This window comes from Puntigrus tetrazona, chromosome 23 (genome assembly GCF_018831695.1).
Source record: "Puntigrus tetrazona isolate hp1 chromosome 23, ASM1883169v1, whole genome shotgun sequence".
NCBI classification, from domain to species: Eukaryota; Metazoa; Chordata; class Actinopteri; order Cypriniformes; family Cyprinidae; genus Puntigrus; species Puntigrus tetrazona.
In genome coordinates this window covers 2,312,494-2,384,582 of record NC_056721.1, presented here as the reverse complement: position 1 = coordinate 2,384,582, position 72,089 = coordinate 2,312,494, and the positions used below count along the sequence as shown (strand labels likewise).

General features: G+C 39.9%; 1 protein-coding gene across 2 annotated transcripts; it reads right to left on the bottom strand.

The window, feature by feature from the left end:
- Positions 1-27,855: 27,855 nt before the first annotated feature.
- prdm5 (PR domain containing 5) lies at positions 27,856-71,861 on the bottom strand. Of its 2 annotated transcripts, XM_043224903.1 has the most exons (16): positions 71,631-71,861; positions 70,203-70,286; positions 68,103-68,225; positions 66,141-66,315; positions 65,845-66,022; positions 65,663-65,758; positions 65,449-65,570; positions 63,594-63,673; positions 59,197-59,281; positions 58,953-59,110; positions 57,906-57,999; positions 55,558-55,718; positions 52,425-52,518; positions 39,125-39,210; positions 33,875-33,979; positions 27,856-29,698 (listed from the first exon to the last, which is right to left on the bottom strand). In XM_043224903.1, exons 1-16 carry the CDS (start codon positions 71,727-71,729, stop codon positions 29,534-29,536), a joined length of 1,905 nt encoding a protein of 634 aa, XP_043080838.1. In that variant the 5' UTR covers positions 71,730-71,861; the 3' UTR covers positions 27,856-29,533. The 2 variants fall into 2 exon arrangements, 1 of the variants encoding a protein (XP_043080838.1); XR_006247843.1 differs by lacking the exon at positions 39,125-39,210 and having other exon boundaries at positions 29,562-29,698.
- Positions 71,862-72,089: the final 228 nt, after the last annotated feature.

The following is a 72,089-nucleotide window of genomic DNA, read 5'->3' as shown; positions in this document are numbered from 1 at the left end:
ATACAGTTTAATGGTTGGCAGTATTGTACTGCCATGTCAAACATGCTATTTTGAGTTTGAATTTTGAAAAATGAAATTAATATTACCTATTGTATATATCGTTATATGGCCTATTGTAGTTGTGTGAAAAAAATGCACGCACCTTGAGTATAAATGAGTCTTTTAGAAAGAGAGTGCTCTTTAAAACTCATGAAGTAATTGTTTTGTCATGAAGTTCACTCATTTTTATATTTTAGCTAAATTGCTAAAACACGTGTAAAGTATTTGATTATAATTTTATCTGTTCTGTGTTATCACATTTGAATATATTTTTATTTTGTACTAAGCTGCAACTTCATTATTATTAATATAGAATTATAAATATATTTAAATTAGTGCTGGCAATGTCAATTCCGATTAATCACAAGTTTGTTTATATAATATTTGTGTGTGCATATATATGTGTGTGTGTGTATACATATATATGTATATGTTTATATATTTTATATTATATATATTAAAAAAAAAAAAAAGTATTTTGCTGCAAACACGCTCTTCACTAATCTCACTCGTCTCACACAAAAGACACAGATTCTGCTCAAACGGCACCAGAAATCCATGGGAACTGCCAACACAGAAATGCAAATCTGCAATAATTCAATAATGAAGCTAGGTACGTGAAGAGAGAGTCTGACGATTCGCCCTCATCACTCTTTCCCATGAGCCCCCTCTCTCTCTAGACAGAAGAAAATGGGAGACAGTGAGACACAAAAGCACGGGACTTTCACATACAGCTGCATACATTGAGCATCAGGGGGTCTCGTGTGTTTATTGACCCCCTGCCTCCCCCCCGCCGCTCGGCCCGGCCTGCGGCGCTAATTGAATTCACGGAGAACAAGCGACCATTAATGAAGCTGATAACGATGTACGCACCGGCGAGAAGACAGCAAGAGGAACCGCAGAGGAGCTCTGCCGAGACGCTCTATTGTGCCGTCCGTCTGCCAAGGGAAGCAGTAAAGCAATAAACAATCTGGGCATGTCGAGGTTTCTTTTTTGCTTCCATCGCATGCATTCTTTCAGGTTAATGGAAAGGAACGTCCGACCGTGTTTATTACAATTCGTGCACGGATGCAAATTCCAGTTAATATAGGGAGGGTTTTTGAGGTTTCACTTTCCACTTCAGCAGCACCTGCACACGCTAAAACACCTTCACGGTTTTATTCACTGAAAGGACAAAAAAAATGACATTGAAAAAGACTCCGGATTTATATTCTATAAATGCACGCGAATCACCGCCTGTTAGATAATGGATTATTTGCTTTTTAAACATAATGCAAAATAATTGCTTTTAATGCACTGTGATTAATCAGTGGGGGAAAGTGTGGTGATATCTATCATTAAAAAAACCAGTGCATCACCAAAGGAAGGTTTCCATCATTTAAAAAAAAAAAAGTCATTATTTTATAGATGTTCTGTGCTGCTCTTTTTCGTGAAAAGGAAGCATAATTATCCAGCAAGGATTGTATTTTTTTATTAAAGTCTGTATAAAGGTTTTCTCATTTATCTACTGCTGGCACTCCACTTTCAATGTCAGTAAAACAATCCTACTTTGTGTGTGTGTGTGTGTGTGTGTAAGATATTCTTACATTTTATTAAAATCCTATGTAAATTTGTTGTATATGCCTAAAAACACTATTTTGTGGCGGTGGGACCACACACACACACACACACACACACACACACACACACACACTTGTGCTCATCAAAGTTTTGACCTCTGCCCATGGAGGTTTTAATATCTGTCTGATCCCTCTCAATGATGTAATATCTATGCCATGCATATTTTAAGACTTCATAAAAGTGCTTTTGTGTTTATGCAGGCAGTTTAGCGCAGTCAGACTATTCACGCGAAGCCTTATTAAAACTATAAACGCGCGACTGAGAGAGCAGCTAGATGGCTAAAGCATTCACATCTGTCGTTTATAGTGGACATCGCGTTTCATGGAGTGATTAATTAATAAAGAAAGCTTTTAAAGCTGGGGAGAGTTGAGATTAACAGGACTTTGATGTTTTAAGGCCTGTTTACAGTAAGAAGTCGCGTCAGAGCCGTTTTGCTGTACGTTTAGCGCAACGGTTTTGTTGACAGGCTCCCAGGCGAAAACGATTTCCCATTTCGCATTTCTGAATTAATAATTGCTCCCAATGTTGCAGCTGAAACTGAGAATCGGATGCGGACACTTTTGTCCAAACGTGTCTCGTCCACTTTCAGCGAGTCGTGTGAATCGTGTACTCGGGCATTTTCACACCCTCTGAACAAATCTCTGTAAGCTCTAGAGACGGTGGAGTGTGAAAATCCAGTAGATCAGCAGTTTCCGGAAAAACTAGGAGTTTCCCAAAAGCATTGTGAGCTTAAGCACATCGTAGACCAATGGGATGATTTTAGGAGATGCACACAAGGCACTAACAGCCATGCCCAAATCACATTTCTTCCTCATTCTGATACTGAACAGGTGTACCTATAAAGTGCTTGCCGAGCATAAATATTCATTAGTATGCTTATGCTCAACAGTGCTGGTTATATTTGGTAAAAATACATTAATACAGTAATAGTGTTTTGAAATATTAATGCAATTTTTTTTTAATATTGACCCCACACTTTAGATTTTTTTTTTTATGTATAAATAGTTTTTGAATCTAAAACAGTACAAATCTGCACAGAGATAAATACAGAGTTAGACAGCAGCACAGCAGATGTATCTCTCTTCCTGTCATTATACACTTTGACCCTTGACCTTAAAACTATTTGGGAGTGGGAATCAACAATGCACGGACTGATAACAGGAAGTACATGTATCCTTTCGTCCTCATCTCTAACGTCAATCATATAGTCAGCGTGACTGAATATTTTATACATTAAAAATAGTTCTGTGCTTTTTCTTCTTTCTACGTCTATTGTCATATCATCAATATGAGTATTCCAAAACCGACAAATTTATCTTAAATTGTACTTGAAAAATAGAATTTCCTTTTTTATTGGATAGAGAAATAAAACTCCTCTTTTGCAGGAGTGCATGTAATTTTGCTCAATTAAATGCTCTCTTGAATGAGAACATCGTGGAAGATCTTTTGCTTCTTTCCAGCGGTTTTCCAGCCCTGATGGAGAGAATGAATGGAAATCTTTCAGACCCTGAACATTCGCTGAGGCGGTTCGAAGGAAGATGGGTTTTGAAATCTTTGTGTGAAGGGTCAGGTAAGTTGGAGGTCTCTGTGTGACCTTGTGACCGCAGCACACTCACACTCACACTAAAAGCTGCGGGTATTGTCCTCCTGTCTCGTGAGCGCTAAATGGCTTTGGCTGTGCGTCTCTCTCCACCGTTCAGAACCAGCGAAGACTAATGAAGCCTCTCTGTCTGTGTTTCTCGGGGGGTCTGGAGAAACTCACACTCGAAAGACGTCCCTCTATAATAACGGTCCTGTCCCTTCAGTGATTTACTTCATGTGCAGGAAACTGTTGCCTTTGAGTTACCCATTTAATCATCAGAAACACTCACTGATGTTGAACTTAAGTCACAAATTAATACCAAAGAAATGGTTTCATTAATTATTAAAAAAAGTAGGTCTAATTAACTAATTAACATATTTACTATATATATATATATATATATATATATATATATATATATATATATATATATATATATATATATATATATATATATCTGACCTATTTTGTTAAAAATTAAATAAAAATTCTTAATACAAACATACTAACTAAAGTTGTGTTGCGGCAGTTCTTTTTATTATTATTATTGTGTTTATTTTTTTATTATTAAATTCAGCACTACTAAATTAAATGTAAAAATAAAGATACATTCAATTAGATTTGTAAAAATTCAAGTCGAAATAGTGATATCTGAAAAGATCACTCTGTTCTTATAACAAACGAAAAGCACCATCTCAAAAAGTAAATAACTTTTCATTCCTGGAAAATCTTTTGAAAGCGTCCTTTCATGCCTATGGCAAAGAAGCAAATTTGTCACAGGTTTTTCAATAAAACTTTCATCGCTAAATATTAATCATATGTCGTCATTACGGATTTTCAGAAAGGTCGAATTGTCAACTTATTACAGGGGTGAAATTACCCTTAAAATCAAAACCCGCTGGTCTGCTCAGGCATATCTTGGCTGGTGTGAGATGATATGTGTAATGTCTGGTCCGCTCTGTAGTCAGATGATTGCAGATCGTTCAGTGCAGCTGTAGTCGCTGGCTAACATTGACAGAATAATTGACATTGAATGTTATGTCTCTGAGATATGAGATCTCTGACTCAGTCAGGACAGTTATGACTCTAATTAATCGTGACTTGAGTTGAAGACACAGATGTCAGTGAAGAGAACTGAAAAGCTGACAGCTCTTCCATCTCATATTTCTGCAATAACATTGGTTCTTATAATTCGGCGAGACATGATGCAATAGCCAAACATGTCCATCTCATCATGCTGGCAAATCAACAATTGAAAATAGCGACAGAATTCGAAAATGCATCCCACGCGAATCACCGCAAACCCACCTCAGACTGATGTGATTGGACTTGTTCTTACATTGTTCTTAAAATCCTGAATCTAGCAAATATTCATCTACGCAATTGATTGCAACATGTTAGAATGAACAGTGCTCTGAATAAACAGACGCAGTGCCAAATCAGCTGAGCAAACCGGTGTTTCTGTGCTTCGCTGTGAGAACTGAGTTGGGTTTCACACATGTTGGGTTGACAAAGGGCTGAGAGGAGGATTTACAGTCTAATAAACCAGCGACTTACCAGCTAATGGGCGACCCTGAGGAGAAAGAGTGAGAACTCTGTGGAGCGCTGGTACTGTTCGAGTTACGACAACTTCTTGTTTCACGGTGGCGATAGCATGCTTCGGCACTTAAGTGTTGCTTACGTGTTTCTAGCATGTTTAGCGCTTGCTGACGAATTTTAGCACCTTGCTAGGAGTGCATTTCTGCGTAAAGTATGTCCCTCTCTGTTGCCAGTAGGTGACACTATGACTATAATTGAGTGAAGGTTGGGGCAGATCAGATACTGTATGCCTGAGTTACAACAAAATCAAGATCTTCACAATTTAACATCAAAAAGGCCTTCAGATTGGACCAACCAAATAAAAAACATTTTGCCACAGTGAATATTGAAACTATCAACTCCTAACCACTTCAGACATGTGTTCAAATGTGTTCCTGCTAGTTCAGGTCCTCAAAAATACATATCAGAGACCAAGAGGGTCCTCACGATTGGTACTCGGACCCTAAGACTTACTTACAATAATCAAATCATTAATCAGATCTTTCTATACTTGATGGAAAATGGGTATTGAATGAAATAGAAAAACAGAGAGAGCGCGATAGTCAGGCATTATAACATATAGCTGAGATTAAAACCCAGTTTCATCTGTAAAAGTTCGCATAACACATAATCACAAATCCAAAACATTATACAGTTGATTAAAGCATTGCATTTATTTCTTTTCCAGTGTGTGTGTATGTGAAGTTAATTAACCCCTTGTGATTGCCTTTGGGAGAAGTTTAGCCTTTAATTACACTCATCAAATTATAATCCTCTCTCTGTGAGTATGTGCTTCCCTTAGTATATGAATAATTCCCTGAACCTCTCAACACGGTCCGTAAATACACGAGTGCACTGAGTTTTACCATAAGCCCGGCTCTATCTCTCTCTGTCAAGTCTGTTGAGTCGTGTGATGTCTCACGCTTCTGATGTTATCTTCACGTAGTTCATGTTGAACCAAACCATGCCGAAACTTCACGAAATGAAGAAGCAGTTCAAAAAGTCTTCTGTAATGGGCAAGCCGCGTGAAATAAAGGATCTCTTGCACACGAGATGTTTGTTTGATTATCGTAGCACTATTTTTAGTCACTATCGAACACTTTGTACTTTTCTGGCATTAAGCAGCTGTGCAGCACTATGTTTTTGATTGGATTCATAAAATGCCTCTTTTTTTTTTTTTGCCAGGGAAGGCGAGAAATGTTGTCCGAGTTCATTAGCTGTGTTTTGCTGCTAATGTACAGTCTCGTCTTGTTTTGATTAAAACCAGCAGAATTTGACTTTGTTCACGGCCCAAAATGGTTGGAGGCTAAGGATGAGAATCGCCTTTGATTCAGCTGTAAAACGGGTTGATTTATTGCCCTGGTTGGGTGGTGATATGAGAGCAGATAGAAGGGAGGGCCAAGGCTCATTCACTCCATTTATGATACAGATCGCAAAAATAACATTCTTCCAGCGCTCAGCCACAACATGGGCCATAATTCTTCATACGTGGTCAACTGATCACCACAAATACTGAAAAGGCAGTGTCCCAATATCCATTTTCCAAACTGTCATATGTAAGGCCACGTCTTGAGTCATAGGCAGAAGAAACATTCCAAAATCACTATTTTGCCAATATATTTACTCTAAAAGACTAAATCCAATATTTGACGATAATGTAGCATAATGGGATTATTAGGTTATTAGGAAAAATTAGGTAAAACCACAGCACAAGAGTGAAATCTCATGCTGTTTTGTTAAAGGAATGTCACAGACATTCTGATTCTGAACGCAATTAGTACACTGGCTTAAAACACGTCCCCGAAAAACAACATTAACAAATTCACAAATCCTACTGTACCATACATCAAACCCCAATCCAAAAATCAGAAAGAAATGCTAACTTCAAACTATTTTCTTCAAACTCACAATCCCAGTTCTAACTTTAAGACCTAATAGGGATGTTTTTCCATTACCAAAAAAAAAAAAAAAAGATGCTGATCCAAGTCCAAATTGGCAAATCACAAATCACTGGATAGCCACGTCACGAACCCTGCTGCTGCACTACAAGCGTTCCTCATGAACCCAAAAGAAGGAACAGTGGAGAACAGACTGTACTGAACAGAGTGTGTTTCTAATATATGTAGAGACAGGCAGAATGTGTGCGTGTGGGGTTCATTTCCTCGAATACAGAAGCGGTACAACATTTCATCATGGTTGAGACGGTCGGACTCATGGGAGTTTTTCTGGTTATCGCATCATCAGCACCTGCGGCACAGTGCTGAACATACAGAATTAACCAGGGTGAGAGCGAGAGACACAGTTTAAGCTGTTCTAAGCATAAAATACCTTGCATAAAATGTTCTCAATGCCTGACATATATCACTAAAATAGGCGTCTTGAGAAATCACACCTGGTTCTGTGACAGCAAATATTGAATATTGAAGTTAGCCACTTGCACTCATCCTGCATTCAGGTTTGCATCATTTGGATTTTATCAAATATCTAAGAAGGTTTTTGGAGAGAGACGTGTGTTTGAAAGAGGTTAGATGGAGGGTGGTCTAGTCCAGTGGTTACAGTACGTCTGGTGGAAGTTAGCAAGATGGCTAACATTTCATACAGTAGCTTTGAAAGAATTACATGTATTTTATTATACATGTAAGGCTTGTTCTCACTTCGATTGTTGTTTCTCTTTCACCACTGGTTAACATTCTACCAAAGATTAAAAACCAGGCCTTGAATTGAACGGATACCGCATTCCAGGAATCATTGAAATATTTAGTTGGATTTGGCCAAGTCACTGCTGTGTTTTAAGACTTGTGCAGGACAATGTCTCAAATGGAAACAGACAGGAAAAAGTGCACCAGGAAACGCACACATACCTGAAAACACACATATCCACATGGACCGTGAAATAAAAACCTTTCTCTCTAAGGACTCCCACTTTGGGCCATGTGTTGGACGTGAAACATTCCAGAAGCGTTAAATGATTCCTGAAGGAAATCCAATCCCCACGCTTCTCGCAGACCTGCAGCGTCTAGGCTAGCCATCCATTCACTGGTTTTCTGTGGTTCAAAGGTGTTTACCATGAAAACCTTCTGTGCCTTGTCCCGCATCCCCTCCTACGTTACAGGTAAATGTCCATAATCGTTTGCTTCTCGGCGTGTGGCAGCAGAAAATCTTTGATGAATGAAGAAACCCCCTGTGAAGGGGACCAGGAAGACTTTCTGAGGGGCCTTGCTAATTCATCAAAGACACATCGATAGACCCTTCAGTTCTTCACAGAAACTCTCACGCACTTAACACACGACTGAGAGGTCTGAACTTTCGCCACACTTTTAGAGCAAAGGATGCTGGGACAGCCTCTACGGCAGTTTGATGTGGCTGTTTCCTGAGCCGCGAGCCATAAGGAGATTTGATTCAGACCATGAACGTTTCAAAATTGTCTTGTGACAGACTCTGAGTATTCTCTGAAGGTTTCTCGATTTAGTTCCATCTGTTAGTAGATGACAGTGACTAAATAGATGTGCATGTGCACCCACAGTGAGTAGAAAAGGTTATGTTGTCAGATTCAAGTTAGTAGCTTTAGACCGTTAGGGGCCTTTGAGATGACATGAACATGACTGGCAGTTGCCTCCAGAAGGGACACTCATCAACACACACCAATGCCAATCAACACACTCTATTAATTTTTCCTTTCAGGCCATGGCTTTCGTTCTAAAACCTTCATGTCCCTTTGAAGATGATCAAATTTATCTAGTGAATACATTTGATCTTGATGGGTGCTTCCGGAAATACCTGTTTAAAACTTCTAGTGCACATTATTTTGCCTGGTAAAGTCAGTCACTAAACATAACATTGCTGTAAACCAGTCCACTTGTGAGTCATATTGTGGCCATGCTTCCAAAACAACAACAACTAAAAAAAAAAATCAAAGCAAGTTGCAAAAAGACAGAGACAAGCCACAACTCAATGGAAACAAATTGCAGCAAACTAATTTAGCACAACACAAATAAATTAGTCCTATTTGCTGTGGCGGCTTGATTGTGATGAGATACGTTCGTTGTTTTGAGGTACATCAGTTTGACATATCATAGGACGTATGTGAAGTGCGGAGCAGAGAGTGAAACAAAACACCGGTCATGAATTAGATGAAGAAAATGAGGATTTATAAAGAAAAATGTGCAAGGATTTCAATATAAGACGTTTTTGAACTGAAGTATGAAAACTTTGCTTCCTTTGCTCCTGTAATCAAACTTACGAGACTAGCATATCTCACCGGAGCTAACGATATCCTGACGTCCGACTTGAACGGCTTGCATGCATGAATGTCAGTGGAAGTAAGAGAAACCTTTTAAATATAGGTATTTTCTTACAACAACGCTAAAGGAGGCCTTTATACCCTAGCTAAGTTTGCCATGTTAGTTGCAGCTAAAGTGGACCATAAAAATTAAGTGTAGTTATATTCCAGTTATATTACCACTTGAGCTTGATTCAGTAAAGCATAGATAGAGACTGTTCAAGGCCCCAAACTCTCAGCACGGTTAGAGAAGCAACTTAAATGTCCATCCTTGAAAAAGTATTCTAATTTACCTCCATGCATTCTAAAACTGATGTCAACACATTGAAACACATTAAAATATATTTTTGAGTTCAGGTGCTCTCCAGATTTCCTGGTTGGAAATGTTTTTACAGAATGTGTAGAGGGAGGTTTTACAGAGCCTGTCTGGCACCCTCTGGCCTTCTCCCCAGAGCCCCACACATCGCTCACACACACACCACTAACACGCTCATAAGTGCAGGTGTTTGTTTTTAATTGGCTAGTTAGCTGAGAGACATGTCTTACCTGACTGCTTACCGCTGGTGCGTATCTCATCGCGATGAAGAGCCGGTGGAGCCTGTCAGGACTCAGGGCCCGACACACGCAATTTGAAGTGGCACTTTGTCAGCAATTAGCCTAGATTTAGTGTCCTCATGTTGGTGCCCTGATCGTTAGGAAATGTCACTGACCTCTATTTTTTTTGGAGCAAGTCACTGGTTTTCATGGGGTTTCCAGTGGGTGGGGTTTACAAATCAGTAGATAGTCCAAAGACATTCCTTTCCAATTATGGAAAGATAAGAAGGTAAAATGACATCACTGGAACATGTCAGCATGAGAGAGCTCTCTGTTCTTCTCCAATAGATTGTGAATTGATGTTTACCCAACCACCAGACTAACTTCATTGCGAGGTATATCCGTTATGCTAAAGCCGAATGATATTTAAGCTTATCTAATGCTTGTGGATATGGTGGTTAATGTTTGTGTCGTGGTTTGTAGCAGCTGCCGTTTGATGTTTCTTTATGGCGCATTCAATATTGTGCGAGATGTATAGCTGTTACCAGTATGGCAGTTTGACGCTTTGGCGAGGCGCTACCGTGACACATCATTTGCACAGAGAAGCATGTTTACTTTTCCTCTGATATTAATCGGGTGACGTTTCAAAGCCATATTGTTTTCATCAGCTCCTGAAAACCTTGTGTCTGAATAGTGAATTTATAGCAGTGTGGGTTGTTTGTCTCTTTTATTCGTATTCATGCCGTCTGGGTTTAACCGAGCTTACTGTACTTCGCAAGTTGCTTAATTAGCATGCACGTTGATTATTAACATATTGGCTGTTTGTAAAGCGCTTATTCTACCGCATGACCATTTCGAGGCAAAACTCACAGTTAGTGATTTATTAATGGCAAGCATTGAACCTTCAAAATAAAACGTGACCAACCTTTTACATTGCTCAATCAGCAATTTTGGATGAATGTCTCGTTTGTCATTGAGTCACCTTGTAACCGTATAATAGCTATACCATTATTTGTTCTCTCACGTTCAGCTCAAAACTGTGAGTGATTGCGTCCTTCTCCTTTATAGAAAGGTTTGTTATATTTTACAGGCCACTCAAATGCTCAAGCTAAGAAACCTACAGCTGTTCCCTAAGAGTTTCTGCCATTCATAAAAAGACATGAAATCACCCATTTTATACATTTATAGACAGCGCAAGCTCTTTTCCACAGTCCAGTGACACTCGTAAACACGGACTGTCCCTCACTACGCTTTTATAATGCAACCCAATCACTCGCACCGGGATGCCAAGAACCACCTCACTCTTGTCCCAAAGACTCTGACAAACAGATGACATTTATGGATCGAGCTTGGATCCTGCCCTTTGGGTAATTTATAGCACTATATACGTTATTGTAAAATGGATAGCTTTGACCGTAAATTTCGATTGGATGAACCTATTGCAAAATGCAGATAAATGCACACCTGTGAGCACATTCTGCATTAATGTGCCAAGTTAAGCATCCTGGCAACCGTAAACAGCCTTCGGTTTGGCTAGTAAATGGTATTACTTGGCAAATTTCGGCCGAAGTGCATTTACTGGATTACTTTACAGAGCATTACATCAATCGGTTGCCTAAAGATTAAACCGTATTACAATTCAGATGCCGAAAAACCGCTTGTAGCTATGTTACAGAAGGCTGCTTCTTAAAGACACCACCTTAACCAAGTTCAGTTGAGCATGCGGGCCAGATCCTCTCATTTTCACTGCACCTGACGTGGAAAACTCTCTTTCTGTCTAAATCCGTCAGACCTTACGCTGACCCTTTATTTTGCACGTTAAACATTAACACGTACGCTTGGCTGCATTCCTGAAATGAATGAGAATTATGAAGGGTTCACGCATCGGTCTGCAGCTTCTGAAAGAAACGTGTGAATCATGAGAACATGACAGGATTCACATCATAGCCTCAAAAACATCTATTCACAAAACTTGAAAAGATCACTCAGCATTGCTGTTTTTCAGGAGAGTTACTGTTGCAAGAGCATTGCGGCTCGAGAGCTGGAACGATGAACGTGAAGTGAGCACGCTTTTCTTAGTTCTGGTCTGTACGCGACTCAATGTATGTGACATTAATCATGTTTAAGTCAGCGTTTAAGGAATAGTACCGCATTGTCATAATACGCAATTTCAATAATTTGCATCCCTGATATGATCCGTAACCGTGTTTAATCTTCTCGGTTCATACATCTGACGTGGAAGAAATTATTCACCCCGAACTGATGATAGCAAGAAAACAAGAATATGAGATTCAATAGGGGCGCATTGCAGGATGCTCAGGTTTCTGTGGGTGGGAATCCCCTCATCTCAAATCAAGCCAACTTGATCAAAACATTTATTAACAAAGGACTGCTGTTATCTTACTGCTTGAAATGACGGTCTGCAGTCCCCGAGATGCATTTACAGTAAATATCTGTGATCTATGTTGTTAAGTGCTGCAGTGCTTTTGACTATTTTTACACCAAACTAGTCATTTGTTTGTTAATTAGGTTACGCTTGGCCACAATGCATGTTTGCTGCTGCAAATAGCAATTATTTTAAGGATTCGTATATATTTATTTCGTGTTTATGTTATTTAATTGCCACCATTATTGTCACATGCAGCTCATATATCAGAAAAGCATATTTCTGGCAATTATTTTCCACAAAAGAGCAACTAAACATACAGGCAGACAGACCACGACCACGCGCATTAATAGACCTGATGCAAACAGGAACTTATAGAGCACAAAGTAAATGACTTAATTGACTGAACACACCTGAACACAACGAGACAATTAACAAAAGACAGAAAGTAGGTCACACAGAGCACATGGGACAAGAAAAACAAAAATATGTGACAGTATTTATTATGTTAGGTACAGGTTTGGTGGTATGGGTAGGTTTAAGGTGGGTTAAGGTTGGTCATGATAAATGTAATCACAGGAATTAATTGCATATAGGTATTTTTAAAAATACAAGTACAATGTAAAAACATATATGCATTGTACCAAATGATTCATTTAAATGTAAGTACATTGTAGTTCAAGCCACCAAAGTAAAGTATATTTATATATTAAACACAACAGTGTCAGTACTGTACTATAATTATCCACTGGTCTTTTTTCTTCTTTCTTTCTGTTCTCACTTTAAATTATTTGTTTTGAAATGCTGTAAAAAGTTCCGTTTGCTAATTGAGCGTATTCATTTCTACGTGTTTGGTCATTTTTGTTTCTTCATATATTTACATATCCTATAATATGTACAGTGCTAAAGTAAAGTATCAGTTACATAAAGAATTTCACGAATTCAAGGTAAAGTACGAATAAGTAAAAGACCAGTTGCTGCAGATGCAGTCAGGTGCTTAAAATGACTTGATGACAAACTTGCCGGAAAAAAAAAACAGAGATCATAATAATTCAAGTTGTAACGTGGTTCACTGGAAAACACTCAGCAAGAAGAAGTTCAGTAGCCTGGGTCACCTTAATACCTAGCCGTCACGACACACACTATTCACACTCGCGCTCGAAGATTTTACAGAAAAACATCTGGAGAAATTTCTGTTCAATTACTGTTCTCCTACACATCAAACAGCACACAAAAAAGAAAAGAAAGAAACAGACTTCTCCACATTCCGGCAGCGTGCCTCACTCCGGACAAACCTCACACACCTTTCCTTTCTCTGCTTCCAACCTGTTCTCTCTTTCCACGGCCAGCGCTCAGGGAGTCGCACATGAAAGAGCCGCCTATAAAAGAGAGCTAATCTCCCGGTTCTTAAAACACGCTGCGTTTATTTTTACAATCTGCAGCTGCACCTCCCCAGCGCTGCCAGTTACGTGTGCTTGCATGCATGCGTGTGTGTGTGTGTGTGTGTGTGGAAAGTGTTCTGGAGTTGAAATTGAGAAGAAATGTAAGAACATATGATGGAGAAAAGAGAAAGAAAGACCTTTATTGTTCTCCTGAGAGAAATTATATTTTCACATTTTCTCAGGCCTTCACAAAATCGACAGTTTAGACGCTAAAAAGAAAACTCAACATGCTAACCGAACCGCTAAGCAGCATTTGCAGTGCTAATATTTAAATAAAATGTAGTTTTAACTCTAAACCCTGTTAGGGCAGGGGGAGGGGGTTAATCCAGTCTTTGTTGGTCTTAATTTAAGATGGTTTCTTACCATGGCATTAAAATCCAAAAAGTAGCGTTTTTTTTTTGCGAAACTGCAAAGGCTGAAGGCATCTTTCTTTTTTTTTAGCTACTATAAATATATCTGTACTCTCTCATTTCCATATTATGCCCAACTATATTGCTTAAACCCCATCTAAAACTAGCTAAACAGACCAACTAACCATCTTTGGCCAGGCTGGGAGACCAACTAACCTTTTTCAGTAACAGGAAGTCGCTGAAGAAAAATGTTTCTTGCGCACTGGGATTGTGAATCAGGGGGATTGTTCTCCAAAGGTCAGCAATCATGGACTCATGTAAAGAGTGAGAGTCAGGGTTGAGCTCTATGGCCCGTATTATGAGGTCCCACCCTGAAATGCAGCCTGACCCTTGAACTCTTTTGGGTTGACACCTGCTCAGCCGTCTACTTAACCCTCTATAAGTTCAACAGGGTTTTCCTGGCCAGCGTTCAGGGACTCTGGTAAAAGTCGGGTTCCTCGTAGAACATCTGCAAGAAGATTAAAGTTCATTAGTTCATTCGTTTAAGGTTCTATTGCTTTTGGTCTAAGTCTTCTCTTAAAATGTCTCCAGTACATTGTAGAAGTGAAAATAGTTGACAAAAAAATAACCGTTGGTAGTTGTCTCTATAGGGCTCTCATTAGGTCTGCACCAGGACATGAACATTGTTGTGTCATGCTGTTACAGTTTGAAGCTGTCTACACTGAACGTGTCAAAGAGAAAGTTTTGTTGTTGGAAATAGCACAAGTGTGTGGGGTATGGCAGAAATAACACAATCTTATAGTAACTCGTAACTATCAGCGATGGTTAAGGGTGGACTTTCATGCTTTATCCTAAAAAAATGTCAGGTATGAAATCAACACTTTGTAAAAAAGTGTTATGTTTTCGGACTGGCAGAAATCAGAATCAGTTATAGTGTTGCCAAGTCTGCGTTTTTCCAGCGGTATTGGGCTACTTTAACGCTGTTTCCATGGGTTGGAGCGACCCCAAAAAAGTGACATTTAGCTACTGGAATACAACTTTTATCCCACAAAAAAATCTATTTTACCCCACTGGAACATTTTTACTGGGAATTCCCTCTGAAAATCAATTGGGCTAGTTTTGAGAAGCAATTGTGTGGTACAGTGTCTCACTTGCTTGACTAGATTCTCCTCAAAACCACCCAGGCTCGTTGGAAATGCGCATCTATGTGCATTTCAGCAAAACTCAAAAAAACGTACCGTTACAGATCAGTTACTGCCATTTCCAGTTGTCTATGGTTTTTAATAAAGGAAGCCTAATTTCCACACAATTCCTTACACAATATTATGTTTGTGTATGTATTATATATAAACAAATATGTGAAAAATAAATAATTGTCAACCCTCGCTCTGTTTTAATGGCTGTGTCACAGTAATCAAACGACTGAAAACTGGTGCGAGCTGTTTTTGGAGCTTGATCGAATGCTTTGTTTGTAATGAGGAGGACATTTTAAGCTATGGAGGATGCAGGATGTTTTAATAGTACAAAGAGCTCTTATATGCCAAAAGAAGTGTTTTTGCTCACACACTTGAGTGTGTTTTAAGTCTTACCATGCAGAACGCAAGGGCTTCCTTTTATCCGTCCTCAATTTGTTCTCCTGTAATATTTTCTCATTTTCCACTATCTCTTTATTCGTTCATTCTACTCCTGTTCTTTATTGCTCTGGGGAATGACAGATGTAGTCTAATTATCTGTGCATTTGCTTGTGTAGTGCACCGAACGTCCCAGGATTCAGTTTGTGAGAGATTGCGGTATGGATGTGGGCACGTGTGAAAGAAAAAAAAAGAAGTACTCGGGATTGAGGACGCATGGATGCACGTACTATATGCTGGAATTGATGTGCGTGTGATTAATGCGCGTTGTCCAGTATGAAGTGTCCGGGTTCTTTTATCAGGAGTTCACTGGGGCAGGTCGGGTCTCCACCACATGTGTACGGTTTACCAGAACCGATAACACAACCATCACACCGTTGTCACGGTCACAGATAAAACACAAACACTTCACACCTCATACATCACCATTACCCACCATGGCCTGGGAATGGAAGCGTGCGATTATTGGAGTCACCTGTGCATGCATAGTTTTATATGTTTGTAGCTTTGAGGTCGCTTCATATGTGTTTACGTGCATGTCAAACCCAGCCATGCTCTGCAGACAAACAAGCTGAAAATTGTCTCGGACATGTCTACCTACAAATGCACATTTTTGTCGTAGTTTTAGGGTAGGGTTTGCAGGTGGCAATGCTTGGAAAAGCAATGAGTGCACGCGGTTGTAGATGATGCTATCTGCCGAAACCAGCAATAATCTTTAATTAAATTTAATCAAACTGAAAATAATCTCTTTCTTCTTTCACTCAGCTCACCTCTTCACTTTTTTTGTTCAATGTACCGTGTTGGGTAAATCGTCCACTGAGATTCTGAGATTACCAGTAGGACCACACACACATGCACAAATGCATTGGTCACTATAAAGTATACTTCAGTTCAATTGGAAAAAACATGGTCTATAAAGTCCAAGTATACTTTCTAGACAGTATTAAGTTAGTGTAGTAGATTAAAGTACTGTTTTGTAATTTAGTAATCCTTGGGACTGATTTAGCCAACTTTTAGCTATATAAATAAAAGCGATTGATTGATTGAATGTAAAGTAGACTGGGGGTATATGATCTTATTTTTAGTGTAAACTAGTTATAGCATTCTTCATCAGAATACCACATTGATTGGCTAGTATTTATTTCTGGTAAACAGCATGGTTGTGCTGGTCTATGCTGGTTATTTCAACAGTGCACACGCAGGACCACATGTTGGCGTGTGTTTTCAAAGAGGTTTTTTTAAAGAATCTCATCGGACAAAGTCTCCAGTTCTCCCTACTTTTCAAACACAATTAAGCCTGATCCATATAAACACACCACCGATGGCCTGATCCATCCCAAGCACATGGTCCAATGTGCTTCTCATCTAGAACCAGCATGGATCTCATTTCTATCCTTAAGAGCTCCAAAAACCTTCTTGGTTTTGCACATGCATATTACGGACCATAAGCTGTAGTTGATGTCCATGGGTGTTTGTTTGCAGAGTTTGGTGTCCCTTCATCATGCACACAAGGGGTTTGGTTTAATAGTTGCATTTAGAAAATGAGCCACCATTAAATCCAATGACGATCATTTAAGCAGTGCTTGTTATTATGTGTGTGTACGGCGAGTGGTAGCACTTGTCCACACAAACAAGTGCTTGAACAAACAACTTGTCAGGTTTCTCGTTTTCTGCATTCTCCCCTTCATTGCTTCTTGAACACCGTTGAGACTTCGGCAGAGATTGCAACCACCTGTTCCTGTGGCCCTTCTAACCTCCCCACCCATGACTCCCTGCATCTCCCCATGCCACACTTTTTGTAATTTTGGACTAAATTCATTTATATGTTGCGATAATTGTCCCTAATTGTTTCTTTGAAGGAGACCGAGGCTTTCGGGACATCTGGCACACACATGTCCTGCATCCGTGAGGCGAGCCGGGCTTCCAAATGCTTATGAGAGGGCAACTTTGTACCCTGCGGGAAATTTGTTCTCCCCCGGCCTGCAGGGAAAATCAACAGCGAGCATGGTCGATCTCTTTCAGTTGGGATAGTGACACTTTGACCCTGGTTAGATGATAAACATTGCATGAAACCATGGCCCCCCTCAGATCTACTGCGTGCTGCCGTTTCGGGAACGAGGGTTCTGGGATAACTCAACCTGCTGACCCTGATAGTGAAAGTAAGGCGCTAATACTCTCATTGGGAATCGTTAAAGTTTCTCCACGGGGAATAGGTGTCCTGCAGTCCATTCTTTTCAAATACAGTTAGGCCTGATCCATCTAAACATGGCGAGCCTGGCCCAATCCATTCTGTTCACGTGGTCTGGGTCTGTAGTTCTGGGAAAACTCAACCTGTTGACCCTGAATGGAGAAAATAAGGAAAGTGAAGTCTCCTTGCATGGAATGGATGTCTGGACCTGCAGAGCAACCTTTAGGAATGTACGGAAGATCTCTGGACTTTCCCGTGTGATTATACATTCCTCATAAGAACTGACACTGAAACAAGCAATTTTATAAGATCTGGCTCAGGCATACACCAATAAATAGTGAGAATCGCATCGCTATAAAGCAGAACAAGTATGGACGTGCAAAACATTGTCAATGTGAGTAAGGATTTTTTTACATTAACATATAATTATGTGTACACACCACAATCCCACCTACACACACATTTACGACTACACACATGATCCGGGGGGCGCTGCACAATCATTGACTGAGTCTGAATGCAAAGAAAGTAAATATGAATAGCCAGAAAAGCACACACGCACACTGGCCTCCTTTTCTGCTCCCTGACATACACTCACATGCTAATAAAACACTCACTCACGGGTTTGTTTTCTCTGCTGCTGTGTGTGAGTGATGTCTTACTCCTCGCCGAGTGGCTGTCAGTCTCGGGGTTATTTATCCTTCACTGATTCCCGCTCACCATCTGGGAATTCCGCTCAGATTTTCTTTCCTGCAACACCTTGCAGAGTTCTATCCTCTCCACTTGTCTCTTCCTCACACTTTCTTCTATTTTCAGTGATTTTAGATCTCAGTACAAAATGGAAATTATAAACCGATAGGTTGATGGATGGATGGATCTTTAGATGTATGGGTAGTTGGATGGATCTTTAATTAGGTGGTTGGACAGACGGATGGTTTGGTGGATAGAAGGGAAGGATTGATTGATCTTTGATTAGATAGACAGACACATGAATGCGATGGATCTTTAGGTTGATGGACAGCTGAAGGGATGGACGGATAGATGTATTTTGGGTGGAATAATGGATATTGGATGGATGTATAGAAGAATGAATAGCTCTTTGAATGGATGTTGGATGGGTGGATTAATAGATAGATGAATGAATGGATAAATGTATGTATGAATTTATAAATTGAGGTATGAACGGATGGATCTTTGATGAATCTTTTGATGCAAGGTTTGAAGGACCTGTGTATGTATAGGTGGATAGATATGGATAATACATGGATGATAAATGAATGATGATGGATAATGAATGGTTTATAAATGGGTGAACAGACATACAGGTGGATGATGATGGTGAATGTTTAGGTCATTAGAGCCACTGGTTCTCTCTGATTTGCAAATGTGGCTCATTTGAGGTCAGAAACCAGGATCAAAGTCATGACAGAGCACAATCAAACACACATCTCTCCTCTAAAGCTCAGATCAATTCACAAAGTTCCCTCTCACTCCTCAACCTGTTTCTAATGAAACTCAATCCACCACACCAAAGAGAATTAAGATTACCCTGCAAACCTGACAGTGCGTGTGTGTGTGTGTGTGTGTGATCTTATGTAAGTAAAACACTTTTCATCCAAAGCACAACCCCAAACAACCCTGGTCTCTGTTCATCTCTGACTCCAAACAGGTGGGTGAATGAAAGCCAAGAGCTTTACACAAGTTCTCTCAAGTTACCAGTTGTTTTTAAAAATGCTATGACATCAACATAAATTACAGTTAGGAGACACAGGCCTCCCCGGGTGAGGCATCATGGGTAAGTGGGGCTACCGAAGCTATGGCGGCCCTTTGAAGATGAGAAAGTATTTAAAAAATCTGTTAAACGAACACTAATCCTGAACAAATGTGCTCCCCGGCGCTCAGCACCGATGACTTACTGAGGGCCTGGGTGCACATAAAAAGAAGCAAAAGGAAAAAGCGTGAAGCAATACATTCATTGTCTGCATATAAGTTATGACTTTTCAGCAGACTGGAGAGGAAGCCTTATAACTTCATTTGAAACATGCTTTTGTTATTGTTGAAAATAACATTTGCAGTGAGAAAGAAAATAAGGGTTTCTTGGAAATGAAACATCTTCTCTCACTGTTATAAATCACAGAAATGTTTCCTTCTTTCTCAAGAACGGAAATGTATGGCACCACATTAATCCCGCCCGTGCCAACGCAAATACAATGTAAACATAACATTAATGCAACGCAAAACCTAGATGATGGCTGTAGCATTACGCAGATCACCGAAGCAAAACTGCAACTGAAGCATGTCGGATTCTGCTTCCTGTGGTTCTTCGTTTGAATAACTTACATTTTGGAGAATGCACGCTTAAAATCCCTCTCCTGTGATGGACACTCGTAGGAAAGAAAACTCACAAGTGACATTACTTTAGCATCTCGCTTGTTATAGCTACGAGGAGTGGCTGTCTGTGTGTGTGTGTGAGAACGTGACAAGTAAATAATGGGAATACAGACAGGAAAGGAGAATTCAAAAGGACCCAGGAGTGAACTCTGTGGAACATCTCGCCTCAAACACAAAAACATAAAATCAACTCTGCTCATGTTTGTACAAATGTCTCAGTTTTCTGAGATAAGTTCATTCAAGTGAAAAAAAAGATGTTTTTTTATATTCTTTCAGGCAAATTGTGATTTCATTTAAGTATTTTTAAAATGAAGTATTTTTTTAAGTTGCAGTACAGTATCATTTTTGATATCATTCATTAGCTGTAACAGTTAAAAATCTCTCCTGATGTATTTTTGAAGAAACGTCTGAGACAACGTTATCGCTTCAAAGAAACGTTAAGTGAGATTTCAATGAAGTCCCCTGAGCTAAGAAAAAGCCATTCTGAGCACTAATATTTCCTTTGGGTAAATGAGAAAACATTGAGCTGCAGATGGATTCAGCGTGTGTGTGTTAGAGAGTAAATGTTTGTGTAAGTGTGTAGTGAGATCCTATCACACTAAATGCTGCACGGCTCAGTGGAGCAGTTCTGAGAGCAGATGAGCGGGTGATGAAGGAAAAGTTTGAAGAAGTTCCTGTGTTTGAAAAAGAGATATATACAGGCGACCCGCGTACATATATATAACACTCAGATACGTACACAAGTCAAATCTCTCTCTGTTTGGAACGGAATGCTATGTCATATTATTTGTAAAAAGCATGTAGTATGATTACAGTATGCATTTTTTGTATGCAGTAGTGTAGCGTTCAACTGTTCTGACTTGACCTTTTATTTGAACTATGAGCGTATTTTCTATTTATCTACTATTGTTGATTTTATTGATATTTTTGAACTAGCCTTTTTCAGTTTCCATTTGAATTTGTTTAAATTCTAATTTAAAAGCCATATGCTTTTTTTTCATTTTTATTTAATATTTCTTTTTAGTTTTACAGTATATCAGCCGTGGCCATTTTAGTACTTCAACACTTTTTTAGTTTTTAATGTTTAGATTTTATTCCATTTCAGCTTTATTGGAATTTTTTTTTTTACGAGACTGGTGACAAATTAACTAAAGGGTATTAATCAATTAATAAGTCTATTATTTCTACCATTATGCAGTTAGCAGCATTTAGTTCCTGACAAAGCCTCTGTCCTCCATATGCTTGCAGACTTGGACGTCGGGTCCCTGAGCAGTGACTAACGAGAAGAGTGATAAAACGAAGATAAAAACAAGAAAGGATTAAAGAGAACAATAAAATGTTCTAAGAGCCTCTACGCGGAAACAAAGATTCTTTCATTGGGTTTAGTGATTCACGCGACGGTCCACCCTGCTGATTTCCCAGCATTCCCAGCAGTTACAAACCACAGAATGAACCTGAGATTTACACATTGTCATGTCCGTCCCTGTGGACACGGTCTCTTTCAGCCCGATGTCCTGATGCAGCCCAGATCCAGTCTGGATTCACACTGATGTGGTCGCCTCAGATGTTTTTTTTTTTTATCAGGTTGGGCTGTAAGCGTGCGAGATATGCGCTCTTCTCTGAGTCATGCACTATAATCGGTTAAACTAACCAGGGCTGGTATGGGACGGGGCGCTTTAGATTGCATACTGGAAACGTTAAAGCTTTACAACTCTTCAGAGAGCAAAAACATTTACACTATGGATTATTTTTAAGAAGTTATATATGAGTCAAAGATGCCGTTCTGAACCGTGCGGAGTTCTTCAAAGAACTTCCTTGTATGAAGAACCTTTGTATCGTTCAAAAATCTGAAGAGTGCTTTATGTGCTTATACGTGTTATTTATTTCTGTGATCGCAGCTAAATTTTTCTTCTGTACTGTCACACGATCCTTCAGAAATCCTTCTAATATGCTGATCTGCTGCTCAAGAAACTTATTTTTTAAATCAATTTAATGCATCTTTGATGATATAATATGTGCATATAACATAGTTTTTCTGTATCCTAACAACTTGGACTGACATATTTTATCATCACCTGCCCAACAGGAGAACGGAAGCATTGAGAGATGTTTCCGCTGGTTCTGAATCACCTGTCCTCCCGTGTGTTTGAGCAGATGCAGGTTACAGAGCAAAGCTGTTTGCCACGGGTAAAGAGAGAGCATCCTTGTGTGCGTTTGGCTCGGCTTGAGAGGTGTAGCCTTGAGACAGACGCACAGCTCTAGCCACACACCGGAGAAAATGAGAAATGTTTGCATGCACGCACGCAAGCTCTGACGGTCGCGTATGAGCTGTGGTTTCCTGTCTGACAGATACGTGTCGTGGTATATCAGCGCGGCACCAAGTACGCACTGACACCAAGGCCATCGATTTTGTTGAGCGCGTATGTGTGTGTCCGCACGAACGTGTGTGGTCCGCCAGGTTCAGTGTGACTAATTGAGGGGTCTCGGACAAGTACTCCGTTTCCCCCCCCTTTTCAGAAACACACATGTACACATACACTAGAGGGCATTATCTTTGAATCCATCCGTCAAGGGGAAGATAGTTACACAGAGTTATGGCGAGGACTGACACAAAAGTGGCTGTCTGTGTGAGAAAGTAAATTAAATGGAAAAACAGAGAAAAGTGACAGAGAAAAGGAGAACTTAAGAGGAACCAGGAGCGAGCCCTGTCGAACACCTTACCTCAAACCAAACGAATTAAATCAGCATTAACAACATCTCTTCAGATTCTGCATGTTTGTACTTCACTCTCATTATGATGTACGACGGCCAGACATGACGTTTCTCGTTTAGTCGGTTTTCACATACCCTTTTGTTTTTGACAAAACATTCCCTGTTTAATGCTGTAAATGTCTTTAATTAGACGGATCCTTTTATCTAGGGTTTGTTTTTTTTTAGTTGGACGTTGCCTCTTGAAAGGTTTTATTCTTTGTTTGTTTACGAGTCTGGGAAATAAGATGATGCCAGTAAGACATCATTCTTTTTTGTTGCCTTTTTCCATACATGACTGATGCCTCAATTAGGGACATATAATGGTTATTTAAAAGAACAACACTGATTTTATATATGATTTTAAAAATAGTCAATCAATGGTCAGTTTTTTTAACCATACCTAATGCATGACTTCCATTAATTCAACTGGACAAGGGGATTTAACTTTCTCCTCTTCATACCCCCTGCTCTTTTCTTTCAGTGAAATGCAATCGCCATCATTCTCTGTGTGTTTTTCTGTCAGCGTTCGCCCCGTAGAGTGAGGACAGGCCGGTTTGCGTGTGTGTGAAAGGCTATACGTTTATGCACGTGTGTGTCAAGCGCGGACAGGTTTGTGGTGGAGTGCTAATATACTTTGCGATGTTTGTGATGTGTGCGCTGACAGACTCAAAGGTCTTGCACCACACCGCTGTGTGTCTCTAGTGCTCCTTCTTGCCTTTCCCGGAGTCATATTATAAATTCAGTCAACGGGTTTCTATCATTTCCCCCTTTCTGGCTCTTTTTTGTAAATTCCCTTTTGACAAACCCTCTCTCTGTCTTTCCTTACTGTGGGGAAATGTTGTGAAATGTGTTTGTAGGTTTAGGATAAACCGCCCTGCATTCGCTGGAGACATACCAAGAGACTGGAATTAAATGGCTGCTCTTCGGAGTTGGATTCTCCTCAGAAGGGGAATGTTGGGCTCTCCAGCAACCACTAATAATCCTCAGAGCCGTGCGTCCCGCGGCCTCTCACTGCCTCCCATTCAGCTTTCTGACGACGCTATGAGGGAGAAAACTCCTGTTTTCTTTCGCAGAAGGATGAAAGCCTGGAATTCCACCTCTAGGATTATGCGCTTGGCCTGGCAACCCACGTCGTGAGAGATAAAACATGAAAAACCCGAATAACTTACTTAAATCTGCCTAGTTCGTAAAAGACGGTAATCAAGCTTCCACCTCTTTACGAGACGAAAATGGATCCGAGTGAGAAAAATTCACAAATTTCCCCGATGGTTGGCTAGACATGGAGGCACTATAAAATCACACAGCCATAGGAAAACGTCAGGATAAATGTTTGCTTTGGCTTGACATAGAGCCGTGGAGAAAAAGCCTTAAGAATGGTTTGGATGAAGGACACTAGCTGTGTGTGTTCTCGATGTCTCCGCTGATGTAATTGTCTTAGCAGACAAGTTTGAAGCACTGTAAGTGTTTAGAAAGACTTGAGGAGCTAATGCGAGGGTAACGACTCCGATCAGAAACGGAGTTAGCCCTTCCCAATCTTCCTCACACATAAGTGTGTTTGTCATCACTGGTTCTGCCCAGCTCAGGTTCTTCATCACCATCCCATCCAGCACAAAGCCTTCTCCATCCACCGATCCTGCCCTACACCAAACCTCTCTATATTACTCTTCAAATTCTATCTTCCTCTCCCTGATGCTCCACCAGAACGAGCATTATTTACAGTATAGCACTTTATATATTACCGATTGCGTAAAAACAGCTTTACAGTGTCAAACGGGAAAACAGTTTGTCAACAATGCAAGAGGACAATAACAAAGAGCCACTTTACCATATAAGGTCGGTTCATTGATGATTCAGTGATGTCGTCATCCGGTTCAGGTCTCTTCCAATGGTGTCTCAGAAATCCGTCAAGCATCCTCAACTAAGCAAGCCAAAGACAAGAAACCAAAACTCCATCGGTGACAGAAATGGAAGAAAAAAAAACGTTTGTAGGCCAGGCTCAATTAAATAATAAATCTCAATTAATTAACAATTAAATAAAATCTGTATATATATCTATATATATAAAAGTTTAAAAAGTTCCAAAAACCAATAATCACATCAATATTTATTCTAATGACAGCAATTTATCAGAATTATTAATCCTTTTAAAATAGCATTTAATATTAAAGAATGTTAAAATGGACTGGTTTCTTTTACACCAGCAAAAGAAAATAATCATGATTTATCTGAATCAAACAGAACTAAATGTGATTAATAGGACAAATATTCAGTAAATAAAACCGTTATATAGCAGTGTTTACAATTATTTAGGTGATTGCCTATTTTAACACTTTTTAACCTCCAATCCTATTTCATAGCCAAAACAAGTTTTGTAATAGTAGAAGAAGCCCGGTCAGATATAGGCTGAACAGGGGCTTCAGCTCTCAGGTAAAAGCAGCACACAAAATTCAAAGCTACTCTCTTTTATTTCGACTTCTGTCTCTTTGTGATTTATCACCTCCTTTTCTCTTTCTCGCTGCGGTTATGGGCCTGGGTTTCCCTTCTTGGTACCGCTCCCTGTTTTTCCATGCAAACACACATTAAACACACTCTTTTCCTGAGCCACAGGATTGAATCTGGACAGCCATACTTTACATTCCGAGGCTCAGGAAGGCATCCCACACTACCTGTTACTGTGGTGACGGCGGTCCCGTCTGATTGGACGGTTTGTGTGGTGAGAGGTTAATGATACTCCTGAAGTCAGGGTGGAGACCAGTGTCACCATCCACACACACACACACACATCCACCGAGGGGCACAGGAAACCAGCAGACTCATAAAGAGAATAATTAGAAACACATATATACACACTGTGATACTGAGCGTGTGACGTGGTGTTCTCCATCACTGCTGATAAAATAAAAAATTCCAGGACGTTCTTTCAGTCTGCGGTCAGAATGTGCCGTGGGGTTGACATGGACCGGGACGTCCCGTCACGCCTGTGGGGGTCGCCGCAGGAACTCCTTTTTCCCGAGTGAACGCCACCAGGCTTGGGGCGTCAATGTAGGCATTTTGGGAAGGTTGAGGAATCGGGGAGAGATAAACAGAGGACAAGAGATCCCACAGTTGGAACGGATGCGGCAGATAGTGATTCAGAAGCCTCGCACACACACCACTTCAAAACCCTTCTCACACACACACGCCCTCACAGTAAATCACTCATGTGTGTGGACGAAACTCTGTGATCGAGGACAAATTGGAATGTAGAAGGGCTGTGAGAGAAAACGTTCACACTCTGAAGCGGTTTGGACATGGGAAATTGGCTACTGAAGAAACCCGAGGTGATCATTTCCCATGTTTGAGGACAACAGGTTCAGATTCGTCTCAAGAACATCCTCATAATGACTGTCGCTGTCCCAGACTTTTGTCTTCTGACTGAAAGTTGGATCAACTTTGCAGCTTATTTTGGCCAAGAAAAGCTGCTTGAACAGAAAACAATTGTCTGAACAATGTTTGAAAGGCCAACATTTTTAGGGGTAATAAATTGTGAAATTAAGCAGTAACTTGTCTCCGCTAATCATTGTGCTCAACCTAAAGTATTCACGTCCCATCCTGGACTTGGACTCGAATTTAGCTGGAAATTACTGGAGGATTTACCAGAAATGTTACAAAGTCTTTAGAAAATCAACAAAAGAAAACAAAACTGAGGAGGACAGAAGGAATTGAAAGGAAAAGAAGTTGAGAAATAAGAGGGATGTTAGCAAAGTTCATCTCATATTTCAGCCTATAGCATGATCACACTTACGGAGAGAGAAGAGAGAAGATATGACCAACTGGTCAGAAAGCAGAAACTGAGACACAAGAGGGATGTAAGAGTGTATGTGCACAGAAAACTCAAGCATGATCAGTTACACACAAGGGTGAAGATATGGTCAAATGGTCAACTTTGCAGCTTATTTTGGCCAGAGAAATACCCAAGTGAACAGGAAACAATCATCTAAACGATGTTCAGAAACGACCAACCACACTTTTTTAATGAAGTTTTTTGGGCAGCAAATTCTGAAATGAAGTAGTAACTTGTTCAAAAAAATTGTTCAGCAGTCTCCGCTAATCATTGTACAGACAAAACCAAAGAAACCAAAGCTTCCTGCAATTGCAGATCAATCCTGCTCAATGGTCAGGAGGAATTTTGCGCCACTCCTCTGTCTCAGCGCTGCAATATTCTTGGGATGTCTGGTGTGAATTGTTCTCTTGAGGTCACGCCAAACCATCTCAATCAGGTTGAGGTCAGGACTCTGGGCTGCTCCAGAAGGAGTATTTTTCTTCTGCTGAAGCTATTCTGTTGTTGAATTGCTCCTGTGATTTGGGTGGTTGTCTGGTTGCATCACTCTACGTGTGTTGAGTTGTGATTGGCAGTTGAATTGTATAATATTTTCCATCGAAATGTCTTGATGAAAATGGGAATTCATTTTTCTGTCAATGCTGTCAAGCTGTCCAGGCCCAAAGGCAGCAAGCAACCCAAACCATGATGGTTCCTCCACCATACTTCACACTTGAGTTTAGGTTTTGTTGGTGTGCTTAGTTTTTTTCCAAACCTCTCAACTTCAGTTACATCTGTCCACAGGACATTTTCCTAGCTTTATGGTAGAACATGAAGGTTCTCTTTTGCAAATTTATATATACGGTTATGTTTTTTTTTTTTCTGGGCAGCATAGACTTCCTGCAGGATTTGTTCCAACGAACCCAGTTTTTTTTCATAATGAAGATTGCACTGTTTTAGCACATGGGGAAGAGTTTGTCTCAAGTCCAAGTCTCAGACCATATTTTCATTATTTTGTTATGGACTTGGAAATATTTGACTCCTTACTTGACCCTCTTCAGGTTTTCTTGCTGGTCTGGATTTTCTGGTCTTAGCTCAAACTTGACTACTCAGGTCTTAACCTGGACTTGGACTCAAACTGAGCTGGTCTTGACTACAACACTGGTAGTTGTTACTATAGTCAAGACATTATCAAATCCTGCCACTTTATTATTCTTCAAGGTAGAGAATGGAAGAAAAAAAAATGCTAAAAAAAACATAAAGAGAGAAAAAAGGAAGAATTATAGAAAACAGAAATGTAAAACAGAGGAGAAAACGAGAGACAAGAGGGATGTAGGATCATGTGCAAATAATATTCAATATATACAACTTATTTCAGCCAACAAGACATGAGCCAGAAAGAAGATTTGAAAAGTGGGTAGGAGAAAATCCTCAGCTGCAATTCATTCTTCATTTTTTTTGTTTTTCGGAGATAAAGACCCTTTTAATCCAACAAGAATTCGCTCCCACATGCTTATAGAGGTCAAAATAACACAAAGAGACATTAAAGCAAGGAATGACAAGAGGGAACATCATGTGAAAGAGGACATTCAGTCTCCACCTCAAAATGAAAGAAATCTAGAAATCAGAAAAGACGATTCTTAAGCTCAGCCTGAATTAAATAGCTCAGACGTTTAATATTCAAACAGAGTTAAAAAACGAATTCATAACTCTTAAAGAAGTCCTTTATTCTGCGTGATTACCATATTTTAGATCCCCTAATCCTAACCCAAACCTAAACTTAACATCTACTTTACTAGCTATTGATAAGCAGCAAATCAGAAGTTATTTGTTGGAACACTCTTAAAAATGCATAGTATTTATGACCAGGAGGCTATTATAAAATGTTGCATCATAATTTACAGCAGCAAGCTGCAGGAACAGCTTTCTTCTTCAAAAACCTGTAATACCCCTACAGTAAAAAGTGTGTACGTCTGCTCAGACCCTGACGTGATGCTAAGCACTTTTCCACGTCAAAGAAAGTTTTTATAAATACGAGCGTTGCCATGGATTTAAGCGTACACACACTCTACGATAAAATCGGAGCATGCGCACACTTTATAAATGAGGCCCCAGGTCACCATCTCATCCATGCTTATAAAAGTTCAGAGCCCAAAAGCAGAATTTGTGCATTTGGCTCTGGATCCCAGACCTAATGAGTAATTATTTTTCTATCCAAACCCACACTAAGGTTTTAATTATGCTATAACCAATGGCACAATCATTGACCGAGGATGTCTAATCAAGCATCAAAGCACATCCGATTCCTCAGACACCAACCATTTACCAAGAATCAAGTGTTTATAATTAAGTAAAGGGCAGCACTATCTTTTGAATCCCACAGATCACTGAATCATGCCTTCCGCAGATGGACGGGGCAGGGTCGGGAAAAATGTTTATTTAAAAAAAAAAACAACAACACGCTGACCAGATTAGTGATATCAGCGATTCAATCGTTCATTCATCCAAATGAAATGCAAACTTAGAACCGCAAGATGTTAATCTGACAATCAAACGCAAACCTCATGTGAGCTTGAATGCCGAAAATACAAAACGATAAATATCGGATAATACAGTTAAATGCAAACCAACAAACTTTACTCTCAACAAGGTTGTAGAAAACTGTCTGGTCATGATCTTTGGTCACGCAACAGATACTTACATACAAAAGGACAAAAATCAAATAGGTCAGTTATGATGGATATACTCCATTTCTCTGTACAATTGCACATTTTAATACCTTCCTCCTATTTAAACTGAAAATGCAGCCAGGATTAAAAAGCGATACGATGGAGTGTTAAACGTCTGAAGGACATGTAGATGACGCAGATCTTTGGAAAGAGCTTGGCCAGTTGAAGTACATCAATGCTGGTTTCTACTCTGTGAATTTATGCATTGGTTATATAAGGCTTGTGTGTGACCGTCTATCCCTCGGTCTCTCCGTGGACGTTCTCCATGTGGACTTTGAGGTAGTCGTTTCGGGTGAACTTCTTGTGGCACAGGGAGCATTCAGCCATGGGTCTGTTGGGATTATGGGTCAGCTTGTGTCTGATCAACATCTTCTTCAAACTAAAGGACAGGTCACACACCTAGAAATACACAAACACACCAAGAATTAACATTCTCTACTGAGAAAATACGGTGCAGGTTTTTTCATCTTTAAAGCCTTGAAGAGTAAAACGATATTGTCTTTAAATGCATGATGTTGGGATGACTTTGCAAGACTTCATTTCCATCATTGAGTACTCTGCTTCAGATATGTCATGCTACTTTCACTCATTCTGCACTGTAGACATGAGTAATAGTGATTTTTTTCTATGTCATCCATTTCATCCATTTTAGAAACCGTCCACCCCAGGTATGGTCAATTCTTTAAGCGATGTACAATTTTCCTCTGGCAGACAAAGGTTGCTCGTACATTATATTTGACAATTGTACTTAATGTATCTTAATATGGAACAGATAATGAAACATACAATTTTCTTATTATTATAGGTTATTATATACATTATAGTTGAAATTAGAAGTATTTCATTGTTATTATTGATAATTAAAATAAATACATGAACAAAAAAATGTTGATTAATTGCATCCAAAATAAAAGCTTTCAACATAATAAGAAAACTTTCAACATATTCATCCTGTTCAAAAGTTTCAGATCATCCAGGTCAAAACCCACAGTATTGACAGCCAATGGTTTCCAGACTTTTGAGGGGGCTATTTTAATAATATTCGCTATTTTTTTGACTACATGTAAACATCTTTTTGTGTAATATATCTTACTTAGCACAGTACTAAACAAAAAAAATAACATGCATTTTGTTATTGCAAGGTTTTCACAGATTCTGCAAGCATTTGAGCATCTGAGATCAAATAATTACTGCAAGAGATGATAAACTCAACAATGAATATGAATATAATTAAAAACTAAAACTAAAACAGATGTGAAACAGACTGAATGAAGAAGACCCTTAAAACGGCTTACATTGAAGAAAGGTCCTATTTGTACTGAGATATAATATAATGGTCATTGGTGGAGTTTTTTTTTTATTGAACTAGCAATCATTCACCAAGCAGCCATCCAGAAACCATTTAGCAACACACTAAAAAGCATTTTAGCCACTTCATATGCAATGGCTTGGCAAAAACGACATTGTGGCTGTGATTTTTGTAGACTTTTTTCCAGGACAGGACATAATAAATTAGTCTAGTAGCCATAAGTGGATTTACGTTACATAACCCATGAAACAGATCCAAGAGAGGATGGTTTTTATTTTGGCATTTCACTTTTGGTGAAACAGCTATTGTATACAGACTTGGTTCGGTAATGTTGTGTGTGTTAGCATGACTTCATGCCCTGCGACCGCAGAGAGGATGTGAAGGCAACCCTCAATGCATCAGAGCAGACACACAAACAACCAATAACTGAAGGAATAAAAACACAACCAAAGAACTGCAAGCCAGGGCCAAATCTTCTACAGTTTGCCATATGCTATTGGTTGAGACCTTAATACACACGCAAACCAGAAATATTGGACACAACACTGCCAACAAAACAGACACTCAGAAACAGCCAGTTAGCAAAGTCAAGCCAAACCGAGCAGTAAATCGCATTGAGTTAAATCCTGTAGCGGCCTGGTGCCACCGCACACACACACACACACACACACACACACACACACACACACACACACACACACACACACACACACAGACACACTATCAAATATGCATCACCAATGGCACACAAATCCATTTTGCATGATAAATCATGTTGATCTCTCCAAGAACACTCAATATTCTTTATCTCCATGAAGAGACAGTGAAAGCTATTGCAGCTGTCACTTTTTTCATAAAATGAATGTAATTTTTTATTTAAACAGCATGAAAAAGCATTTAATGCCTTGATGGACGACTTATTAGTCTCAGTCTCTCACTGTGACATGAAGTGCAGATATTAATGGCTGTGGGCACATGAGAGGAGTAGAGGAATAGAGATGCTAAACCATTTATACTCTGATGTATCCATGGCACGCATACTGAATTTCCTGTGATTTTGAGATGCATCTTTTCCGCACTGAGCACAATTGAGGGACTCAAACACAACTATTAAAAATAGGTTCAAACATTCACTGACGCTCCACAAGGAAACGTTAATGCATTAATAGCCGGGGGTGAAAACTTTTGAAATGGGTGAAGATTTACAATAAGGTGTCACTTGTTAACATTAGTTAATGTACTAACTAACATGAATAAACAATGAACAATGCATTTATTACACTATTTATTAATCTTAATGTTAGTTAATGAAAACACAGCTATTCATTGTTAGTTCACAGCGCATTAACTAACGGCACAACTTGCCATTTTAATTAGTAAAATCTAAAATGAACATAACTAAGATGGATAAATGCTTTAGAAGTTTTGTTCTAGTTCAAGTTCACTAATGTACCTTATTGTAAGATGTTACCAAATGTTCTATCAAGGGTGCACAAACTTTTGAATGGGGTTGTTTTATTCTTATTAGCTTCTTTTTTTGTCTTGTGGACTAAATGTACATTCATTCCGTAGTCAGTGTATGACAAGCAAACGGCCAAAGCATCGACAAATGCTGGTGCGCTTGCATTTTAATGACAACAACCTTCATTAAATGCATTCAAACGTGGTTTATTTCTAACACGTTCGAACGGTCCTTTGTTTCTACGTAGTGAATTTTAGCAAATCTAGATCACTCACAATCTAAAACAGAATAACAAGATCTGAGCCCATTAAAATTCTTTACGCTAAAAATGTGGCAAAAGCGTTTCAGAACGTTAAATCCTCGTTTTGACACACAGTTCCTGTTCTTTAACTTCAACAGGAGCCGTGAAAGACAGGCAAGACCACCCCGCAAACCACTTCAAATGCAGTCAAATACTCAGGGAAAGCGAGTCGAAAATAAATGAATTTAGAGTATGGATGGTTTCTGGCACGCTGACACTTCAAAAATGCTGCGCATGAAAGAGGTCCCGGGATAATTTGCCATCATCAATGGAAGCCATTCTAACAACCGTCATCAGAGAGCCAGATTTCAGACCAAATCACTCCAGGCTTAAAAGACTTGTCACGTCAAATGCAGAGAGAAGAAAAAAAAAAACCCTGAGGAAACAGCCAATTTCATTCTCTTATGTGCTTTAAAACAGTCAAAACTTAGAAAGGCATGCTTGCAGCTTGCCATAGAAATCAAATAAATACACGAGGAATGTTTCTCATTTTCCTTAGTGAAGTAAGTGCGTGTGTTTAGATTCCTCAGGAGTCTCCTGCAGAGTGTGTTCAGTGAGTGTGTATCTTTATCTTCACACACTGTCTAAGAAAGAGCATTTAGAAAGCATTAAATTCTAGGTCAGATATGGGGGGGTTCATTTATTTACCAATAAATTTTGGCATAATGATCAATAAGGCCTAATTTTTATGTACTTGTTGACCAGGAACAACTTCACTTTGGTCTGTCCTTCACACAACTTCAGAAGACTTGCAATCGGATTCATCTGAACCACTTTTACGATGTTTTCTAAATTCTTAAAGCTCCAGTCGTCTTTCAATGTAATTGCACAGGAAAAAAGTGACAGGTGCATTATTCATACAAGAAGGACTTATGTAAACCTGTGTGACTTATGTAAATGTCTTTAAGAAAGCAATATTGAATCACTAATGTAAGCACTGACTGGCTGGACTGTGTGTGTGTGTGTGTGTGTCTCCAAAAAAACCAATGGACACAAACGTCTTTTCAGGGACAGTGAGAAGATAGAGAGGAGTTCACAACTGCTGTGGTTTGAAGCTGATTGCGTGTGTCTTAAGGGTCAGAGATGGGTCAGTTTGCGCAGGGCGGTTTCGTCCTTGTGTCCGCCTGGCAGGACGTCCTTCCACTGCGGCTTTGACACCACAGTAACACCCTCACACACACACACACACACACACACAATGTGCCGAGAGGGCGTTTCGGTTCGTGGTCAGATGCGCGTCATGGTGCTGATTATGTGGACTCGGCGTGGGCCGCGGGGTTAAACTCAAGACCGGCTTTAGCTCTTCCAGCGGTCTTAGACTAAACCCTGCTGAACGTCACACGCTACCCACAAGCCACCTCTTTCTCTGCTCTTCCATTGGGATGTGGCTGCGGTGCGTCGAGAGCGGTTGTGTGATAGTCAGCCAGAATCAGACATAAAAAGAGCCTGTGTTTGTGTGTTAGAATGCTGCATTATGCAATGCGGTCTGCGCGTGTAACTTACGTCGCACTGGAAGGGCTTCTCTCCGGTGTGTGTGCGCATGTGCTCATCCAGGCCGCGCTTCTGACTGAAGGCCTTGTTGCACTCGCTGCATTTATATGGCTTTTCCTGTAAAAGAGAGTGACGGTTAACACACAATACTAGAAAGGTCAGTAACCTCTCAGCTATGTTCCTTCTTTGGATTTCCAGTTAGATACCGTATCATCGGTTACAAATGAACTATTAGCGCTGCGTTTTACACTATTGACAACAACATTCTCTTGGGTAGACTGCAAAATTATGTTGGCATTAGTGGAAGTGCACTGAGATAGTTCGAATCACGCTTATCCAGCTGTCATTCATTTATAACTTTAAATTACAAGGTATCATATTGATAACAAGCATGGAGTACCTCATGGCTCAGTATTAGGACCGTTACTTTTCATGCTTTATATGTTGCTCTTGGGAGATATTAAAGATTAGAAACAAATTGTATTTATTGATTGATTTTTTTAGTGGATTAAAATTGAAAATACCAATGTCAGCTAACAAAATAAATATAGTCAATTTTGATTTAACGCAGACTTTATTTACTGTACCAAAAACCAGTTTGACACTGCAAATCTGCTTTAACAAAATCTGTATACTTAAAGCGCTATATAAATAAACAAATTTGGCTTGGCGCAAAAATAAGAGCGATATTTGGGAAGGATGCCCACCTTAAAGGGATAGCGCACCCAAAAATGCTGGTAATCAAACAAGTGCTGGCAGTCATTGGATTCCATAGTATGGGGGAAAAATAAATACTATGGATGTCAACTGTTACCATCAATTGCTTAGTTATCTACAGGAAGACGGCCTTTCAGGAGCAGGACTTAAACACCCCTGACATAAGACTTTCCTCATTAGGATCCGAAGGCGTGGAGTGTGTAACGGTGAGCGCTGTTGGAGGGATAGACTACAGTTATTGCGTTTTTGAAGAGACTAATGAAGAGCCGATACATTCAGAGAGAGACAGAATAATCCCCCAGGCATGAACATACATCTGTATGTTTACAGAAACTAGAGATCCCCATTACACACACACCAAAGATGGCCTGGGATAAACAAATGAAGTGCCTTTCATGTGTTACACACCTGGAACTCATTTCACATGGACACACTCATACATTTACTTATATAACGGACTAAAAACACACAGCAGTCCTGTCACACCGCAAACACAAACATATTTACTGAATAAAACACACCTGGACGTAATAATACACTCACACTCACTCTCTCTCACACACACACACACAGTTTTGATGCATGAAAAAGTACAACATAAAGGAAATGCTTACTTACAAACACATGCACACACACTTTTAAATGAAGTGCATATATTATGTAAGTAATATAAATAGTTGTTTTTTTATGCACTAAGCTGTGTGACGGCAGATGTGTGTATTAGAGATAATGTGTGTGTGTATGAACATGCACACGTTGATAGTCTGCTCACTCTTCCAACACCCAGCTGTCACGGGAATGGGTGGACACAGGAAGAGAGGATCCTGGGAAATGGAGCAGGGCAAGGTGTGGTCACACCACACAGGATATGCAAGGTGCTGCGGATCAAGTGTGCGTGTGTGTGTGTGTGTGTTTTTGTCAGACCGACGTAATCAATATGGGCCTGGGCCAGCATGGACACGTGTGTTTGACAAAGAAAGACAAAAAGATTTAGTGTAAGATGAGAGTTCTGGCGTTTGTAGAGCGTAATACATCCAGCGTGTAGCTGTTAGGCTCTATCGCTGAATCACATCAGCAGTAAAACCGTCAGCTGGGAGCGCCAGCAACACGACCCCCGCAAAAATATGTGAAGGTCAGGAGTCACGCTCTATGATATACATTAGCGCAGATGGACAATAGTGGATGGACCATAATGGCTTGCAGCTTTGTCAGTTAACCAATGTACCTTCATCCAATCGTGTTTTGGAAAGCATGTACCCTTTGCTGCCTGGGAACAATCCCACTATGCTGTTTTTGTGCTATAGATTTTTTCGTGGTAACACTTTATTTTAATATAACAAATTAGGCACAATTACAAGTAATTAACCCTAAACTTATAGTAAGCACGTTCTTGTTTAAAGAAACCCTCCACTTTTTTGGAAATAGCCTCATTCCCCAACTCCCCCAGAGTTAATAAGTTGAGTTTTGTCGTTTGTGAATCCATTCAGCCGATCTCCGGGTCTGGCGATAGCACTTTTAGCATAGCTTAGCATAGATGGTTGATTCCGATTAGACCGGTAGCATCGTGTTCAAAAATGACCAAAGACCCTCAATATTTTTTCTATTTAAAACTTGACTCTTCTGTAGATGTATTTTGTACTAAGAACGGCGGAAACTGAAAAGTTGCGAGATGATTAGGAACTACTTCTAATGACTTATTATACCGGCGTAATAATCAAGGAACTTTGCTGCTATAACAAAAGCTCAACTTATTAACTCTGGGGGAGTTGAAGAATGAGCCTATTTCCAAAAAAAGTGAAGTATTCCTTTAATATAACTACTTTTTTTACACCAAGGACAGATTAATACATCTCATGGATCAATCATTTTATCTATTGACATGAAATCCATAACATTTTGGTCAGAAGATGACTTGAGCATAATTTGTTGAGTTTGAAAAACCGTTTTAACACAAATCAAATTGGTGGACGATTATTTAGTAGAAATTTGTCTGACTGTGGCAAAATTGTTATTAGTATTTTCAGCATGATCCAAAGGATCTATCAAGAGCAGTTACATGACAAGAGGCGAAACTATTCAGCAGCTTTTTGCATGTTTGGAAATTTTATTATGATTTTGCCCACAAGATGGCACTTTTCAATGTTTTTGAGTGCTTTCATGGTATGGCAGGCAATTGTCACATACCAAGTTCTGTAACGCTATGCTAATGTGTTCTGCGAATGTAGCATTTTACATCAACTTTCAAGATGGCCAACATGGGACAACTGGGTATTTTTCGAGTCAGTATTATCTTGTGATTTTTGGCCAATCCATTCAGAAAACAAAACCAAAAATAGCCATTTTTCATACCTCCTAACTACTAGGTGGCTACTACTAGCTTGGTCTGAATACCTTAAAGCGTTGCAAAGATATACTGTCAAGTTCACTTTGTCATGCTTTTCGTCAAATTCTTTCACGAGTTATTCGAAAGCGGTTTGACTAATCAACCTGAATTCCATAACTGATCTGAAGATGATCTGGTTTGATTTTTGTGAAGGAAAGAGTAGAATAATAAGAAAACTAACAATTACAAGCGGTGTGTCGAACCTTTGGTGCTTGGCCCCTAATTTAATACGTGGCTCTGTCGATTCAGTATTAGTGCCAAACTGCTGTTGAAAAGCAGTGCTGGAAATAGTAGCATCAGGCCAATAGAGAGCGACAATCAGTTCTACAATGGCATTTGTATTCAATGGGAACTGATTTTTAATAATACCTTGTAAACCTTTAAAGAAAGGCCTACTTTTTTTCTCCACTTGTTGTGTTTCAAATCAACACTTTGCGATTTGTAGCTCGCAGCTAACTGGTTTTTGACTTTAACGCAGACATTTTAAAAATCCCTATGGGGAAAAAAGTACGAAAAAATACTTCCGTAACAAGACTGCTGGAAAACAAAGGGAATCTGACGCGAAATACGCTATAAAATCACGTTTTTTTATTGGCATGTATGGTTCCATAAAGAACCTTTAACCTCCACGGAGCCTTGCCATTCCACTAAAGGTTCTTTACAGCGAAAAAACTGAATGTACTACAAAAAAAAAAAATATATATATATTTTTTAAGAGTGTATAATGAACCTCTTCTACACATAAAGGCATGTTTGGCCAGAAGAGACCGTGATAACTACCGAGTACCCATGGTGCATCACTGCTCCAGCGCGTATAGCTTCTGAATAACCTTCCAAGCAGTATTTGAATAAACTGGAGGATGCCGTGCTGAAACACAGCGTTATAAATTTGGCGACTCTTTAGTGAGGCCCAAGCAGAAAGAAATCTCTGTCACGTAAGAGGATTAGCACAGTTCTGTCACTGCTTGTTCTCATTACTGCATCACCGATGCTCTGTTTTCACATGATGTCTTAATAGCCGAGTTTCTGTTGTGTGTCAGTCCACAGCTCGTATGTTATGCAGCGCAACTGCAGGATCACGCTCCAAATTTGGCAAAGAGTTCTAATGATGTGCTGCATCTGTTCTGCTTTCTTAGGTTTTCCTGGATTAGCGCTGATGTTGCCGCTCGGGCTGTGTTATAAATACTAGAGACACTGCTATACTGAACGACTGGGGAAAAGATGGGAGAAGTGATACGGTTATTTCAGGAAATGACGTCACGACAAACGGCCATGTCATCCATCATCAGAGAACGGCTTTCCAAAAACATGTTACATTTCTTGCTGTTGAGCAGATTCCGTTAAAAGCATCTGAAGATAGATCTTCCTCAAGAGATTTTCCATCGGTGCTGGGCTAATTTACATTGAGTGTTATGATATATAAAGGGGGAGAAATATCAGAAAGAAGTGTCTACTATCACCCCCTCATCCGTATTTGACTTTACAGTAATATCAGGGACAGTCCTCTCCGGTGAACCTGAGGTAAACTTAATGTTTAAACTGTTAAACCAGTGGTGTAATGTGGTCCTAATCATGTCTCTGTAACTGCTTTTATGTCACGCGCATGGACACGTCTGGGCACGCACACACACACACACACACACACACACACACACACACACACACACACACACTTAACATGGTGTTAGGAAGTAGCCTTTTTAGGCAGATGTTGAAGAAAATGTAATGCTTGTGTTTTGTTCTGTGGTGAGGAGACTTTCCTAATGACCCGCTGCTATGGAGGTTAAAAACATCCGCTGTACTGACACCAAAAAACACACCACTATAGGGATGAAGAAGGTGAAAGACGTTGTTTACAGGCAGGGTGATATCATGGAGATATATAACCTCGCAATTGTAAAAACAAATCAATAAAATTCCCTCAGAATTGGACTTTATGACTTCAAAGTTCGTATCTCACAAATCTGAGAAAAGAAGTCGGAATGTGTGCGATACGAACTAGAAAAAAAGTCACAATTACCTAGCTTTTATGAGATATAGAGAAAACTAGCATATAGAGCATCGCTAGCACGTAGCTTTTTTCGGTTGTTTAAGGCTACGTTCACGCTGTTATTTTAAGGAGCCTTGTAAATGAACGTGTGCATGTGTGTATGCGGTCTTACCCTCGTGTGTGTGCGTATGTGCATTTTAAGGCCGTCGTTCTTGCTGAAGGCCTTGTCACAGTATGGGCACTGATACGGCCGTTCACCTGAAGACAAACACAGCAAACATCAGACTGTAAGACAACTCGCCGACAGGCATTCCCTCCAAATGAAACCGTTTATTAATACAACAGAGAGAAAGAGAAAGGAAAAGAGCAAATGTTTCATGTTTTGTATAATATTTCACACATGAGGCTTATATATTATGATGTAGTGAGAATATTGAGCTCGTTCTCAAAGAGCGGGAAAAAAAAACGACTCAGTTTTATCCAGAGGCACAAAGTAAACAAAAATGTACTATTTGATGAAAAATAAGACATTTATATGGAGAAAATTGATATTATGTAATGTAAATGAATGTGTTCCTTATAAATTATATCAGACTACTAACATGCATAATTATGAGTTGTCACTCTATATTTCTTAATAATATGTCTATAATATTTGCATGATCAGTTATATGAGCCAACCTCTGTAGGGGTACATGATGCCAAGCAATACAAAGACGATTAAGAGATGAATAAATGCAGATTATCATATTAAATACAACATTAAAAAAAAGATTTTGATCCAGTAAGTGACAGTCTTATAATATTACTAACAATATAATAATCCATTCTTATGACTTCATAAAAAAAGTCACTATAAAGATCATAAGACGAATGAAGGATGGCATTTACATTTTTTACACAAAAATGGCTTTCACTTACTAAAAAAAGTCAATCAGATCACAGAAGATATGTAGTAAATAGTTTTTTGTTAATGTTTTTAACTTAGAAATGTAGACGAGACGATACAGTAGGCTTTATAGAGTTAATCTTTTACCTCATGATACATATAGCGCCGGACCACGGCAATGTGCTGTAAGAGCATCAATCTGAGGTCAGATTTCCAAAAAGCAGTGAGCATGAATTTTTCATTTTCAATTTCAGGTAATTAGACTTTTACAGCCCTTCGGTGCTTGCATGACGCTGGTGACATAACGCCATTAAAAGCAATAAAAGGAACGAGGTGGGGCTGATATAAAGAGAGTCGGCTGACATGCGTGCATAAGATCCAACCTTCCGACGGCAGATCCAACGATGACACTTCATTCATTTTTTAGCTCCACGCTCAAAACTAGGAGCGAAAACGGTAAACATAGACTGTGATGTGGCATGTTTTTTTTTTTTTAGTATCGTAGTCAGTTACGTCATTGTTCAAGTCAGTTGGTTTTGAAAGAACGCCACCGATCCCCATCCGAGCAGCAGTGCCAGGACGCTTTCATTGGAAAATGAACGCTCTAATTGGTGATCAAGGCGCGTTATGGCTTCATCATCACTCTTAAGGTTCTGCACCACTGGAATCAAAGCTTGGAAAAACTGGGATCTTCTGACTCTTTGGATCAAGAATGTTTTGATGCCAAGCATAATTCGGCTTTGGAACGGAGAGCCTGGCACAGAACACAGGAATCTGCATGATGTTAAAGGCTCCAATATGTTGCAGGATTGAATGCAGAAAGTGACTGTGTCATGCACAGAACCGGCAAAATAAGACGGATTTGATGACTTACTTCAAGAGTTTAAACGCCGCACCTTCAGGCTGGATATCTTTTGTAAAAATTTGTTCCGCGTTTTTGATCACAAATGCCTTTTTTAGCCCAAGATCAAGTACAGCTTGACTGGATACATGGATGCAGCTGCATATTGATATTTCGTTCAGATATGTATTTATTCAAACAGAGCAGCCTTTAATCTTTACGAATGGGAATATATATTTAAGATATACGCTTTCTGATCTTCGCCTGCATGAAGTCTGGAATAACGTGTCCACAAGGAACCTTAAATATAAAACAGGATGTCCAAATCAATACTTTGTGTGTCTTTAGATGTCTTCCCCTCTAGAAACGTAAAACCAAACACACGGGTTTTTGTGTCTCTATCTCCACCATCTTGAACCGCGGAGACCTGCGGTGGGTGGAGTCGACTAAGTCCCGCCCCTTTCGCGGATCAAAGCGTCGCTGGGCTGAGTGGGAGAGATGCTATCTGAGCGCGCTCAGTATCGCCACAAAAGAGGAGTGACAAGCTGTCAATCAGAGAGTGGACAAACACGTGGGACTGCTTTAGATAAAGCTGATCCTGGCTGCCGATAGCAGAGCGGTTATGATCGCAGCGCTACAATCCAGCAGTGCACTGGAGGCCCAATTCAGTACTTCTGACTTCGTTTAGTCCGAAAAACAATACTAATTAACGTAATATAAAAATTGCATTGCAAGGTCAATATACTATAAATTACGGTAGTTACCTAAAATTAAATCTGTTAAAGCATCAAGTGAAAAAAAAAGCTTTTAAAGAAACATTATAAAATATAAAATATATTGAAATGGCAACTTATTTTAGGTAAAATAAGGCAAAAAAGTAAAATAGTAAAATATATATATATATATATATATATATATATATATATATATATATATATATATATATATATATATATATATATATAAAATTCAAATCAACAGTGTTTATTATACAAAAAATAAATGATAGTGAATCATGAAAGATCAAAATTTCTTGACAAGATGATAACATTATTGCCAGGTTTCAGGAGAGAATTTAAATGTATATCGTCTTTATTTTAGGAAAAGGAAAAGTTTAGAATTTTTTTTTCCGGTTTTATTAAAATAAGGCAAGCACGCCTTATTTATAAGAATGCCATATTCCGATGAAACGCTGTACTCTCTAAACAGTTTATCCCATTTAAAGCATCTACACATGCTTATACTGATATCTTATTTTATATTTCCCCCGCAAAAAAGGCACCGATTTTGTGTCATTTCTTGAGTGTAATTATAACACGGACACTACGATATAAGTGTGATCAGACAGACTCATACTTTAAATAATCTTGTTGAATTTGCAATAAATGAAAATGGGACATCTCTCCATAGATTATGGCCTGTTTCACACTGGTGTCTGCAGCACATGTAAATGACGCTTTAATAACTTCGGTGCCCACATTAACAGAATACACTATTTAAAAGAACAGTATACAGTAATAAAGTTACATTCAGCAGCAAAATATTTGTCCTAATATTAGTATACTGTATGCCAATCTAGCTGTATATAATGTATGCAACTATATAAAGACCATGCGGTTTTTGCAGATACTTTGTGTCCCTTATAGCGCCCCTTTCAAATTGCGGTCCGACTGATTTATTTCTAAAATCAAGACTATGCTGCGTACAAATCAAGTTCCGCATGATGTCAGCAAAAATAATTTCCCGCATTAAAAAAAAAACAGAGCCCCGTATAACTGGAACGGCGAGAGATAAAAGTCAACTCACTGGCACGGCTTCTGTTGCTCTGGCACGTCGTATAGGAATTATTTAGAGAGTTTCGGAAAAGACGTAAAATATCAGGCTCACAGAACCGTGAGATCCAGCCGTCACCAGCAGGAAGCTGAGAGAAACCCAAGCACGTGAAACAAAGCTCTATTCTCATTACGGCCCTTTCTGGGCTAATGAAATAAGGGTTTTCTGGATGGAGAATGGCTCCCTTCGGAATAAGTAATGCGCCTGGCAATTGGGGCAGTCCCACAGAGAAACGTCAAATGGCAAAACATAACTTAATAAGACACTGTCTTCAGAGAGATGCCAATTGCTGTGTTCCTGTGTGTCCTGATTGTGCAACAATCCCGTTTCTAATTCGCCTTCTTGTTAATGCAATCTCTAGAGGGAATAAATGCTGGATTCAAAAAGTCGTGCGTAGATTAATTAGATAAACGGAGAGATTGGTGAGGAAAACTTTTTGCTGCCCTTTCAATAATAAGGTTAATTAGCTCAGCTTCAGGGGGAATGCGCATGTAAGATGTTCATTAAACATGAGAGCGTTCTCCAAACGAGTCTGCCGAGACGTTTCAAATGAGCCGTTGTGGTGCTGATTTGATGGTGACAAGCTTCCCTCGCGCTTCCAAAAACCTGGAAGCGATGCACGGTGCAAAACCCATATAAAGTCATGGAAAAAAGTCGCCGTCCACATCCTACAAAGCATTTCTATAAATGGTTTTAAGGACGAATCTTGAAACTGGTCTTCACAGCTGCATCTCAAAACCATCTCCCATCTGTCTCTCAAGATCACGTGGTTGTCTCTTTTGGTTTTGGTTTGTATCTGGATGTGTATTTCTGCTGTCAGGAAACGTCCTCACCCAGCAAAGCTATTTATCACCACTGCGTCGGTCGCAGCCAAAGCTGAAGTGTCTTGCATGGATTGATGCCCGTTTGAAACTTTCATGAGGAATGCCGGTGTAGGTTTACAGGTCAGGGTGTTGACAAACAAGTCAATGTACTTCACAGATGTTCTCGGGTGAGTCAGGAGGAGATCCGTCATTTATGTAACAAGTAGGGTATTGGGTTAGAGCTCGTCTTAGTCTCTGTAGAAGACATTAGAAGAGGGGAATCCAGCGAGATAGTGTTGAGTCTGGACCCTGGGTGAAGGGATTTGAGCATCTGTCAGGTCTGTAAAACAAGGATTAGCTCGGGACAAAAAGAGCCTGTGCTCTCATGAGCAGATGGTACTGAGGAGGACCGTTCCTGGCTGAAGTTCTGCCTCCTCTTCTACGGTCTGGTGCAATACTGGCTCATAATAGGAGTTAAAAGGACTCCTTCCCTTTGGATGTTGGTCGACACTGAGCACTGGTTCTTAAGGAGTTTTTAAAGAGCCTGTAGTTGTTTTTGAATGCAAAAATGTGACTCGTGTCCCTACAAGTGTGCATTGTCTCTAGTGAAAAGAATAAATAAATCTTTAAAATGTAGTTGAAATACGTTTACTTTGAGCTAATTACAAATACATCCGCGTTATGCGCTTGAAACACCATGCAAATCGCACTCGTACTACTAAACTGTTAACTAGTAACTAATTGCATTTTAATTGTGCAGAAGCAGTGCTGAAGTCCAATTAAAGATATAATGAAGTATATTTGATTGTGCTATTGTAAAACTATTGCAAGTATACTTCAGAAACACTTTACATATGTTGATTTAAAGACTGATATTATACAGAAATTACATAATCCTTCTAAATAGTGACAATAGTGGTTTAGTGTTAATAAATGCTCATTGTGCAAAAAGTAAAAATGCTTCAAATAAAGGGTAATCGTAATTTTAAGTTATATGTCAGCAAATATGTTAATGGATTTGTAGTATACTTAAATATATTTTAAATGAATTACAGTATTTTATTTATTTATTCACTGTTTTTTATTTATTTTTATCTAGGGAGAATTGTTATTTGATTGAATGTAATTAAGTGCATCACTGATATTAAAATTATAGCCATAAATGATAATCTGTTACGCCCTTTCATGTTTTACATATACAAATTCTAAAAATCGGATTTTGGTTGATAACCGACTTAGAACCAACGTATTTATTTCAATATAAAAGGTATATTATACCGTATATACTTTTTTATTTTAAAAAGTTAAAAAGGTGTTTTCATTTTTCCTAGGGATGCAAATTAGCATATGCTCTTTAAGTACAATGCACACTTTTTTCTTTTTAAACATGGCAAAAAAGCATCTGGGCCATATGTACATATGTAAAGAACATAATATCACAATATACTGTACATCTGGGTTTTTTTAAATGCCTTAACAGTCTTTAGTGCTATTGATGCATCTTCTTCCGAAACTGTGATAGTCTACTTGCTATTTTGATTTATCGAAAGGATCGCTATCCGAGTCTCTGGTGTGTGTGTGTGTGTGCATGTGCGGAAAGGCCGCTAACTGATTTAGCATGTGCTGTAATGCGACACCGTCTTTGTGTGACCCGAGTGTCTCTGCTCTCTTTCCAGATCCCCGGCGTTCCCCTGTGGCCCCAGACACCCCCGTCTGCTAATCGATCCGTTTGGCACCCCCCTCGTGTGAGAGTGTGTGTGTGTGTGTGTGTGTGTGTCTGGTGAACAGATGGTTGTCCCTGTCACATGCCGAGCATTGTGCTGGTGTTACGGGGAGATCTTTGTAGCTCAGGGCCCTGAGTATGAAAGACATTAGGCCTGTCCATCACACACTCGATCCTGGCTTCCTCTTTCTCACTGCAACATTCAAAGCAGGTTAACACATTCATACACACACGGACTGGAAATGCAGGCCTGAACGCCGCCGGGTATGTACCGGCAGACTGGAACCGTGCTGTAATACAATATTGATCGGCGTTGACCGATAAGTGATTGACTTTGATCAGTCACAGACACACCCAATCACTTCACACTTGACCTGGTGATTACTGACAGACCTCCACAACTAATGCTGTGGCCGCCACACAGGCTTAAACGTTACCACGTATGAGCTGCGTTCAGTCCATGCACACGCATGCAGTCCAGCACGCACTGAGACGTGGCAGGATGGCCCACAAAATCTGAATTAAACGACGTGAACGAAGTGTTTGCATAACCGGCAAAGGTTTTTGCGCAGTCCGAAGCCTGTTCGTTTAACATTAACATCCCACATTGGTCCGTTCTGACCAATGTGGGGGGAAAACAGCAGACAGGCTAAATGAAAAATGAATATTCACCCTCTGAAAGCAGGTGGCGCTTATTAAAAATTAAACTATGATGTAAGTACTAAGTACAGTGACACATGATCCAATCTTTTGGTTGGCAAGCAAAAAAAAATCTATGTAACATTAAAAACATCTGAACAGATGCATCAAATGAAAACGTTAATTGCATCGGCTTTTGTAAACAAGCCTCAACAGGTACGACTGCAATTGTTACATGCGCATCTTAAAACTCTTTTAAAGGAGTTGCAAATCATTTTGAAAGCAGTTGCAGTTTTAATAACTTAAAAACTCCATTGCTATGGCAATTAAACCACTTAATATTACAAATCAAATGAGTTCATTGGTCGTAGCATGGAATTTAGCCACGTTTCCGCATCTCATTCGTTTTTACAGGAGTATCTTTCCATTCTGTTATGTCCAGCTGTGCTCCCAAAACTTCTTATGCGTCCGTTTTGGACAATATCCTGAACCAGCGTAATAAGTTAAACCGTTTGACGATTCTTTACCTACTGATTCAACACACGACTTGTGTACAATTTCTACATCAATGTATTATTACAGCACTTCAGTAAAGTCATTATACTGCTTATACTGCTCTGCCACTAATAAAAGCATAGCATAAAGAGTTATTAAATGATAATGTGTGTTACATTCTAGAATTTATGACATTATATCTTGTAAATAAATATAACCAAATTTAAAATGTAAAGTGTAACAACGTTCTAAAAAAGTGTGGTTACAATTATTATTGTGTGGTGCATTATAAGGTGCATTAAATGAAATAATGCATTAAAACTACTTTTAAAATTGTTATAATCTACCATAAATGAAGGTTATATATAGAGGTACATTGGCTTCGATTCTGTTCTAAACATAGTATATATGTGTGTGTGTGTTCATATGTGTGTTCTCTTTCTTCTTATAATTAACTTTACGTTTTTGGTGGGTTCGGATTGACCGTTATTTTTTCCTAGCATGAAAAACTCTGGAAGCCCCTACCTAATTCAAACAACTCTCCAAATAATCGGTGCTGAAAGAGCGTAGTTTTGAATAGCCCTACTCCCAGCGCTGCCGTCAAATCAATCAACAGTGGCAGATACAGTAACGGAGGAAAAATATTTCCCAAACACATCTTGAATCTGAATTCATTCAAGTGGAAAAAGCTGCTCTTCTTCTGTTGTTTGGATCGAGCAGTAGGCAGTTCAGTAGAGATGTTTATATCACACGCATACATAGTCTTACAGGACTGGATGGGTTTCGCTTTCCAGATGTGGACGGACAGTGTGTATGCGCGCACGCGTGCGTGTGTGTGTGTGTGTGTGTGATTGTCTAAGTGTGCGCTGTTAAACTACTGTGAGGACACAGGCTCCTGCAGCGAGAACATCCCAAAGAATTACCCATCACTACACACGCATACACGCGTGCCTCCACTTCCTTTAGCATTACAAGATACATGTGCAGAGCTTCCTACAGCTGTGCTGTAACATTTCATACTGCTAGCCTTCCACATCTGAGCACCATAAACATGTCACTCCAAACCCTGAGATAGCACCGCTTTGTCTCCTCAAGGTTTAATTGTTGCGTGAAAACATTTATCGGATGGAAATCAAGTGAAACCCTGTCCTAAATCAAGTCGAAACCTTTTAGAGTTCCGCTGACTGCTTGTTCTGGCCAGGAACGTCCCATTTTAACAGGAAGAGATCATCTGACTGACCAGGGGTCCAGTTTCCATAACTGTCGTTATCCAACAATGGCTGCCAATTCTGTTGTCAGCAACATAGCTAAATGATTTCCCGTATTTCCCAAAGCGCCAACAATTCAAATGGAAAGCATTTACTGCAGCAAATTTTTGCACCTGTTAGCATTTTAAGGAATGGCTATATGAATCGCTTTAAAGCATGACTATTGCATAGCGGCAATTATTACAAAATTCAATCAGTTCGTTGGCAGTAACGTTACTTTCGTTAGTGTCGCTTTGAAGCGCTTAATGAGCATATTCGTGACTAATGGATGCTATGGTAGCTAAGAAACAAGTTGTTGTACAGGAAACATCCCAATTTGTTTTGTTTTTTAAGTATTATTCAGAGCGCAGTTTATAGCAACGTCTGCAGATGGCTTTCCACACAACATTGCAGAAATGATGGGAAATTGTCTTTAAGCTCTGCGGTCAGAAGTTCCATCTGTCCAGAAGTAGTAAGCTCCGACTACTTTACTGACATTTGTCTGACAATGTGGAATACGACGTATGACTTAAAGAAATACCTTTCAGAGATTTCACGCCATGAACCTCGCAATCTCTGACAAATCCCTGGATCAGTTTTTCCTGAGAAAAAGCGCATATTTTAAGACCAGCATCCTGTAAACACGACTTTGTTTTCCAGTGGTTTGATTAAACCTGTGCGCGGTGCATCCCGACCAGCGGAAATTATGTAAAGCCAGCCTATTATAACTGAGTCAGACTGGATTTTAATAAAGCTATTGTGATTATTGTCATCAAGCGGTCAGCGAGCGGCCCATGGGTGGAATGTGGAAACCCACAATCCTGCTGTTTTAAATGGATTGCAATCTGACTATATTGGTGTAGCGCCTCCCTGGTCTCTAATAGAGTAGCACATGAAACAAAGCTATGGTAAAACAGAAATGCTTAAGAGATACTTATTTGGACCAATTATAATGTTAGATTAGTAATATATTGGTCAAATGATCTTTTTTATTATTACTGCTTTTTATATCAAAAGCCAATTTGGACAGGACTAAATAGTTTTCTAAACTACATTTGAGTTTCGATTCTTGTCACCTGACCTGACCTGATTTTCATGTACCAATCGAGACGGGACTAACATCTGCACTGTGATTTTGGGACAAAAAAAAATAACAACATGGATTTAATTATTTTGTTTCAATTATTAACATTTTGCAAATTCTGTCAGGGGTGTGTAAACTTATGAGCACAACTGTAGTTCCATTTTAAACACCTGTAACAGTCGAGACAGATATCTGTTAATGATGTAATTTGGCCTGGTAACTTCTATTATTGTTCTGACATTCTGAAAAATTATATAAAAAAATTTTTATGTAGCGCTGCCATGTGGCATAACGTTCGAGGAATAAAAAGGCCATCTCTGAGCTGGTTTATTCTAGTTTCTCTCAAGAGTTTCTCTTAACATACAGTCCAAGTTGATATTTAGATGGAAAAAAATACTCAAGTAAATTAAAATGGGAAAAAAATTCAAAATTAATTATAATTACTATAATACAAATAATACAAATTCTAATAAATTAACATTATTCTATATTGCATTGCATCTTCTCTACTGTAGCTTTAAATTGGTTTAACAACAATTTATATTTCTCTATCAAATTTGAATATTACTTCAATAGTGAATCTGGATTAAATAATTCTTTACAAAGACAGTTTTAGAAAATCAACATCCAAACCCATCCCTAACTGGCACGCTTCGTTTAGTAAAACAACATAAGCAACAAAGGTAGAAATTAGGTGGAAACAAAACCAGACAGGACGTGGGAGAGACAGGATGTAGTTTTGTGAAAACGGTTCTAGTTAATGTTAGAGAGGGTGTTCAGATCATGGCTAATGTTTTGTGTCACTTTCACCTACAACCATCAATAGCATGTGCACTGACCTCACGGCTGAACTGAACTACTTTCACTGATGAGGGCACTAGACTAATGCGGCTTGATCTGTCCTGAGGGCAAATGCATAGGCTTTTCCACACACACACACACACACACACCTTACAAATCGCGGCCGTACAATGGCTCTTTTCAGTTTCGCGTAAATGAGATGTAAAACCAGGGCAACTCTAGCTTCTTCCAGGCCTTGACACCTCACATGATGTCATTCAGCCCTTCACATTCCATAAGTGTTTCCTTTAGGTCCTCCTGCATTCCTCCTGCCAATGGCACCACACTAACCCAGCGGAGCGTGCAAAACAAGACTAATGCATACAAGCAAACAGAACATCCATTCACGCCGGAGTCCTTGGATCTGTTTGGACAGTGTTTTTAGAAACGCCCATTCCGTCTTAAAACAGCCCGGTCTCTATGCGCTCTCATGTCCTGTACTGTATTTGGCGATCTTACTGCAGTGACACATCAAGCCGAACGTTGCATAATGTCGGGTCGGCGTTGAGCATCTGTCGGTCTAGTTTTTACACCGATGGCACCGATGGTGGCTTTTTGAGACAGATCGCTCTGCCATTACCATATTGGCTTACCAAACCAGTGTACATAGGAAAAATAAATGGAATTAAGTGGATTTTCATGTCTGGGGGAATTAAATTAGCACAATAATAATAGTTGCAGGCTAGCAGTGTTTTCAGAAAAGTCTTCAGAAGACTTTGAATACAGGTTATGAGTCACATGGCTGTCTTTTATCGTAGCTGAAAAGAATACAATCATTCATTGAGTTAAAAGGCACGCTTGTGAAAATGAGGTGATGCTGTGTGTTTTTAAAGTTAGTTTTTGTGTACCGCGCCGCTAACAAGCAGAAGCCCATGTGGCGCCCGAGGATGACATCATCGACACGCCGAGTTCGGTAAAGGTGGATTTGCATTATTCTCCAGCAGCCAGACGTGGCGTGAGCTGTTCTGCGCCCCGTCACGTCCAAACCCCGGCATTAACAAATAAACAGCCTTGATCACACATACGGCACATTCAGCGGTGCCTCTGTCACCGTAGAAATGAAAAAGAGTTAAAAGCGAAGCGTTTCGGATGTTAATGTGCGGGTGGAACGAGCGTTCTGTGTTTAGTTGAGCTTAAGTGCGGATCTGAGAAACAGATGGTTGGGTTTTATGATTGGGTTTAGATGGTTTAATTAGGTATGATTTCATTTATAGGAAGTGCTGGGTTGAGTTTGACTTTGGCAGAAGACTCTGGATAGAGCTTCTAATCAAGCAGGTAAACCAAACAAACGATCTCGAGATTAACCCTTTGAACCAGCGGAGAGGCTGTCAGCAAAGGTTTTAACCCCGTCGTGCAGAGGTGAGCCGGGGGAAGGACAGACGAAGACACAGCCGCGACAGAAATCTGTTTTGCTGGAAATTCTATAGAAGATTTCTTCAGGGGTTTTCACTTTAAAGTCATAAACTACGCAAAAATCGACCTTGCTTACCAAAAGAGGTGGACAAAGTACACAGAAGGTACATACGTGATCCTGGAGCACAAAACCAGTCTTAAGTCGCTGTAGAAATAGCCAAAAATACACTGTATGGGTCAAAAATATTGTTTTTTTATGCCAAAAATCATTAGGGCGTTAAGTAAAGATCGTGTTCCACAAAAAAAACAAATTTTGTACATTTCCTACTGCAAATATCAAAACTCAAGGACAACTCTCATTCTTAGCCAAATATTGTCCTATCCTGACAAACCATACATCAATGGAAATCTTATTTATTCAGATGATGTGGGTAAATTGATGATGACAACTGATACTTATGACAGGTTTCGTGGTCCATGGTCACATAAACTGCTGGTCAGCTACTGGGTTTTGTTAGGAGATGCACAACAGTTCTTCTTTGGTTTTATACGTAGCATTTTCGTTTACACCATTTTGCAAAATCAATACAATATTGCGTCTAATATATAGCACAATGTTAATCTTCTTTTTATTGAATTGACTGTTATTTTTTAGCACTTTCAAAGCTGCTAAATAGTAGATGATAGACGTAGTGAAGCAAAGCACAGACGGGAAGCGTGTCATGCGTGCACGAAAACAACCACGAAATGACGAATTTGAGATCATTTGTTTTTCACTAAAAAGCACTCGTAACGATGTTGCAATAAATGGCTGTAACGTGACAACTTGTAGACAAAATTGTACATGGAAGCGTAAAACGCCTAGAGCTTTCTAAAGAAAAACCCCCAGACTTTAGCAGTTTCTGTTCGAGTACATAGTGAACAACACCCGATTCTCCCCAAAATGTTTCATACATAAAAATGCTGTAGAGAATGCACCGAAGTCTGTACTGTGACGTGCTCTTTTGAAACGATTAATCCTTCCCTCTTTATTTATGAAAAATCCTGCTCTTCATAGGGACCAGGTAGACAAAAAATACTTGTTTTTCAGCATGTGTCTCTTTAAAAAAAAAAAAAAAAAAAAAAGAAGGAAATAATACTAGTGCCGTTAAAAGAACGGGCAGTCAGATTTACAGGCAGCAGAGGTCAGGGGTCACGATGCTGGATGCCTACAAAGAGTGTTTCTTTCTTTCAGGCGCATCACTCACTCTCACCATGTCTACTGCATTCCTGCACACACATAGTGTTTTTACTCCACTGGGCATGTGTTGGTCTTCTTGAACTGTGTGTATGGATGTGTGGGGTAGGGGTTAGAAAACAAGTCCTTATGTATGTGTGTGTGTGTGTGTGTGTGTGTGTGTGTGTGGTAGTCTGTTGTTATGGCAGCACGCTGGAATGTTGAGCTCTCCACTATAAAGGCTCTTTAATGAACATGCTCCCTGTCACCATGTCCACGCTGAGATGTTCAAAAAGAGAAAGACGGAGACGGAGAGACATGCCAAATGCAATGCATCTGCTGTTGTGGGTGGCATACAGTATATTTTCCAAATGTATTGCTATCTGTTGCCATGCCATGAAATAAGCATCTAACGTATTGTTTAGTTCCCTGCGTTTCAGCCAACCTCTGAAGTTAGATCAGATCAAGTTCAGATCAGAAGAAGGAAGTTAGCAAACAGAGGTACTGACCCGTGTGGCTGCGGATGTGCACTCTCAGTGTGCCGTTGCTGGCGAACTTCTGGCCGCAGTACGGACAGATCTTCTCCTTCTCTCCTGTATGGGTCTAAAAGAGAGAAGCAACAGAACGTTAACATTTGAGAACGATCATCTAACCTGTGCATGATTCATCGCTGACGAGAAATCAGCATCTGGGACGCCGACACTGGTAGTTTCAATTGAGTTGACTTGACTAAGCTAATGTGAACAGACCACGGTATCTCGTGACCAATTCGTACGAGCTTAAAAATTCATAGGAGCTTCATACGAGAGACCCCAGTGAGGGGCAGGTTAGGTGTATGCCATTCATACAAATTGTGCAACTAGTGAACTGATGAACAGATCTGGGGACAGTAGCATAAATAGTTTTTCTTGGTCATAACCCTGCAATAACTGTTTTATTTCAGTTATGAACAGGTAGTTATGAATTAAGTTTGAGCTTACGAGATCTGGCCTGTATAGTGACCAGAAATAAGTTCATCTGAACAAATCCAAAATGATCCGTTCTGAACTGATGTTTTTTGAACGAACTGAACCAATCTGGCACGATCTGAACTGAATAAATGTGAACTAAAGTGATTTATGCAGTGATTTGAAACGGGCTGATCTGAGCTCGTTTGAGGTGAACTGATTTGAAATGATCTGACCTAAAGTGATTTGAACAAGTTAAAATTTGACTTAACTGATTTAAGATAACAACAGAGATTTGAACTGATTTGAACTAACTTACTGGTTAAAATTTGTTCTAATAGATTGTCTGAAGTGGAGTAATGCTAAGTAACTCTGTAACTCGACTAATTCCCATTAGTAGTAGTTAGTAAAATAAGTTGACATATCTTTGTAAAGTTTCTGATAGTCAGTATGTAGTCTGTAGGACTCATCAAAATAAAGTGTTAGTAGATATTAAACAGTCTACTAATACTCCGATGACTGCTAGTTGACACGTAGTTACAAAGTTAGTAGAAGAAAATAAAGTGTTATCGACATTTGTTGACTCGGTTCAAATCATTGACTCGATCGATCGCAGCAATTATTTATCGGTTTACTCACGAGGAATAAAACAATGCAAAATGTGCTATAGAGGGATTCTTCCTCTATAACATGCTTACATTTTGCATTGTTTTCTTTAGAGAACTGAAAGTAAAGGACTACATAAGTCACATTTGTGGTGTTTTTTTTATTTTGGGACTTATAAACGTGAAAAACCTTTGATTTTATTAAGGATAGTAGTTTCAAGCTAGGTTAAAACCACAATAAAGGTCATTCTAAACCGGTATGACTTACGTAAAACGGTGAGATCGTTTCATATTTGTCCGCACTATTCCTCCATCGCTTGTATGTATATTCTCATGCAGATGATGACATGAGCGCCATTGTTAAAGTTTAAGGAAAACATATGCATCATATCATTTTTGGGCCATATTCCCACGAAGCTGCTTGTAAACAGGGCTTATCTCAGAGCGCTGGAGGCACTATTCCTCCTGCTATTTTCTCCATCTCTTTATCTTTTTCCTCTTCCCCCCCCTTTTCCCTCTCACTTCCTTTCCCGCCTCTTATCTCTCCCCTCCCATCTCCACTTCCTCACCTCCATCACTTCCTCTCCTCTCCCTCTACAGTACATCACTCACGTGAAGAGCCGTTTAAAACACCAGTGCTCTTTCTGTCCGATCCGTTAAAACGGCGCGACGTTGCGCAACCCGTGACGCTCACACATGTCCACCAGATGCGTCTGTGCGCCGTCAGGCCGGACACGGCACTTAACATTACGTAAAAAACAGCAACAGCCCTTTTTATGACTGTATTATTATCTTACAGTATGAATTATCGTATAGCTTCCTGTAATACTTCACTCTGATTGGTCAACTGTGGCATTTTGCAATAGAATCCTTAACATGACAGTCAATGAACAGACGAAGTGACATTTTTGGTTCACTATTCTTTTGAAAAGCGCTGTACTGTGATATAAACGAAACGTGTTTAGCTATGCTATTTTCCCACCCGTGTGTCCTCAGTTAAGACCTTAAGGACCTCACGAAATGGATTACCGTGAAGACTTTAATCAGCTGTTTGGCACCCATTCACTAAATAATTAACAAAGCGAATGTAGAACTCTGTAGAAGTCTCAATTCCACCCAAAAAACACTTTCTGAGTCGAAACCCGACACTTTGGATAACGTTCGCTGTGCACAATAAAGGACATTTGCTGCGCAATAAGGATCTATCGTGATTTCACGATCACAATAACTACCGTTATCAGTAATAGTGTATCTGACATGCAGCTGGGCCTCTATTCTCTTCATACTGTCAAAAAGTAACTGAATATGATAAAGCTTCTTTACTCTTGTGCCAGCAGCAGGTCACGTTTCAGTCCTGTCTGAAATTGGATGACGCGATGTCAAATCCAGCCCATGCTATCTCAACTGTAATCACATACACTGCTTTAAAACTATAGAGTTCGGTGTCACCGTGCTGCTGTTCGTATTAAGTGCTTTAACTGAAGTATGAATCTGAGATGAAACTGAATATGAAGTTGAAGGTTTGCGAGCACAATCATCTTCTGTCTGGTTGGGGCAATAAATCAAGCCGTGCTCCGTTACGATTGGAGGGGACTGCTGGTTATACAATGCGCGGGATATAAGATGATTATGGAATTCAGTTTCACCGTGTGTGAGGAAACAGATTGGAAACATTGACGCGCTGCAAACTTCGACTGAGAAACCAATAGAGTTTTTCAAGCTTATATTAGAATAGAGCTTAATCATATTTTAGATCAAAACTAAAGTAGAATGTGAAAAAAGATTAAAAGAGAAATAAAACTAGGATAACACTTTAGAATAGGTAACACTTGTTAACTGATAACTATGATAGTTAGTAAGGTAGTTTTTAAGTTTCGGTATTGAGTAGGATTAGAGATATAGAATAAGACATTAATATATGCTTAAGTAGCACTAATAAATGGCTAATATTCTGGTAATAATTGCACTGCATTGCTGAAGTTGGCCAAAAACATACGATAAGTCCGGGCATATGTAGAAATATCATTACAAAGTTTCATAATGAGATTGCGTACGGGTCAGTGAGATTTAGCGCGCGATTCTGAGCTCACCTTCTTGTGGCTCTTGAGCACAGACGGCGTCACGAAGGCCTTCTCGCACAGGTCACACTTGTACTTCTTGTGGCCGTCGTGAACGACCTGGATGTGCACGTTCAGAGTGTCCTTGCGCTTGAAGGTGGCGTCACACTGGTCACACTTAAACGTCCTCTCACCTGGACGGGAGAAGAGCAGAAAAGGCACACGATTGCAGTCACAGCGCCACAGCGATTCAAGAGTCCCACTGTAACGCCACACGCCCGGGCTCCCCGAGACGACAAACTTCAGACAAATCTTCACGGCCCTTTTAAAAAAAAAAGCACACTTAAAGCACGCTCTTTGTGTCCGAAGCCGCTTTGCTGCCCTCAGAGACGAAATTGTCCCATTATTCTTTTATGAGCCACTTTTTGCTTTAGAAGAAAAGGATGTCAGCCCTCTGTTTCCTGGTGTTTTGGACAACGGAGAGATTTAAAGGGGAACGATAAAAGATCGGGTAGGGAAAGAGCTTAAATGTTTTATCTTCTTTTCAAAAGAAGGCTTTCTTCAAATCATGTTCTTCTCAAATGAAACAAATACGCAGAGTCTGTGCCTGTTCTAGTCCATAAACGGTGGAATCGAGTCCAGTACGTCACCGCATCTAATCACCAGCAGAGCAGACTGAACGCCGGGTTATAAAAACCTGGACTATGAACAATGTCTTTAAACCAATGAGCGCGTAGAGCGGCTGTGCCAGCCTTGTCATCACTTGAGATGTTAATCTTCCTTCTTTTCCGTACCAGTGAATCTCTTTATTCTTGAGGAGGTTTTGTTGGTATTTGGACACGTATCAGAGCTCGTAACATTGTGTGTCGGCTTCTTATAAGAAACTGGTAATGACGTTCTGTCATGAAAGCGGCTCTTATTGGGTCAGAAACTGATTGTAGTCCACAAAGGTTTGCTGGTGTGTTCGTAATTTCTGTCAGTACTGAAGTACAGTTCTCTACTTTTAAGGTTTTGTAAAAGGTTTTTTGCCTAAGCAGCTATGACTGACAGCATTTTGCTTTAAAACATTTTTGGTTGCAGGTCCAAAATAAAACCTCCAATATGTAAGGAAGCATTTATTTGTGATATTATATCTAATTCTGACTTATATCTCAGAATTGTGAGATATTAACTCACAGTTTGAAGTTATGAAGTCAGAATTGTGAAAAGTCACATTTCCAAGCAGGTCGTTTTTTTCCAAACAATTGTGACTTTATATCTCAGAATTCAAAAAAAGATATAACATATCACAAAATTCTGAGTTTATATGACGCAATTTCTCTTTTTTCTCAAAATTGCAAGTATATATGTTGCAGTTCTGACTTTATAATTTGTAAATTAAAGAAAAAAATATGCAATAATCTTTTTATTTTTATTTAGTGCCAGAAGGGGGCTTCCATAAACATATTCCCACTGTCTGTTAATATTTAATATAATATTTACTGATATTATATGACTTACCTTTGAATTTAATAGCTTGCAAATGTTGAAAAATAAACTAATACTAAATCCTTTAGAATTGTTTTTAGTTATTAATTCATGCTGAATAATGTTAACTGTAGTTAACTAATGTGAATACAGTAGAATACGGTATGCTTGTAAATTTTAGTTTCAAATAACTCTTTTTATATATTTTAACAAAATGCAGTGCAAAGCTGAATTTTCAGCATCATTAACATTTCACATGCCAATAATAACAAAAGATTGGTCTAAATATTGATCTTCATTTAGCGTAAATGATACTATGCCAAAAGGCATTGAAGAAGATCTAAACTACACACACACACACACACACACACACACAGGGGGGGAGGTGTTTGTGAAATATTTGTGGAGGACTTACCCTACTGAGCCACTCGGGCCTTTTAAAAACGATAATGTGTGTTTAATAGATGGTCACAAAAACAGCTTTATTTCAAAACCAAATATTGACACAGATGGATCAGATTATGTCACAGTGGGTCGTAAGCGATCACACACACACACACACACACACATACTGTAAATACAACACACAGTAACCACACACAAATCCAAACCCACTGCGTAACCCCTGCCCTCCAGATACATAAAAGAGTGTTAGCCCAGTATTTCTATATATATGTGTGTGTGTGTGTGTGTGAGTCTCTGGGGAGGACAGCAGGAAATTCCTCCAGCTCAATAATCTCAGTGTGATCAGTCTAGACTGGGCAGAGCAGCGCGGAGGTCCATCCTGCCCGGACCAGTCGGCTCCAGGAGCCCCTGCACCGGCAGACACAGAGCCCAGGGTTCAGGGGGAGCTGGGGGCCGATGGAGAGGCCTCACATTTATTCTCCAGTACACGCACAAATAAAGACACTTACTGGTATGAATGAGGAGGTGGCGCTGTAAAGAGAACGGGGTGCGGAAGAGGGCCTTGCACTCCTCGCATTGGAAAGGCCTTTCTTCTGAATGAGTCTGCAGACAGAAAACGGGTCGGAGAAGCGATTAGGAACCCGAAGGTGTCATTAATGAACCAACAACAACAAGAAACACCATTGGTGACGCATTAAACGTACATAATGTGACATTTACAATTGTCATTGTTGGATGGTATTGACGCCTATTAAGCAACCGCAAGAGCCTAGAAACCACAAAGCAACAACCCAGCGGTTCCCAACCCAGTGGACAATAAATATGGGAGTAGGGGTTTGTAAAAAAAGAAAAGAAATGTATTTTATTGTGCACTTTGTAAGTGATAATGTTCACCAGAAATGAAAACCGTCCTCATTTACTCACCTTCCCGTAGTTCCAAACCTGTAAGACTTTCATTCATCTTCAAAACACAAAATAAAATATTTCAGGAAACCTGACAGATACCTGCCGCTCCGCTGTAACTCCGCTTACAAAACGTTGACACTTCAAAAAGTCCAAACGTACTGTAGCTGTCTAATCTGTAAGAACAAGCGAGGTTTGTTCTCACGTTTCAAGCAAGTATGATTGAGCAGACTTTCATTGCGTGGACTTCAATCTTTCAACATGTTAATGTACTGTTGGTTAAAGTCATTTACTCTAGTTTTGAGTGTTGCTTTCTGCGTTCTTCTCTCTCTTTCACACACTCTCCGTGTTCAGAGCTGTGTGGGGTTTTGGGGTTAATGTTATCTGCAGGGTGTAAAGGTCAGGGGTCGTGCGGGGTCACTACAGGTCAGGGTTAGGCTGAAGGTTTTGATTAGGCTCCACAGTGGCTGATTGGGCTCCAGATCTCCATTAAGATAAGGTGCCAGTAGTTTATTTGGCCAAAAATCTGCCGGCTCGATCTGTCCGTCCAACCATACGTCTTTCCTGCTTAATCCTGCTGCCCTGCCAGACTTTGAACTGGAACAAACGAAGGCCTCTGAAGATTTCGAGAACAAACACACACTGACTGGTACCTTTTTGTGGTTCTTGTAGACGTTGCGGTGGGCGAACTCCTTCCAGCAGAGCTTACACTTGTACGGTTTATCTTCGCTGTGGATGATCTTATGAGCCGTGGCCTGGTCCAGACGCTTGAAACTCCGGCTGCAGATGTCGCAGGTGTACGGACGCTTTTCTACGCACACAGCACAAACACAACATCTTTGTAAACTAGCTTTTGCTGGCACGTTCAGTTATGCGTGCGTCGTGCGCGCTGCGTACCAGAGTGCGTGATCATGTGTCGCTTCAGCTGATTCGTGGAGATGAACTTTTTATCACAGTCAGTACAGTCAAAAATCTCGTGAACCTGAAAACAAAGCAAAAACAAGCATTCTGTAAGTGCAAAAAAAAAAAAAAAAACATTCTGTCATCATTAATCCTCGTGTCGCTTTAAACGTTTAAACACAAAAGAAGATTTTGGTTAGCACTCAATTCCATTGTGTGGAACTAAAACGCGTTTCGCCCAAATGCTTTCTTTGAAAATGACATTAGGGCTTTTTGAGGGCTCAAAACAATAACTTTCAAACAGTGAACTTTCAGTGTCACACATTGTGTTTAGCAACCGCAAAGCACAACGCACTGACAGACCAGACCAGAATCGAGTGTTCGGTGCATGAACGTAATGACCAGAACACATCTGAGGTCTTTTAATGGACCGCTGAGGGCGATTGTTCACTCTTGGGTGGGATTTAGTTGCCTGTTCTTGGTGTGTGACCTTGAAAATATCCTTAACCCAACTCACAGAGGACGACACACACACACAGAGGACAGATGGAAAAGCAATTAAACTTCTGAGCGGTTTTGAATAACTCCGCTGCTAAACACAATTTTGCTCTTCAGCTGAAAAATGTTCACATTTCGGTCTGTCTGAACATTTCGGTCCGATTTCTCACAGGGAATCAGGAGGTACAAATTACTGCGAACGCCAGCCAGTCAGTTTCCGTTGAAAATTATAAACGCTCAATAATAAAACTGTCACATTTTCTCCGCTACTTCATCCAGTGCGATGAAAACAAGGCGCCACATGTGTCACAGTTCCTGATGTAAAACCAGTTTTGAGGTACTTTGAAACACTATCTTTCCAAGCTACAAGCTTCTAATAATTTAGCATAACTACTTTAAATTATTAGAAATTTGTAGCTACTAGCTTTTTTGAAGTATAGTTGGCTACGCTACGAACTGCTAACATAAAGCCACCAACGTTGAAGCCGTTTAAAGAGGCAGCAGCAACGTTAACATCAACGTCAGTTATAGTAAATTAAATAAAATGATGACTGAAATTAACAACCATTTTAGAACCCCAAGGGTGATCAGATTCGATGAACTGTATGAAATGACTTTTTTCGTTTAAGCTTTGTGCACAATACGATGCAATATAAAAATCGGTCATGTTCTCACAAACTACGGGTTGTTACTGTAAAAGCTGCGATGTGCGAAATTGTCTGAGCAACACTGTCAAGCTAGTTCAATTAGTAGCATTGTAGCACTGTATAGAATAGCGTTGACAGTCCTGCTCGGTTAAAACTATGTTGTGGTTTTACACAAATTGTCCAATTGAGCACCCACTGACGTTTTATACAACTGTGAATAATCTGTCGCTGTTGAAAAAAAATGCACCCGGCTATAAATCTGAGGGAATTTTTCCAGTGGTGTTTTATTGCATTTTTTTGCAGCGATGGCTCCTTAAAATTTAGTTTCGTTAAAAGTTAAAGACGTCAAGCAAACATCATCTATATAAAGATGGTCCCAATGGGTAATGCACCAAAACCTTGACGATTCATAAAGCAATACGTAATTGTATAAACAGGTTTGAAACAAACATGAGGATGAATAAATGAATCGCAGAATTTTCTTTTTATGTAAAACTGGTCCATCTCACCCCATGCTACTGTGAACATGTATGACACTGAAGAGTCATTTAAATAGAAATGTCAATCTGTTAAATCACTGAAACTCATTACTAAGACCTTCTCTTTGTGTCTTTAAATACTGAGAGCAGAGCAGCGCAGCTCTGATGGCTTAGTTTTCTGTGAAATGCTTGGCACTTGTAATCTCCTCATGCCAGTTTATGAATGTATAGAGGAGCTGTCTGCATGCGGGAAGAGTCTTTCAAGTCTCCACTCTTACAGAGCTATTCATATTCGCAGGCTTTCCAACCGACGACCTGCAGTCGGACGGACGCGGTCTAGTGCAAAAAAGAAGACCTGACATCTATTACACGGACAAAGATGGAGAGGGACGGAAAGCCAGGAAAAAGGTCTGTGACCAAACCGTGTGTTTGTATAACGTCCAGCCCAGGAAATTAAGCACGGCTACAGAGATTTAAACTTCATTCTACTTAAATGAAACTTAAATTCATCATCCTGCGGGGGAGTTTTTTTTTTTTTGTTAGACCTATAATGCCAGAATTCTTCCATCAGTGAGTTCAGAAAGGTATATGTGTCAGGTATGAATGAATGACCTAACGTTTGAATAGATCGGCTTCCCAACTAACTAAATAAAGGTTGACGAGCGACACTCTGGCTTTTACGGTGGCTAATTGGCAAAGCACCTTTCAAAATGCTTGCTACGGATGAAAAAAGCCCAAAAAATGTAAACGAATCTTTTAGGTTAAAGGTTATACTAAAAGGCACTAAAAGGCTGATGGTGTGTGCACACTAAAAGTGAAGCGGTTATTCACATCACGTTATCGCTCTAGATGAATCGTTATTCATCGTGTCATTAACAATAAGGCTGTTTTGTCAATCTGTAGTTTCATGGGATTTATATCGAAGCACTTCAAATCACATGAGCAGCGTTTGCAGTCGTAACATAATATCGTTCAAGGAATTGGGTGAAAATTAGGAACTCTGGCCCTAGAAATCGTCATTTTTGAGAAAATGAATAAAATGAATTTTAAAAATAAAAGTTTTACTGTCTAGAAACTGCACCGATTTGCCACATATAGGTATGCTTTTTTTTGAGCTGTGAAGAAATTTAGGAAGAGACACGTTTTTCCAACTAGCCTGGGCAGAAGTACGATAAAAACGTTCTAAAATAACATAACAGTAAATCATCTGAATGCATCTCTGTTCTAGAGCAAGAAAGTGTCTAATAAAACAAAATGACATAGAAGAGCCAAACAGGTTTAGATTTAACATTACCCGTGGGAAGAATTTTATAGAAACATTAGCATTTCCTCTCGAGAGAGGCTGACCGCTGCCGAACAATCAGAAAAGCACACCGGAGAAGCATGATGCTCTTGCAGGTTGAAGCCAAATCCGGACAGCTGCGACTGGAAAGACTCGCTCTCAGAACGGCTGCACTGATAACTGCTGATGAGTGAACGCTGACAGGAGGAAGTGCCTGTTTTGCGTCAAGTTTAGGCAAAGAGAGTGACGATAGCATTCTCCAGGCCAAAACAGAGTGGGATGATGGTTTGGTGGAGCAGGGAAAGCTCGGGATGCATTCCAATCGTAAGAACATTAAACCTGAATTGTGGTTCTTCACCTACCTCCTTCAGTCAGAAAATCAAACGATCTTCATTTGTCGCTCTCAACTCGCTCTGCCAAAGTTTAGAGTTGCGGTTTCATTGAAAAGCATCTAAAAAGTGGTATATATTTTAAAAAAGGACGCCCACACAGCCTAACCATGAATCTTCCCAAGAGAAAATGGACCAGGAACCATTTCAGAGCTCTGACTTTTGCGGTGATTTGGAGATGGCGATGAAGCTATTTGTCTGATATTCTTCAGGTCTTTTTTTGCAGAGGAACCCTGACGCCAGCAGGAAGGACGGGCGTCTGGACTTCCCAACTCTTACATTTCACGAGGGCCGCGGGGATGAGCTTGTGAAACAAAAGACGACCTTTCTGTACACACTCACACCAGTGGAAAACCTTACAACATCAACATGAAGCCCACCTCCAACTGAGAGACAGAGAGAGATGGATGGCAGAGTCTAAGATGGCTACGTTTCTTATTTTTTCCAGCTCTTCAAAAACAATGAAACAGATGAGGACAGAATTACATGTGTGGATCAGACAGCAGCCAAAAAAAGAGAAAGAGAATAAGTCAAGGACTCTTAAGATCCAAGAGATGAGGCCTCATCCTAAATGGTGTACTTGACGTATCTCACAATTCTTATATAAATAAAAAGGGGCTTCTAAACATCAGAGACTTGAAATAGTAGAGTGCTGCACCAAACAGAGTCATTGACATATTTTTAGTTGCGAATATGGATCATAGATTCATAATTGTGTTTTTTGTGCTCGATGTAGCTCTGTGGTCCCAACAAAATATGTCAGATCTCTGCTACATCCTTCACAACATAACGCTCAAATCAAGCCTGCAAGACGGCAAATTTTGGATGGTGCAAATTATGTTTAGCGCTAGAGTTTCGAGCGTGTTCGTTCCATTACCTGATTTGAGTAACTCCTTTGGTGTATAAAGTGTGGATTCAACATATAAAGCGCTGCAAGTTCTGAGGGTGCCATTTGAGACAGGGCCAGAGAAAGCACAGATGGATAGATGGCGTGACAGAGCAGAAAGATTAAAGCCAAAATAGGCGAGCGAAAGGTAGGAAATATGAAGAGATGGACTGGATAAACGATAAGAAGAGATTTATGGAGGGATGATCTGACCTTGCGATGCTCCTGCAGGTTGAGTGAGGATGAGCACTTCTTATTACAGATGGTGCATACCAACTTCCTGCGAGCACTCCCTACACACACACACACACACACACACACACACACAGATCATACATCACATGAGCAGCACGACACATCCTGATGGCATGAGGAGCTGTTAATGGAGGCGCTGCATCAGTTCCAAATAAACATCAGGAAGTCCTTACATAAATCAGTTAATGGTTCACCGTGAAGTCCAACAACTATATTTAACTGGGGTGAAAGGTCAGCTAATACGTAGTTCCTATGGAAAAGGAAGTGGACACCTCAAAAACAATTCTTAAAGAACTGGTATTCTTCTGCGTTTAACAGAACAAAAGAAACTCAAGCAGGTTTGGAACAACTAGAGGGTTTTCATTAGTGTTGTTTTACTTCCTTTCTTTCCTTTCAATTTTAATCATTTATAATAATCATTTTTATTTCATTTAATCATATAACCATTTATAATAATCATTATATTATATTGTTGTTTTTATTTTTCATTGTTGATTAGACTTATAACTGTGTGGTTTCAAGAGCGGTTTGTCTTCATGAATAAGCGATATAAGGGAATGTTTATGGAAACCCAAGGTTTATTGGATGTTGCTTTGAAGCAGTTTTGGTATAACGATACTTGTTGAACTTATGTTCTGCAGATGTAGCCTGAGCATTGAAACGTTCACAACCAAGACTATTCAATAAACTCTGCTCTTTTTTTATCATCATCACTTTGTCTCCCGCTTCAGCTCTTCACTGGCTTTTGCATCAATCAACTTCTCGCTTATAGAAGACTTTTAATAGTGTTTTAGGCAGCAGACAAGACCTCCTGTTAACAGGGTTTGGGTTTTTAGACTATTTCGCTGACGAGTTGTTCTGTCACCAGACAAAGCTGATATTTCTTAAGGGTATCTGGCATCCGTGGATAGATCTTAATTATCTGGCATGGAGGCATGATCTAACAGTATAGACTCCAAGATTTCTATTGAGATGCCTGAAGAGTGACAAATGTCACATCTTGAGTTGGCTTTAATGTCTTAGTTATTGTAAGAAATAACATATAAAAATGTTGCAAACAATTCACACTAATGATAATCGTAAATAACACCAAAAAAATGATTACCAAAAAAAACAGGTAGGCTAAATTAGAAGTTGGCATGCAAAGTGTATGATTATCACATGATATCTACTTTTATACCATTTGGCTTAATTCTGTCTGAATACTTGACAGAGGTGATATTTAGAGCCCAGAGCGCACAGAACAAAACGAAGGTTTGGTTTATGCGTGGTAATGTTTATCAAGCCTTTATTTCAAAACAGCATCCTGTTTTCCGTGTCCGATTTAAAGACCCTTATTACAGCGAAACACAAACAGTCATTAATGTAGCTGCAAGCACTTCCACAAGCGCTGAGGCTTAATCGCTCCGCGAGCTTAATCGTTTAGCTTGCTGTTCGGATTCGTTTGCAAATGGCTGACTCGCTTGCATGTGGCTAAACTGTCCAATTATAATTACCGACAATAACACTGAAAACATTCTGCTACGCGCTTTCATCGGCCGATTAGGCCTCTTTGACTAATTTTCTCAGATGTCTGCGCTCCTGGCAGAGAGACAGACGCGCTGAGAGTCTGCTGAAAAGATGAGCGCGGAGAGGGAGGGAGCGCTTAGCGTTTATCTGACAGACAGAGGGGATGAAGAGCGGATCAGAAATGAAGAGATTAATGAAGATGTTAAACGGCCGCTGATTAGACTCTCATTACAGACGGGTGATTTCACACTCGCCACTGTCTCACTTCCACTTGTGTGTGTGTGTGTGTGTGTGTGAGACAAACCTGTGTGGACGTTGCCTTTGTGTTTCTTCAGGGCGTCTTTACTCCTGAATCTCTTCCCACAGCTCTCAACCTTACAGATGAAGCGGCCGTCTCCTTTACACACCTCTTTGTGCTGCTCGAAGCTGCACACGAAAATGTCGATTTCACTCGCTCTCTTAGAAAATGTGGCATGAGGGCTGCGTATTATAATGCAAAGCACTGTATATTGACGTACCAGGACTCCGAAGAGAAGGTGCTGTGACACAGGACGCACTGATGAGCTTTGGAAGGGTCTCCTGACGAAGCCGAGCTCTCTGTGCAGTGAAGAACACTGAAAATCAACAGGACGTCGACGTTAATGCGCGAGACGCCGATGAGCTGTGTAAAGTGAAAGTGTGCGTGCGTGTTGGTACTGACTGGCGCTGCAGGGCCTGTTTGACAGGAAACTCTTTTCCGCAGGTACGACATTTGAACTCTTTGTCCTCCGTGCTTCCTCTCTGATGAAGACTCTGCAGATGTTCGGCTAACACTTCTTCACTGGGGAAGCTGCTCTCACACAGCAGGCACGGGTAGTCTTCCTTCTTAATCGCCAGCTCTGCACGCACAATCAAACGGGTCACGCTTTACGTCAGGCGGCCTCAACTTAACTGTGATGTACTTGTGATGGCTCTCGTTCCGACGGCACCCATTCATCAGACATTAAACACGCATACCTGTTTCTGCACTGAGGTGTTTGCTCTCTGCGCTGTTCCCATCTTCGTCTTTGATGTCCTGGTCTTCCTCGAGGTCCTCCTCTTCCTCCTCCATATCACTGTCCAGGTAGCCAATCAGAAGCTCCGTATCCGTCTCGATGTCGTCGACAGCGAGATAGAAGATATTCTCTCCGTCCTGTTTAAAGAAACAGTGTCAGCTGATCGAAAGCGACCATCATGACTCTGTTAGAACACATTTTTACCAAAGAAAATGAATGAACTTTTTTCGTTTTCACCATATTATCACTTCCCATGCCGATATCGGTCAAATGTTGCATATAGCCGGAAAGACCTCCCAGCCATAACAACCAGAAGGAACTGTTGTGTCTTGTATTAGACGCAGAAAAGCAAAGCAAAGACCCAGGTGTCGTCTGACACTGAACAGACAACACTACAGAGGTCTGCTGGGAGACGCAATCAAACATTCGCACGAGGGGAAGCGTAAGATCAGCAGGGCTTCCTGATTAAGGTCAAAGGCCAAACACTTGAACCCCTGTTTAATGGCTTTATCAGAGCTTCATTTCCTAAAAGGTCGTGCAGAAATAAGCACAGTTGCTGTACATTAGGTTAAAAACACAGGCCACAGGGACGGTGAGAGAAGCGTCATGTGTGTGAGGAAACACAGACTCTCTTCTCTTAAATAATGCTGTAATGGTCACCAGATCAACATGTCAAACTCGGCGGAGACACGTTCACAGACACGCCGCGATGACTGAGCCGAAGAGCTTCCATCTATATCAAAGAATTCATCGGAAAAATAGAAACGTACCATTCCAGTTAATAGGATGTACAGCATTCATTTTGTTGAGATGTTGGGAAATCTGTAATCACAGCATTATGCCGATAACACTTTTTAAATCATGAGGACTACAGGAGCATTAACCCTGACTGTGATTAGAGCACCGGAGGTTGCCAGATCACTGCCCCATTAGCTGCTACTCAACTGCCATATCCAGCTCATGTGACCTCAAATGTTTACGCCCGTGCGTGTGTGTGTGTATTGATCTGAGACTCATTACACTTCTCTTATCTCCACACTCTTCTTTTCAGATCTCTGGCACGGCGAAAGCACATCAACAGTGCCAGACATAACAAACAACTCACTCCATCTCCTTCCCTCCTGTTTCTGAGCTTTATGCAAAGCTGCTGCAGCGCTCCGTGGTTCTGTATGCAAACCTAATGAGTGGCCCACGCGGCGGCAATTTAAGGAATCGTGGGCGAACCCTACACGTGAAAATTGTAGAAAAGCAATTTTAAATGTTAAGCTAATTTTAACCAAAAGCTAAGGCTGCATCACGCGTGTTCTGAAGGCAAAACCCCAGAAATAGAAAATCCGCCTCAGTCTGTCCCGAGATGTGGAGGAGTTGGCCTCTTCATCAGATTTGGAGAAATATTCTCAAACATCACATTTGCTCAGAAACGGATCCTCAGCAGTGAATGGGTGCCGTCGGGATGAAAGATAAATACTTAACAAAAGTAATCCGTACGACTCCAGTCCATCAGTCAACATCTATCAACATATTTGTTTAGAGCTGTTTGAAGTTAAACCATCTTACTAATGACTCAAGTTTTTCTCTACACGGTTCATTAACTGAAGGACTGGAGCGGTGTTTATCAGCTGTTTAGACTCTCATTCTGACGGCACCCATTCACTGCAGAGCATCCACTGGTGAAACAGTGCCACATTTCTCCAATCCTGATGAAGAAACAAACTCATCTACAACTTGGATGGCCTAAGGGTGAATAGATATTTACTAAACGTTCATTTTTGGGTGAAATATGAAAAAAATATGTCTATAGAGTGTTTCAAATCAGCCGCTCTTTAGACGGCTGGCGTGTGGAGGTCGGTCCCCAGCAGCAGTGTGCATGCGTGAGAGTGTAAAGAGATCTCTGTGGTTATCAGGCCCAGGCATCTTCTCATACCTGAATGGCGGCCAGGTTCTTCTGCTCCTGTGAAGGGGCCTGGTGAACGAAGCGGAGCCAGTTAGCGTGCCGAGGGTTACTGGCGTCCAGGATATAAAGAACGTCACCTTTATTCCCTCGAACCTGCAAAAGCACACAGATTGAAAAAGGTCACAAGGCAAAGGTAAAGCTCCTTTAATGTACAGTAGATCTGTCCAGTTTATTTTCCAACTAGCCCCAAATTTGCTCGATAGGGTTAAGGTCTGAGGTGGCCGGTACATCATTTGAAAATATATTTAATTTTTTTATACAGCACATTATAATGTCGTTCACGTCCAGTTTCGGGGTTTAGTATTTTATTTGTAATCTATTTAGCCAGAACTTGTGATCATACAGGACATATTTTTCGTATCATCGTAGATGATAGATGCTCACTTCCCACAGGAATGCTCTTTTTTCCCCCAATCCGACGACCTTGATCCCACTGCTTCTGGATGCTAATTATCACTTTGAGAGGTTTCTTGTTTTTGACTCATTCCGACTCATCTCGAAAAGGTAAATTCCCTGAAATTGCCTGCATCTCAACACACGGGCGGGATGAAAGAGAGGCACAGTCAGAGATCGCATGCCACGACGGCCTACCGTAACAATTATATGCACGAGTGTGTAATTTGGGAGAGTTTAAGATCACTATACTTCGATAAATCACAACTCTAATGTGGCTATACCCGACCCCGGGCCTGCGTTCTAATTAAAACTTTAATGCGGCCGAAAATAAACCCAAATCTTTCGTCTGGAGAGTAAGATATTCGATGGGATGTTAGATACGGCACGCACTGGGAGACGCGTTGGCACGTCTCGTCCAATTAATGGTTGCCTGGAGACGAGCAGTGATGCGTCCGTCTCAACGAGAGGGGTGCGACGGCTTCCCCGAGACGGTTTAAAATCCAGTCGGGCCTCAAAGATCGCAGTCAGAGAGAAACGAGCGTGGTCTTTGCGAAGACAAACGTGGCTATCGGCGTTGGCGTTATCCGAACAAGCCTCTAACTTCGGCGTGACTCATCCTGCAGACGTGAAGGAAACCACAAGTCATGCGACGTCTCGAGAGGTGTTTTTTGTCTGGCGAACAACAAAACAGCCAAAAAGTCCAACAATAAATGAGAGAACTGAGCCGTGACGTCACTCTTTAGTACTATATTAAATTAGATGAAATGCAATTAACTGAACCTTAAAGCGTTCGTATGGTTAAAGTACGGTACTTTAAATTTATAGTGAATTATATTAAAACTTGCATGTCTTGGTTAAATATATATTAGCGGTGAAGTTATGATTTAAAATGTATTAACACAGTCTTAATTATTTTATGTGCTTTAGTGCTTTATGTGCTTTAAACGTTTACTGCTTTAAAACTAATTATTAAAATGTATGTAAAATGCACTTTAAATATCTTTGACGTCATTATCTTTATTCGACATCATTATAAAATGTACTTACGTGGTAATAAACATAGGCATAAACTCTATTTAAGTCAGTTCAGGGGCCTTTATTTGGGTTATATTATATTAAATTAAAATATTAGTCCTTGGCGATGTTTAATCTCAATTAATCCCAAGTTGTTGCGTACGTAATAATGTACAGTGTATATTTATTACGCATATATAAAATACACATACATGCATGCTTTATTAATTAGCGTTTTTATCGTTGCCCGGCATTGAAACGCATACACGCTTTTAAAGGGACAGTTCATCCAAAAATGAATCGCTGAATGTGAAAACGCAAACGAAGATATTTTTGATGAAACCCTCCAGTTCCCAGAAACGTGAAAGAATTAATGCGCACGAATGAGACTCGATCACTTCCCATGATGATTGAATTTAGGCATTTATCCACACATTTCTGTTGATCAGCGAACATAAACGGTACTTGCTTGACAGTTTCGCAGAAGCTCAAAAGCGACACATTCACTTCAGTAAAACGTAAATGTCGTACAGGTCAGATTTAAACTAGCGTCTAGCTTTTTTGAAAGGGTTGATAAGACACGAGCTGCCTTTGAAGTGACACTAAAAACAAAAACTGTGGGTAAAGCGATGGGAGAGATTGTTGAGTCTAGTCACCCACCTCCCACATCAGTCGAGGATCCATGCTTTCATCCAAGTCGCCCAGCATCCGCTTTTCACCTGCGAACGGACCGAACTTCTCACCCTGTGAAGAAAGAGCGAGTGCGTGCGCGCGTGAGTGTGTGTGTGTGTGTGTGTGACTGCTTTGAAGTCACATCCAGCGGTTTCTGCGCGCTATCTGAACATGATCAAGGAAAGGCTCTGTGGGATCTCGAAGGGCTCGTTCGGAGACGTACACATTTAGAGAGATGTCAAGTCGACTCAGAATGCAGTTTCAAAACACGTGACCGTTAAAAACGGTCCGAAATCTTCAGGTGACGTTTCCTAAGGCTTGATCCGATCGATTGAAAACTCAAGACAAGCAAAGAAAGTGAATCAGGAGATGCAAGGTTCAATCTTATTAAGAAATCATGCACACTGTAAACTAAAAAAAATATGTGTTTCAAGATTGTAAATTAAATTATTATTGGAATATGTTTCAAAAGATAATACTGATTGGTGTTTATCCTTTTTTATACTATTTTTTCCTTTCCAAGTAATTTGTATAATTAACAAGTTCTGAGTTTTGTTTTATTTAGTTCATATTTCATACATATCCCACACATTATAGTGTGTTTAAGAATCAAATCTTAATGGTATTTATTTTAAAAAATAACTATGTACTTGTATTATTTGTCCTTAAACTAAAAAAAAGCAAAAAAGTTTTACTTTAAAGTACAATTTAAATCCCCCTAGTTTCAGAGACATGACATCTGAGCTGTTTCTAATAAGTGTACTTATTTGTACAAAGGTATAAATTAGCAAATTAGTGTAATTACATTAATAAAATGCTACATAATATTTCTTATTATAATATTTTATGTATGTAGGGTGATGATAATTGCTTAAATTTCGAAACACATTTTACTGTTATTTTTTAAAATTGTGTATTTTCTTATGTCAGGGTGAAATATAAGCAAGACACGTGCTTTGTGATATTTTCACAGTTTTTTGCTGCAAATGCAGATTTCTTAAGAACGATTCACACATTTAACCACATTTACAGCCAAATATCATAATAAATATTGTTCTAGATAAAAAAAAAAAAAAAAAAAAAAAAAAAAAAACGATCTCTTTCAAACAGGGCAAACTCTTTCTTGTATTCGTTTCTTTTTTAGGACAGTTGTAAACTAATATGACGTTTCCACAGTTGTACTGTAATATCTGGCGGAAATGATGGTTGGCATGATGATTTTTTTTGGCGGAAACGATGGTTGCCATGGTGATTGTTTGTAAGGGACGTGGCAGCACACGTAAGCAGATACACAGAGGAATGCAAGTACAACCTGGCGTATATGCGTAATGCTTTATGTGCGAAGTAAAAACAGTAGGCTAAAAAAAATAATAAATAAATACGCATACTTTCATGCTGAGTTTGTTATGCACGAACCTTTTTGACTGCTCTGGCAGTGTACAGCCCCATCCCGTCCTGAACTTTAGAGGACTTCAGCACGAATCTGTCCGGCACATACATGCCCAACATCCTCATTACTTCAGGAAAACACCTTTCTTCAAAACAAAACGGACGAAACGCGCTCGGAAACACAGATTAGAAGCTGCTTTGATTGTCTTTGCTCGCTGTGTTTGTAAATCTCAGTCCAGTCTGGTCTTCCATGTTACTGTCTGTACAGGAGCCTGGCTCTGCCTTCCGATTGGCTGTTGGCCGTACAGGAAACTCGTTTCTGCGCTCTGATTGGTGCAAAGTTTCTCACGCTCCACGTTAGTGGCAGTAACGGAGCTAGTTTCTGCGATCTGATTGGTGGAAAGTTTGTTGCCGTGAGCTACATATTTTGCTTTCCCGGGAAAGTTCACCATGTATGTCTGGAAAAACGAGAAAAAGGAGAAAAAA

What these genes read in the sequence shown, in the direction of transcription:
- prdm5 (XM_043224903.1), bottom strand. Translation starts at nt 71,729, where the DNA reads ATGAGGATGTTGGGCATGTATGTGCCGGACAGATTCGTGCTGAAGTCC. An exon ending in ACCTGCAGGAGCATCGCAAG is followed by an intron (nt 59,282 to 63,593) that starts GTCAGATCATCC and finishes CTTTGTTTTCAG; the next exon opens with GTTCACGAGATTTTTGACTG. An exon ending in TCTACAAGAACCACAAAAAG is followed by an intron (nt 58,000 to 58,952) that starts GTACCAGTCAGT and finishes TTCTGTCTGCAG; the next exon opens with ACTCATTCAGAAGAAAGGCC.